We start from the raw sequence: 72,089 nt of genomic DNA on the forward strand, positions 1-72,089 counted from the left end.
TGACCAGAAAAATGCATTTTCAGCGTGCATTCCCCCTCAAAACTATTTAATTTTGACGCCGAAAGTGTCTTTAGAAAACTTTACAGTAGGTCGGCCGAAAATCGAAATAGCTGTGGTAATATAGTGCTAACGGGGGACCATTTTGGTGGTGAGGGGGTCAAATCCGCTAGAAGGAGCATACGATCCCCTCCCCTAAATCGGATCATGTTCTAAAAAATTATTGAAACAGTTTCTGAATTTCACCGAATTCTTACAGCTTATAACAATTTCTCTCATAGCAAAATTACAAATAAAAAAAGAAGTGATTGATTTCATTTGTAATGTGCATTGGCCGAAAGGTCAGGTCACCGAAAATATCAAGTTTGTCAAACTGAGTGAGAAAAAGAATGTCTGTCTAAAAATGGAAATATTAAAAAAATAGTTTAACAAAATTTGGTAGAACCAGGGGCGAACTTAGGGGAATTGGGGAGGGGGGGGGGGGGTGGTTTGGACGCTTTCTTCCCTCAGGTCTCCCGTACTACTATTTTGAGATATCCATTTTTGGCTGACGGACCCTAAAATTTTTCTAAAGACGCTGATTTTTACTAATTATGAGGGGAAAGCTCGCCGAGAAAACGCATTTTTGTTCGTCAAATTTTTCCAAAAAATACTAAAAACGCATATTTTGGCCTATTTCGTCAAAATTTTGCCTGCAGCGCAGAAAATTTGGTCAAAACAGTGTCTTTTTAGTGCTCTGAGAGTGCTCAAAAAATCAATTTGGTCGACCTAAAATAAAAAGGTCGACAAAATTTTTAAAAATCCGCCCCCATCGATAAAATCGAAGATCCGACCCTGAGTAGAACTAAAATTGATTGAAAAAAAAGTGAATCAATTACTTGATATTTGAATGACGAGTACATTTTTTCTGTCGTTCAATTTTCCCCAGTCCATAGTCGAAATTAGGACACTGTATATCAACACACCCATAAAAGATCCCATTAAGAACCCAAATAAGAACTTCGGCGTCTGGTTTTGACCAGGAGGACTGCTGAAAAAAGTCCATGTTAATTTACTTTTTTCCGCTTTTGACATTCAGATCAATTCAATACGTTGAAGAAAATAAAGACAAACACGAAACCTTTAAAATTTCCACCAATCTGTAGTTAGGCAGAGCAAGCCTTAAGCAATGCACTAGTTTTTCAAGGGTGTGCATACTTTGAACAAATAAAGCCTACTTTGCAAAAAAAAACTCGTTTTATTTAATTTTCAGATTGCAAAATCAAATTACCTGGTGTAGAAAATCTAAGAAACGGGTCAAAATTGCAATTAAACGCAATTTAAATAGTGCACTAATTAAAAATGAATTAATTTTTTGCAGCCTTCCTGTTAAGTCATTGTTCTGAGAAACTATACTGCATCAAATATCTGAAATACATAACTACTCATATGTATTAATCGTGCAGTACTGTTTTACAACTATTAAATGGCCTGGCAGTTACGTCATTAATTTAGTAGCTGCCAAAAGCGATGTAGCTTTTGGACGAACATTGCTCATTTGTTAGCTAAGTGACCGTCTAAACTTGACTTATTTAATTCAATTAATCTTTTAACTTCGTTTTAGTATAATTTTAAGAATTAGTTAGCGTAGTTAGAACCCTTTTAATATCCTCATCCATTTTAACCTTTGTACCTTAGTTGTCTAACTAAGACCCAATAAGGGAATTCTTTACAGCCATAAATAATATGTTCTTCAAGTAGCGCATTTATGGTCAATTATTGCATGGTTCGCAAAACCATTCATCCTTATTTAGCGTTATTATTCCATTTTTCGAAGAGAGTAGGGAATATATATGCTTGCCGCTGTTTTTTACCAGACAAATTTTGGCGATCAAAATAAAAAATGTTAACCAGAAACTCTTATAATCCAATGCCAATATCGACTCCCTGATTTCACATAAGACTTTTTTCCTCCAATCACCTTTGGCAAAAACTTAGCTGCTTGAAAATAGCCAATACGGAAAGGTTCTGGATTAATTTATGCGTGTTTTGAACCCGGATTGATCAAAATTTGCTGTTTTGATAAGTTTATTATAATATCCTAAATGTTACTAGATACAAAAAACTGTACAAGAAAAAGAAAAAAGTTACAAAACAAGAAGGGACTTAGTGTTTTTTGAGCAGTTTTGAAAATTTTTTAGGCAGAAAAAAATCGCGGCTGTCGTAGAATACAATAAAAAAATCTCATCGGTTAAATTTAGCAATCCGCCATGGGATTTAACCGATGAAAACATCGTTACGGATATTTTTGCTCGGTTCGTTAAGAGTTGCTGACTGCACGATTTTTTAAACACAAATCTGAACCCCAGATAAAGCACTTTAAAATTGTTTTCATTTTGAATTTAATCTTGAAATGTAAACAGGATGTAAAAACAATCCGAAACGTTTAATATTTCTTATTTATTAATTTCTCGGTAAAAAGATGTGATAAGTTGTAAAATAGCCGAAGTTACTATAGATTTTTTTAAATTCCAAGATATCGTAGTTTTTGTAGTTTTTTGTAGTTTTTGTTGGATGTTATCTAAAACCAATCATAGTGTAAAAATAAAACCAATTTGCTCTAAAAGTTAAACAAATTTGAATACACCATCTGCAGACAAGTTTGATTGAGGGAGTCGTTTTCGCTATCTGAATATCTGTCAAATCTTTTTCACTCTTCATTATCTTTTTGGAGAACCATACCCCAAGCCAGAAACCACGTGCAAATCAAATTGAAAACTGCAATGATTTCAGAAAGAATATTTAAAATATTCATGCTTGTTTCAAATTGTTGAATTTGGTACTGTTCGTTTTGCTTTTTGATGTGATGAAATCTCATTAAGTTCAGTATGTAATCAAAAACCCAATCAAACCAATGATAATTTACCGATTAATTGTTTCAAACTCAAAAATCATCCACAATTTATTGCTGTTGATATTTATTAACTTGATTAAAATTATAGCCCTAAATTAGCAATAATCATTGATAAATTTTGCTTTTGTGGCAACTAAGATAAGTATTTTATCTATGGCGATCGCTGTTTCGTTTTTTTCCCGCTTATTTTCAATAAAAACTCCAAGAAGTTTTGGTCACTGATTTTAAATGGGATCTCAACATGGGCACGTTTAACCCTGAATCTTCCGTTTGTCCTTTGAAGAAACGTTTGCTATTGGTTTCCAATTATGTTGTAGTTTTCGAAAATCAAATATCTTCTTTGAAGCTTAATCTCAATTTTTTTTTCGCTACGCAAAAAATGATTGAAAAATTTCAAAACTTGCATCAAAATAACAATCCTCCGAGTTATTTTCCTCCATCCCACGAAAGTGTTTTGATTCCAACTCTAAGACTGCGGCTCAAATAATCAAATCTGATTGTTAGAAAACTGCAACATAAATCAAAATTAACAGCCTCCACTGACTGCGATCATTAAGAAAGACAAAAAAGTTATGCAAAACAAGGCGTACACCAGGTAGAAGCGCTGATTGTCACAACCACCCTTTACCTGGTCTCGACAAGTTTTGTGTAATAAAAAATCTTGATGAATTAGAAATTTTGGACTGCCCATAGAAAGTGTAAAGTCCCACAATTTGGGTCAAAATAAAATTAACAATTATTTTGCCTCCATTCAGTTTGAGAGCGTCGTTCAATCAAACTATTGTTCAAAACTGTCCTTTTCAATTTCAAAGGGGTATTTTTTGTACTTTGATGAGTTAAACGTTTTTAAAATGTTGTCTCTTTCTTTTCGAAGGATTAATTCTGTTAAAACAGGAAATGATTTTTCTCTAACCTGGGCTTTATAAAGTGTTACAGAAAAAGCCATCCGTTGGTATAACAAAGCGCCGTTTCATTGTGCAAATAGCAATAGAAATTGTCATGGTTTTTTAGCTTCCTGTCTTAAATTGTGTCAAAACTTATCTCGATGCAATATATTGATAGTGTCTATCTACTAAAAAACCTAACGGTCTATTTATAAAAAAAATTTGATGTATAGTTTTTTCTTGCACTAATGCACTCAAACCTATGCACTAATAGACTGATGCTATGACTTCAAACTTTGATTTTGATAAAAATTAACACAAATTTCCGAAACGAAGCTAGCTTGTAACTTTTTTTTTGAGCGCTATTAAACAAATACACTTTTTTAAACTGTAAAATTAAAAACTATAGCAACCCAGTGCCCTATTTTTGATTTCATAAAAATTCTTTCAACTTCGAGTATGAACTTAGCGACTCAAGTGAAATTTTTCAGATCTGGAAAGCAAATAAAGCAATCAAAAGTTTTTGAAATGCAATCAAAAAATTTTTGAAATCGAAGCCTTTAGCGAGGCAAAAAAAGCTGAGATTGCTTCTGCCAGGCATTACGATTCTGCAAGTAGATGAAATTGTACGAAACCGCCTGGTTTTAGGAAAACCATAGCCCAAGCCAGAATTTATATAAAGACTGCTGGTATCATGGCAACGCTGCTGGTTTAGGAAAACCATAGCCCAAGCCAGAATTTATATGAAGCTGCTGGTATCATGGCAACGCCCTGATTATTCAGACTTTCCATAAACTGGTGTCGAATAGTTTTTGTTTCAAGAAAAATCGACAAACTATGAATTTCAAGCTGAAAATGAAGAACTGTGTAAAAAGTTATAAGACCAATTAGACTGCCTTAATTCAATTTGGAATGATGGCCTTTTTTCCTTTAATTTTACAAGTAAACATTTTGTTCACATTGCTCGAATGTTATGAAAATTGACAGATTAGATTATGGTAGACATATTGGTTTTTTTCCTTTCCCCCCACCTGCAAATTTTTATATTTGAAGTTAGTGTCAACTATATCAGATTGTCATGAAAATGACATGCAGACTAATTAGGCCATGACAAACATATTTGATCTTCATAATTAACCTTGTAAAACCACTCGTTAGACCATAAAATTCATGCGTGAGTGAGGTGGGGGGGGGGGGAAGGAACCGGATTGATAGTGTGCTGCGGGATAATTAGACACGCGTGAATATTGCGCAATCAATTATCAGCATCAAAAAATCACAGCGGTCTATTAGTGAGCGTTTTCAGCAGCCGTTAAGACATGATAATGAAGTGATGAGCGTGCACATTCTGTGATCACGAGATGAATGAATCGATCATCCGAGGGAACTATTTCTAAGAATTGGTATGAATAAAAAACACACCAAGCATTTTTATTCCTTATTTGCTTCGAAAGCCGGAATAAATAGCGAAGAGTTTTTAGAACTGAGCACTTTTTTTAAAGTGTTGAATTTGATACTGCTGGTTTTATTTTAATTTTATGATGAAATCTGATATTTCAGTCTTTTATCACAAGACACATTAAATCAATATTTTATCGATGAATTGTTCTTCATCCCACTAATTAGGTTTGATTGCAACTCAAAGATGATTGATAGAATGCTCAAAGATGATTGATAGAAAATTGCAACTTAAAATTAAGTTAATAATAAAAGATGACATGCTCAAAGATGATTGATAGAAAATTGCAACTTAAAATTAAGTTAATAATTGCAATCATTAAGTAGGTCAGAGAAATGTATTCCAAAATGAGTTAGGACCGAAGTGTAACTCATAGAGTAATTTCAGATAGGGTACACCGTCTGCTCGTCACGCTATCTTATTTTCGGCCGGATAGATTCGTGCAACTTCTTAGTCTAATACCGATCCTAATCTTACTCTTATACTATCTAGTCTCAGGTTGTTTAACTAGTCTCTGCTAGGCTCAATAGATCTAGGGTATACTGGTTTATTGCGGCTGCTGAAGTGCTCGGGAGAGTCCAACTAATTTCTAAGTTAAATTCAAATCTCTCTGGTGCTGAAATTACAAGTAACTTCAGCACTTACAAATAAGTGGGTTGTTAGTTAGATGGATCATGATTGGTTAATATTAAATACTTTACATTGGTAAAACATTTAATTTATCCAATCATAAAATATAGTTTAGATCAGGTTCCACCCATCCGGGTTTTACAGAGTTTTTTAGAACAGTTCTTCTGTAATTCAAGGGTGGATGATGGACGTTGGTATTTGGCGAACATCATAATTTTCTTTCGCTTCTTCTTGTGACAACGACTGAGTCTCTGCAACAAAGTCAATTCTGATTCCAGAATGGTTGGCTATGTCAGGTTTTTCTGTTCTGCGTGGAGAACTTCTTTTGTGTATGATCTAGTTTGGGAATGGCGTGGAGATTGTGCGTGGAGGGGATGCCTGGTTACTCGGATCTGTACGTATACTTGAACATCGAGGTGGTCATTGGTCTAGTTCAATGAAGTCCTTTTCTGCGAAGTCAAGTCGTACTCTAAATCCTTTGAGTTGTGATTGTGAGCGGCATATCGATTGTAGTTGGTCATTCTCTCTCGAGTGTAGTGGGGTCGTTTTGTCTTTTGATGTTCGTCCTTGGTGTTGTATTCTGATCTATATATTGCATCATGTGATTTTACATTTTATAAAACTTTTATTAGTTTAATATTTTTTAATAATGATTTTAGTTAGTTGTTTTCACAAAAGCTTTTTGTTTTAGTTCGGTTATTTTGAAGAGTTACTCACCCTTGAGTAGCTCTTATTAAAAATAAAGGTGTGGTCACAAAGCGTGGATGTAGCGCGGTGGGTTAGGCCGGCTATAGAGCATGCTCAGGACGTCCTTTCCTGGTGGGTTAGGCCAGGAGTGGGAGTATGATTTCATGCGGTGTTTGTGAGGGGTCCTGTTATGTGACAACGTTTTATGTTGGGTTTGTTGTGGTTTTACTTATGTCTTGTTGGTTATGTACTTTTTCCAAAAAGCAAATTGTTTGTGGTATGGGTTTGTCTTTCGACTTTTTTGTGTTTTATTATTTCTTTCTAAGACTTTGTAATAGTCTTCAAAAGAATAAATTATCCAGTTTTAAACTGGGTTAATCCGGTTTGGGTACCGTTGGTTTCCTTTTCTAAGTCATGCTGTTATTCTATGATTTGTGGTATTTAGTAAGCTGCGTTGGTTAGTTTTGTTTAGTATATGATTCCTTTCCAACCGGGTCAAAGGAAAGTTTGAAACATGTTATTGTATGTTAGAGTTGTTGAGTGTGAAAACTTGAAACTGAAATTCATTATTTTAAATAATTCTTCGTGGGCGAGCTGTGCGAGTGTGGATAGAATTTCTGTGCGAATGAATGAAAATATCAAAAGGTTAGTACTGCAATTGCATTTTATTAATTTACTACATAGAATTTAGAAATTTACTGCTAGTTATGGGGGAATTTTAAGATACAAATTTTCATCATATGTAGATTTACTGCTTTTGGGGGGAAATTTTATAAATTAATTTACTGCATTGGTATTATATTTATTTAATTGTTGGTGCAAAAGTTTAATAGGGTCTTAAACAGTTTTGAAGAAGTTTGCTATTTTTTATTTTTCTTTTGTGAATTTTTCAGATGATCTAGGATGAAGGCTAAAAATCTAAAGAAAACATGAATAAGGAATGGTGAGTTTTTAATACTGTAATTAATTAGTAATATTTACTTAATTCATACTTACCTGTTAGTCGTCGGGGAAAAAACCGTGGGGGAAGATGTCGTGAATTAGTTCTGAAGTTGTGAGTAGTTTAGCTAGAATGCGGATGATATTTTTAGTCTGGAGTAGTGGCCAAAGCAATTGAAGTGCCTTAATAGTGGTTAGTTCTTCAGTGCCTACTGCAAACTCATAAGGTGTGTTTTGGATTAAGTTATATAATTTGTGGTTAAATTTAGTGTTGTGGATGAATTCTAAAATTGGGATTTCTATAGGTTGCAGGAACTCGTGCGGGATAAGGAAGGGTCGGGATTCTTCGGCGTTGAAGGTCTTGGTGATGGGGCAGAAAATGTACATTTGGGTTATGGGGTCATAATTACGAAGAATACCATGGAGGTTAGTTTCTTTAATACAATATGTGAAATTTAGGAAATATGGTGAAGTGTATTTTGAATTGATGAATTGGAAACGATGGTGTGGTTGTCTAGAGGGTGTGTGGAGGTCAAAGTGATTTTGGATGAAACGATAGTAACTGTATGTATGTGTTTGTTTAGTGCGCAACATAATATCGTGTGGGCAGTGTAAATCTCTTTCGTGTGGTGCAAGGAAATGAAAGGTTAGTGAAAAGATTTGGAAGCGTTCTTTAAAACTTTCGTATGCTTGTGTGTTTGTTAGTGCTTCTGAAATAATGTGATCAAACTTTCGGTCGAAGATATTTAGTGTAAATATATATGGTGTCTTGATGAAAAATTTCTCGGTGATTTGTGGATTAGCGAAGCGATCGTCGTCTAAGAATTGATCTTGGTTAGCTCTAATGATGTTGTGATCGTAATATTCTAGTGTATATTCATTAGCTCTAGGTGCAGTGTGTATTTTTAGTGATTTTTTATATCCAACGTAAGTAAATTGTCTAGCGGTTAGTGGTGTAGTGAGTTGATATAGCATGTCCTTGTTTCGTTCTATATCGATGGAAGTGCTGGATAAAGGTAAGCAAAGAGGGTTAGTGAAATGATAGTATGAGGTCCAAGAGAGAGTGGGCATTAAAACGTATTCATCTACAAAGTTGCGTGTTTCGTTAGCGTCGTGAGGGGTGTTTAAAGTGTATTGTGGAAACGAGGGTAAGGTGATAGCTAAAAATTCTTTAGTGTTAGTATGCTGGGGGTGGTTGATGTATTCGCGGGCTGTTCCTGGTTTTGCTGGGAAAGGATGGTTGGGGAATTTTCTTTTAAAAGTGCGGTAAGCTCTATTAGTGTTTAGTGAAGATATAGTGGATGTGGATGATGGTGTTAATGATTCAGTATAATTTGAAGAGGGTGTAGGGGGATTGGATGAAATTGTAGTGGAGGAGATTTGGTTTATGGTCGGGGTGTTAAGGTGGTAGGGTTGCTGTTGGAGGGTAATAAAATTATCTAGCTCTGGGGAGATTCGGGGGGTGTCTGGAGAATGAGATGATTGGTCAGATTGGTATGAGGAGTAGGTTGGGGTAACTTTGGAAGCATAAGAGGGTGTCGGAGTGATTGGGTCAGGGTTATTGGACAATAGGGGTTGAAAAGGAGGTTGAGAAAAATTAGAAGGGTTATGAAAATTATTGGATGGGGATGGTTCTGAGTCGGCGAATTCATCGGGGGTTTCAATATTCGGGTTATTTAGCTGTGAGATGGAGTATAAAACTGAAATATGTGAGTTAGTGTCGGAATTCATGCCTGATGTTACATTGCTAGATGGAAAATCGGGTGGCGGAAAAGCAAAAAGTGGTATTATTGGGATTGGGGAGGTAAGATTGGTTGGGTGGGAATTTGATCGGTGTAGTGATCCAAGTTGGCGGCTCATCGTGGGCTAAAAAAATGATTATTTTGAGACTGAAAAGCGGTGGTATGGGGTTGTTCAATAATTTGTTCATAAGTATTATCATCTTGTGACTGGTGTGTCATTATATGTTGGACGGGACTTTGTGATGTATTGAGTCGAAAATTTGGATTATGTGTGATTGCTAAATTTCGAAAATTTCGTGGGACTAGGGATAGTGGATGGTTATTTGGTAGGGGTGGTAATTGTGGTGCCGTTGGCTGTGTGTCGACATTGTTATGTTCTTCGTCGTATGTATTTTGTCGTGTTGTTATTTTTGTGTTATATTCTTTTATTTGTGCGTCTAAAAGAATTTTGTTTATAGATGTAGAAAAGATTCCAAAAAATCCTGCAAAGAGTATGCGTGCTACGCTTGCTTGTCTGTTTACTTGTGTGTGTATAGCACATGTGTTGTAGATTCCTTTTAAGAGTGAGAAAAGAAATCCAATAAAGTTAAACATTGCGTATAAAATAGTCAATTTTTCTAAGATGTAGTAGGGCCATCCTAGAAAATCTAGGATCTCATTTTTGAGTGTAACAAAGCTAAAAATGTTAATTGGTGATATATCTTGGGGACGGTATTTTTCGCCGTTTAGATATATATAATCTTTAATGTCTTTAAAATATCCGCTATAGTCTTGGGTGTAGATATCGGCAAATCCTGCGGTTTCTGCAAGTTTGCGTAAATTTTGGTCTATTGATTGTCTTTGTATAGTGTCCATTTGTGTTAATAATTCTTGGAATTGTTGTGTTCTAATGTGATGTTGAATATCTGATTTTGAATAGATTCCTATTGATTGTAAGTCTATATTTGGGTTTCGAGCGATAGCGCGAATGCTTTCTGGTGAAAATTTTTTGAGTGATTGCATTAATGTGGGATATGGAGTGAGAAGATAATATTTATTTTCATCAGGGTTTAGTTGTACTACATTGTGGCTATTTTCTGATCCACATGGGACTGCGGTATCCCAGAAATAGGTTCTTCGTGAAAGTGTATCCACGAAATGTACTTTATTCTTATAAAAGATAGGGATTCTTTTATAACATCGTTTATCTTCAAAAACGTATAGTGGTGATACTTTTTTGGTACAAGTATAAAACCATAAGATGTTTCCTTCATAGTCTAAAAAATTTGATCTATTTCCTGATAATAAGTATCCTGCGTAGGGTATTTTTAATACTGCTAGTGCAAGTGATTGTAATATTTGTGTTCGTTCTAATTCGCATAGTTGGTGTAGTGTTTCTAATTCGGAGAGTGACATTTCTTGAAAAATGCGGCTAATTGTATAGTCTAGTTTCATATCCAAATGAATATCATAGTGGATATTACCGAAATATGTAGTATTCATTAGTGATAATTCTTGTAAGCGTGTGCTTCTGGTGTCATAAGGTTTTAGATGTCCACCAGGTTGTCCGTTACTTTTTTCAAAATTAACTGGTATATAGGATGTTCCTTCGTTTAGAGGATGACCTGTGGCATATGGGTCGATTTTTACTTTTCCAGTGGTCATGTCGAATCATTTTTCGTATTCAACTAATATTTCAGAGTATTGTGTTCTGTGAAGTGGATTCCTGTATTTACATGCAAGTTCTGTTTCTTGATATATTTGAAAACGTGTCAATTTATTTTCTATATTGTCTATGTTTCTAAAATCGGAACTTAGTTTGCGTGATGGATGGACTTGTTCATAAGGAATTGATTGTATGAAATATTTTTCGTGAAATTTTATCATACGAGCGTGTATTTTTGCTACTTGAAATGTTGTACATGTATCTTCGGGGAACCAAACAATTGTTGCTTGTGTTCTTGTTGTAGGGTCGCAATATCCTTGATCATTTTTACAAGGTAGTCGGATTCCTTGATAGATCATTGTATTATCAGATAAATCTCGTGTGAGTTGTATTTTTTCGAGTTGTATTTTCCAATCGAAAAACATTATTTCTTGGTATCCTTTATTTTTCGTGTCTGCTTTGCAGTTTGATGGGTTATTTATACCAATGTGTGGTATCCAATGTTTATCATGTAGGTCATAGGTTAATCGTCCGTGTGCGCCGTTATACGGGTATTTTTCGTCTAGTTTTATATGTCCTTGGTGTCTTTCAAGTTGTGATTGATGTACAGAGTCTGAAAAAACTTGAAAATTAACTAATTTTCTTTGGGAGTTTTTATTCTGTGTGATGTTTAGTCTAAGTAATTCATTTTTACAATCGTCGGGATTGAGATGTAAGAGGCGTTCTATATTACTTTGATAGAATGATTCATGGTCAAGTCGGTTTTTGTTGCCGTTTGAGACTTGTGAACAATGTACTTTCTTTTCGGAAAATGTCGCTGTGAATTTATAACCTGTAACTGTTGTTGCTCGGGCTTTGGAATAGAGTGTTGCTATTATATCTGTGGTTTCTATAGCTTGTGGTTCTGTTTCACATTGTGATACTTGATTTATTGCATATTTGTGTAGTGTTTTTTGTTCATTTTCTTCGCAATCGTAATGTGTTACTAATAAATCTTGTGGTCCTGTGCGAGGGGAAGGGTTTATGTTTTGATTTGAGGTTACTAGAAAAGGGAGTTGGAGAAAAATTAATAATTTTAGAATATACATGTGTATGATAATCCTGAGTATGGATTATAAAATGTAATGTAACCAATTGTGTTTTTGGTGTATCTGTCGTATTTATATATTACTTCAGTAGTTATAAACGGTGGTGGTAGTGATTGAGCTGTTATGTTAGGTGGATTTAATGGGTAGGGATGTTGTGTAATATTGTTTAATTTAACTGTGATTTCAAACTTTAATTGTAAACTGTTTTGTTGGAGTATTTGAATATTGTGATCACGGATATCGTTGTGAATATCTTGGCGATATTGTAATCTATTAAGTGCCCAGTTATGAAGGCGGTTACTTTCTTGATGTTGTCCAAATAATGGTGGAGGTGCTGTGAATGTATTCCAATCTAGTCTTAAAGGAATATTTATTGATGATTGTTCTCGATATCTGGCGTCGAGATTATTTGGAAAATTTAAGTTAAAGGGTGGTGGTGAAAATTGGCTTATTGATGGTGTTGATGGTAGTGATAATGTTTCTGGTAGTGATGAGGATGTTGTTGTATCCGTAGAAATATCTATGGGGTCATTGACTAAATTTGGTTCACCTTGTGTAAATGAATGTGTAGTCCAATATGGCAGTCGTGATGTTAGGTTTGGGGGGTTAAAAGGATTTTCTCGTGCTTGTTCAGATGTTGGTGTTGAACCTAAGTAGTCTGAAGGTAGACTTGAAGTGCTTCGTTGTGAAAAAAGTGTAGGAGTTTCTGGTGTGATACCAGTGGTGTTTTCTGGAGTGGTTTGTGATGGGGATTGAGGTATATCAAAATGAACTCGGGGAGTTTGAAAATTTCTATTTCGTCGAGGATGTATAATTTGTCTATTTATTTCTGTTGTGTTTTGGTTTTGACTAAGGTTTCGTATTCTACTTAGTTCTTGTGGTAGTGTTGGGTAAAGATTGTATGTTGGTTCACTTAGGGATGCTTGTCGTTGAACTGGTTCTAGTGGTTCAGATAAACGAGCGTGCCGTTCTTCAAAAGTGTATGGATTGTCTTGAAAAGAAATTCGTGTAGATGTTTGAGGATTTTGAGTAGTTGAAGGTGGTGTTGGATTATCTTGGGATGATGTCGGTGAAGACTGATTCTGTGACTGTTGGGTAGCAATTTTTGATGGATTTTTGAATTTTTACTTTAGTGGGAAGGTTTATGTTTATTATAATATTCTTCCAGAAAAATAATTAGAAAAATTGTTGCTAGGGCAAATGTGATGATTGCTTTCTTTATACATTTACATATTGTCAAAATGAGGGATGACAAAAATGTTATGAAAATTACAAACAATAAAAAAATATCAGTTCTACTGAAAATTGTTCGTATCATTTAGACAAGTTGTTAAAATCGTACCTGTGGATATATTCAAGGGTTTTGGAAAGTTGGAGGAATAGTTCGAGTAGAGTGTAGAAAATTAAAAAAATGTTACAAAAAATGATTAGGATTATTAGAAAATATTCAAGTATATCAAAAAGAAATATTATAAAGGCTTCAAGTATTGAAAAAAAATGTTTAAAATTTATAAGTATTTGAGCAACTGTTTGAGAGAAGAGCATTTAAGAAATGATCTCTTGGTCGAATATTTTTTGCTATTTGAGGCGATTTTCTAGTGTGGTCGAATTATTTATTAGTTTTTTGACAAGTGGGTTGAGTTTTGTAAAAAATTGTTGGGGGCAATTTTCATGGTGACTGGGAGGTCGTCTTTTTCTTTATTTTTGTTTGTCAAATGATCCGGGGTATGGTGAGATTTTTATACTTTAGGCTAATTAAAATCTTCATTTTGTTACTTTAGGCTAAGTTATCAAATTTGTTTTGGGGGTATTCGTGGTCTGAGTTGGGGAAATATTGTTGATCTTTGGGTTATTAGATAAGGGAGGGGTACGGTATTATGGTGATATTTATTTTAGTTGTCAAGTTGGAGTGGTTTGCTTATTTTTGACCTGGAGGTTGTAAAGTTATAGTTAGAGATGTGCCTGGAGTTCTAGATTATTCGTCTAATTGATCTTAGTTTGAGTTAGAGAAAGTGGCGGATTGGATGAATCCTATTGGTTTATTTTGACCTAGAATTATTGCGTACTTGTGAGCATGTTATTTTGAAAAATTGAAATGAAAAATGTTACGGAGGTTTCAAGATTGTGAAGTATAAAATTTTAAAATTACTTTTTAAATTCTACTTTCTTTAATATTTTAGATTGGGGGATGAACATTTTGTAGTTTTTACGTGGTTGATTTCGGAGTCTTGTTGTTTTTCTATGTTCTGATTTGTCTATTTCTTCTTGGGGTATTATTTGTTCTGTCATTTTTCTATTTTTTCTTGGTTTTGGAGATTCTTTATGGTTTTGTGTATTGTTTTTGGTGGCGGTTGGTTTTGTGTTTTGATTTTCGGTGGGGTTATCATTTTGTTCTGTGTTTTTCAGATGTGGTTCGTTTTGAATGATTTTTAATCCTGTGAAAGAATATAATTGAGTTAATTCGCGGAGTGCGTATTCTTTTGGGTAATAAGGTAATAGGTTGTTTCGGTGCTGAACGATTTCTTTTTTGTTTGAGTCGGTAATTTTATATGTGACATCAGTGGGTTTTGCAATTATTTGGTAGGGTCCTTTTCGGAGGGGTTGTAATTTTTTAGAAATTCCTTTTTGAGTATTAAAATTAGGTATTAAAACAAATGTTCCAATTTTTAAATCGGAAGCTGGTGTAAAACGTGAATTGATTTGGTCATTTATGTTTTGTCTTTGTAATAACTTTTTCGTTATTTTTTGGTAAATTTCATTGTGTTTCTTATCTCTATTTAAAATCCATTCGGTGTGTGTACCGGAGGCTAATTTAAGAATTTGTGGGTGATGAAAATGATCTTCATCGTGCGTATGTAATGGGAGGTTATAACAAATTGAGTCTTTATTTGGTTGACAATAACCTTGTGCGTTTTTATGAGAATTTGCTGTAAACATTATTGGTTTGCGTGGCTTTTGGTTAAAAACCATTTCGTATGGTGACATTCCTAAAGTTGTCGTAATTTGTGAATTATATGCTAAGGGAAATAATTTTACATCTGCTGACCATTCGGTATATTTTGTATCATTTCCGTTGATGATACATCTAAGATATTCTTGTAATGAACGGTTCATACCTTCGACTAAGCCGTTTGTCCAAGGTGCATGAGATGTACGTGGTTTGTGTTTAATGTTGTATAAATGACATAGTGTGATAATTTCATTATTTATGAATTCTGTACCGTTGTCTGTAACTAAAATTTCTGGTAGTCCGAATTTTGCTATCCAGTGTTCACAGAGTGTTGTGTAAGCGTAATAAGCGTTACAATGTGGTACTGGGTTAAGTGCTACATAATGTGTAAATGCGTCAACAATTACCATAATGTAGGAGTTTCCTTCTGATGAGGGTGAAATTGGTCCTTTAGTATCAAATGAGATACGATGATTAAAGTACAAACTTTGTCCTTTAAAATCTTGTTTTTGTGCTATTTGTTTTTGATTTGGGTAAGGTTTATTTAGTTGACATACTATACAGTCATTGCATAGTACTTTTATCCAAATTGGTGCATTTGGGAAGTAAAAATTTTGTATAAAGTTTGAATATGTTTTTTCTGATCCAGAGTGTCCTTTAATATTTTGTGTATGTGAAATATTAAAAGCTATAAGAATCATACTTATAGGAAGACATGGAACTGTAGATTCATTCATGTTATACTCTAAAAGGTCTGTGTTTTCGTTAATTGTTGTGTTGTTAAATTTGCGAAAGTATCGGAGGAGTGTTTTGTTTCCTAGAATGGTTGAATCTGCTTTGATAGGTTTAGTTTTATATTTGTGCCATGATTTCAGTTGTCTAATTATCGGGTCAAGATTTTGATATTGTTTCAGTGTTGAAATTGTAATCGTATCTGTTGGGGGGAGAAAAATGTTTTCAACTTCGAATTTAGATAAGGGTATTGTATCAAGTGGGTCATGGAGGTCAAAAACTTGATTTATTGTGTATTTTGAATCATTTGTTTGTGGTCCTGATAAATTTATTTTATCAGTTAAATCTTCTTTTTCAATTAGTGGAAAATGGTCTTTTTTAGGTAGGTGTTGTTTTGTTCGTTTTTGTTGGGTGTTATTTTTTATCCATTGAGAATATGGGATTGGTTTGAAGGTTGATGTTCCAAGTAAATCAACTTCATAATGATTATTTTGACAATCTAAATAAAGTGGGAAATGTTGTAAATTATTTATTTGTGATTGTTCAATATCAGTTTTTACTGCATATTTGCATTCCAATCGGGGTGATGTTTCGTTTTCTGCAAGGTAGAATTTTATGTTTTTGGGTATTTCAACTGTTGTTTTTCGTGTAAGTAATTCAGGTGGTGTATTTCGACTTAAGGTGTCTGGTAATGCAAGATTTTTTCCTGCAGTCCAAACTATATGTAAGTTTGGAAATTTCATTAGAATTAGTTGAAATCTGTAAACTCGGTGGTTTGGGTTAGATTTCTGTGTGAAAAGAAAAATGATTGGTTTGTGGTCTGTAAATAAAACTGTGGGATGTTTTGATCCAAGTATCAGAAATTCATATTCTGTCAGTGTATATATTATGGCTGTACATTCTCTCATTAGAGTTGAGAGTCGTAGCTCTGCTTGAGTGAATAATCGGGAATTTGCTGATATCAGGTTCATTTTATTTGTACCATTATGTGATTGTAATAGTGCTGCGCCGATGCCAAAGTTCGAAGCATCGCACATTGCATAAAATGGTTGATCAGGGTCTGGGATTGTATTTGAAATTTGTTCGGTTAAAAGTTTCTTTATTTCTTCGAATCGTGCTTGATGTTCTGTATTCCATTCAAAATTATTTTGTTGTCTAAGGATGTTGTAAAATGGTCGTAGATATAATTGCATTTTATAAACATATTTACTTAAAAAGTTTAACATTCCAAGGAATTCTTGGATTTTCTTTTTATTTGTTGGTGGTTGAAGTTTTTGAATAGCGTCAATGCGTGATTTCAGTGGAGTTATTGTTTTTCTTTCTATGTTATGTCCTAAGAATTTAACTCTTGTCAAAAAGAAGTGTGATTTATCGGGGGCGGCCTTCAGATTTTCGTTCTGAAGTATTTGATGATATTTTTCTAAAACTTTGAACATTTCGTCTTTTGTTTGTGATTGCATAAAAACATCGTCTAAATAGGTGATTGCGTTTTTCTTGAGTATTAGTGGTCTAAAAATTTTGCTCATAAAAGCTGAAAATGCTGCTGGTCCTATGGATATTCCATAGAATAAGCGGTTGAATTCATATTGTTGGTTTCCTATAACAAATTGTGTTAAACGTCGTGATTGTTCATCTAGTGGCATTTGATTGTATGCACTATTCATATCGGCGGTTGTAAAGTATTTGCCGTTTATTTTTGTTAAAATAACTTGTATTGGTTCAATGGGCCAATTACATTTTGATTCATCTATAAGTGAATTGAGGTATCTAGCATCGAGAACGATTTTTAATGATTCTCCTTTAGCTAGAATGATAACGGGGTTGATGAATGTGTTGCCTTTTGGTTGTTCTTCTTTATTGACTGGTGATATAATATTGTACTGTTCTAAAATATCGAGTAATCTGTTTACTTTATCATGTAAGTGAATTGGTACTTTACTTGCTCTCTGTTTTTTGAAAACTGCGTCTGGTTTTAATGGGAGATGTAGTGATGAACTGATTTTGCCAACATCGAATTTTGATGTTGCATAGACTGATGAATATTTAATTAGTTGTTTGGCTAGCTTTTCGAATTCGTCTTGTGTTATTTGTGAATGTTGGAAATTAAACATTGTTAAAAATTTTTGTTGGTCCTCTGTGTAGTTACTGATGTTGAATGTAGGTTTGAAATATGGAGTTTTTGTGAAATAATCCGTATTTCTGTTTTCGTTACTTATTATATTATTTATAGATAATTCTTCATTAAGAATTGTAGATTGGCAAATATCTAGTAATTGGAGTATATTATTTACGCGATAGGCTTTTTCATGTATTGGTGATATTGTAGCGTTGGTTTCACAATATCCTAAAAGTCCTAAAGGTAATGTTACTTGGTAAGGTGTGTTGTTATAGACATGTAAGGAAATAATATCTGAATTCGAATTTTTCAAATATTTTATTGATGAGATTGTGATTTTGAAAAATTTATGAATAGGTTTGAATTCAAAATCTGACATATAAAATTTTTGTTTGTTTTGTTCTTTATCATATTGGTGAACTTGTTTGATTGAAAAATTATATATGTTTCCTGATAGTGGTTTCAGGTGTTTTCTTTGTTGGTTATATATTGGATAAAATTTTGAAAAGAATGGTGGTTGTTTGTTTAATCTTTGAAAAAATGTTAGGGATGTTTCTTTTGTTTTTGTATATTTGTCTTTGATTAATATTTTACTATTTAGGATGTTAATTGTTGGTATATACTTCGAAATAAATGGTATTCCAATGATATTATATTTAATATCAGTGATATGGAATATTTGTTTAAATGGCTTGTTTAGAATTTTACTTTGCTCCATTGTTCTGGTAGGGAGGAGAAATAATTGGATTTTTCCGTAGTTTATCAATGTTGATCCTTGTGCTGTTGCTAGTTTGCTGGAGGTTTCAAGAGGTGTTAGCTTTGGATGTAAAGTTTTTATTTCATTCCATGTGGGGATGTTTATTATGTTTGATTCTGCTCCTGAATCAATTAAAAAATCTATTTCAAGGTCTGGTGGTTGAAATTCTTTATTTCTTGGGCTTTCTAAGAGAAATGGTATTGTCCAGATTTTTTCTTTGGGTTGTTCTTTTTGTATATTTTGGTAGATGTGGTTTGTATTCAAGCATTTTGTTTTGACATTTTGATTGGGTTGTTCTGTAGTATTTTTTGTATTTGTTTCTTGCGTTGTTGGTGTGGAATTTATGGGTGTAGTGTAATAATTTTGAAGAAATTCTGATTGATTTTCATATATATGTGATGGAAAGGGTTGTTCATATATGACAGATTCATAGTCATTTTCGACTTTTATCATATTGATAGCAAGAGTGTTTTCAGTATCACTTTCTGAATCTGATGATGTACAGTTTATTTGATTGAGTTGTAACGTATCAGTTACTGTGTCATCAATACCTGGGGGGTCTGATGTTGTTTCTGGGTTAGCTTGTACTTGATTGATTTGTCTTTGATGTTTAGGTGTACTGCTTCTATGACGATTATTAGAGTTATTATAGTGATTATTATTCCGGTGTGGTGATTGGGAATAATTTCTATAACGATTATTATAACTTGGGTGTCGATTTTGTGAATTATTTCGCGATCTGTTTTGGTAATTATTGTTTGGTCTGTTATAGTTCGATCTATTATATGAGTTATTCCTTGATCGATTGTTCGGGTAATTCTGGTTTCGGTTGTTTGAATAACTTCTATTTCTATTATAGGAGTAGTTTCTATTCCTATTGTATGATGAATTTCGTGATTGGTTGTTTGGATAGTAGTTATTTCTTGATTGGGAATTAGATCTAGAAACAAATCGTTGTGTATTTGAATTTGATCTGGAGTAGTTATTTCTACTATTTGGTCTATTGTAGTGATTTTGTGATGAGTTTTGTGTATTTCTTCGTTCTGGTGATCTTCCTCTATAACTTGAGTTATATGGGGATTGATTTCTTGTATAACTTGTATTGTTCGGAAGTGGTTTTCCTGAACTGTTGTTGCTGTATACATTTTTGTTTGGTAGATTTTGATCTTTTTTCATGTATTGATAGAATGATTTATTTGGTTCTTTGTATTTTTGAGGTTTATTTTGACTATCTTGCTGTTTTTGTCTACATTCGGAAATACTATGTCCGTATCGGCGGCAATAATTACACCATTTTTTGAAAGATGGTTTGCCTTTAAAGTTCGGGTTCTTTTCGTAAATATTGAGTATTTCAGTGATTTTTTCAACGAGGTCTGTTTCTGATTCCTGTATATTATTAATATTAGTGGGAGTCGTTTCAATTTTGTTAACGTATTGTAATTTCAGATTTTCCGTTTCTTCTAGTTTCATCGTGATTTCTGCTTGTTCTAATTTGTCTACTAGTTTTCGAAAATCTAAATCGGGTTCTCGAATTGAAGAAGGATGGGATGCTCTCTTTTTTATTGCTATTTTCCTTAATTGTGGTGTTAAGGTCATCATTAAGATTTCTGTCATCTTTGTGTTTTTATAGTCATGTGTATTTAGTGAGTATGCTTTTCGAACTAGTGTTTCGATTCGTACTGCTATTTGCTTGATGGTTTCGTTTGGTAATCTGCGAATTTCATTACATAAAACTCTTTGTTGTTGTTTGTTTCTTTCGGAGTCAAACATTTTTGAAAATTCTTGTGTAAATCTTTTCCAGTTTGATTTTATTTCTAGAGGTAGTACTGAAAACCATTTTTGGGCTGCGCCATCTAAGGTTGTTTGTATCAACGCTGTGCGTCGATGTATCCAGTTTTGATGTAGTGGCGTATTAATTGGTTCAGGTCCTATATTTAAAATCAGGTTTGCTGTTACTGCATTTAAATAATCTTCTACAGAGTATTCAGGGTCTGTTCCTGTGAAAACCATTAAAGGTTTGTTTGATGTTATTGATGATCCACCCATAAGGTATGGATTCATTGTCATTTGTAATGATTCTGCTGCATTTGGCATTTGAGAAAAATTTGAAAGTTGGTTTCTTGTTATTTCATGTTGTTGGAGATAATATGGGAGTGGTATTTCATTTTGCATTTGTGATGCTTGATACGAGTGTGCAGTCATTGGATTTTGTTGTTGAATTGGTTGAAAAGATTGTGTATTAATTGGATTTTGTTGTTGAATTGGTTGTTGATGTTGTGCATCTATTGATTGTGGAGAAAAATTTCTATGATTTGTACGTGTTCTCTGTATTCCTTGTCTACGATATTCTTGAGTATTTGGTGCAAATATATCTGGTTGTAAGAAATCGTCATCTGAGGATAAATAATCCATTTGATAAGATGTTTGTTTTTTATTTTTATTCTGTTGAAAAAATGGGTAATTTTCACTGCGATCCTGTGGAGGATTTGGTTGAAAATTTTTGGAATTATATTGGGCCGTTGGGTTATCCCAGTTTCGAGGTTTTGTATATTGATTAAAATTCCTTTGTGGTTGATAATTTGTTTTTGATGGATGTGTATAATTATAATTATGGTCTGCAAAGTTGTTTTTAGTGAATGTTTTGCGTGTTTTTGATGGTATTGTCATGGGTCTGTATGTTTGGTAATCCATATGGGAATATTTTGGAGCAACCGAAGGTTTAACGGTTGATTGTAAGGTTACCTGTGTTTGTGAAGGGTTTGTATTTCTTGGTGTTGTTAAATTTGGGCGTATTGGTGAAATACTTTGTTGTGTAGTTGTTGTGTGTACAATTTCTTCATTTATGAAGTGTGATGGTGTCTGGATATCTTGTTGAGTAAGATTCCTAGTTCCATTGAGGTTTTCATTGTGTATAACTGTAGAGTTTAAACTATTATTTTGTGTATCGGGTAAAAATGTATTATAGTTTAATGGTGTTGCATCAATTGTTAATGGTATTACTCTTACATAATCTCTTATGTAAGATATTGTACCTATTGCTTGACTTGAGATTGATTGTGGAAAGCTTATAAATGCGGGATGAGACCATTCGGGGTCCCAAACATAATCTGATTGTTCTGTGATAGCGGTATCATCGTTCGAGTTTTGGGGTCTAAAATTTTTTCTTGCTTGTGCAATTAAATCAATATTGTGTGTGAAATAATCTATTATGAACCATGCTAAAATTTTTTGTAGATCGTGTTTGGTATGTTGTGAAACGTCACCTTTCGTGAAATTTTCTTTAATGATGTTTAAATAACTAGAGAGTAGTGTGATTTCATGTCGTACTCTTAAATGTTTAGATGTTTCTGTCGGTGAGACATTTGTTATTGGGATTTCGTTTTCTAATATCGAAATATAACTATATATTATTGCAAAAACTTCATTGGTGAATATGGAGTTTGCTCTTTGTGAGTTATGATATTGGATGCTTTTTATATATTCTGAAAAAACTTTTGAAAATTCTAAATCAAGATCGTCTGTTTGAATAGTATATGTTCTATTATTATGGTTTGGGGAAGTGAATTCTATGGAGTAGATTCCATACTGTTGTGTTATGTTGCATATATCTTTTAGATAGTGATCTATGATTTGTCTTTTGATTTTTACATCGGGGAACTCTGTTTTACATGGACTGATTCCGGGTTCAAATAAATTTACGAGTAAATTTTGACAAAATATGTGTTGTCCTCTATCAGTATCTGCATCTACTATAAAAGGAAAGATTTCATCATCATCTGGAGTTTCGTCACCTGGAGTGTGCGTTGAGCTCATTTTTTCGTTCGATGACTGTTAATATGTAATTATTAATGTGTCGAATTGGTTGATTCCAATTGTATAAATGTACTGGTTTGTGTTTGTACTGCTTTTTTATTCTTCTTTTTCCTCTTTGTGATGAATTTGAAGTTGTTTCTGAGTCAGAGAAATATAATTGATCGTGAAGTGGGCAATTTTTATCTATTGATTCTTTTAGTTTGTAAAGTTCGTCTAAACTGTTGGTTTCTGATTCTGAAAATGCGTTTCGATTTTTTGAAAATCTTTTTCGTGTTATTTGTCTTTGTTTAGTTATTATTTTCCTCTTTAGTGTTTGTCGTTTTGTGCGAATGTATCCAACTGTTTGTGTATGAGGTGTGATTACAAGGTCGTATTTTTTGTTATCTATTTCACAATTGTGTAAAATGATTGTTTGTTTATTTCCTAGGTTTTTAAATGACATAAGGTTTAGAATGACGGATGCAAAAAGTTGTTAAATGATTTCTATTTTCTTAAACTGTTAGTTCTTACGATTTTTTGGTTAGCTTAACCTGGGTCTATTTGTTCAGGGTTGGAGAGAAAAGTATATCGATTCCGAAGAATGATTTTTACTTTCTCGTGACTAGTATAAGCTAAGGTGTTAACTTACTTAATCTTACTTAGGGGTAGTGATTGTGTTCAAGGGTTGGAGAATAGTAAATCGGTCCACAAGGTTCAGGTATAATTAGAACGCGAGTAGTTCGTTAGATACTATTTTAAACTTACTAAGTCTAAGATTTATCCTGGGTCTGGTAAGAGGGGGGGTCAAGTGAAGGATGAATAACCGAAGTTCTTCACTGTTTATCCTAATTTGAATGATTAGTTTTGTTTAAAAATTTCTATTAGTCTTGGGTCTTTAGAAAGGGTTGGGTAGTGAATCGACGTTTGAGGTCGTTAGACACTAATTAAGTGGGTGGGGGAGAACAAAGTTGTTCTGTTTGATCCAAGGATAAGCCTTGATGATCAAATTTGAGATTTTAATTAAGTAGAAAATGATTTAAGATCCAAGGATAAGCCTTGATGATCCGGTTTTAAAATTAAGTGAATTTAAGTTTTGATAAATTTTTAAATGTGTGTAAAGGAAAGATTTAGTGTTTTATGATGTTAGTGAGTTGATGATTGCTGTTATGTTTTAGATGATGAAGCTGGAACAACAGGATGATTTATGATTACTAACCATTTATTGTCATGCTACTAATTTTTATTTTTATTTTCCAATAAATATTTTTCAAACATGTTTTGTATAATACTGCAGAGTTTTAGGGAAACGATCTTAGATCTTTTTATCAATCGTTATTGTATAATATTAATTTTGTTTAGCGCCTTAAATGATTTTGAAGAGTAATTTCAAGGTTTTATGTTTGCAAATGGAAATCTAAATTCATTGCAAGTAGTATTCGAAATATAAAAGTTTGTTCTGGCTTTTGCCGAACTATCATATAACTATACGGCAAGTTTCTACTTTGTCGTATGTCGTCTTTGGTTCGAGGTCTTCTTCCAATTCCGGGTAGTTCTATTATGGTTCGGAATATTGGCTCTGATCTATTGAGTCGGAGAGACATTTCAATTAAATTATTGTCGTATAACATTTTGTAAATGTTTTTGTCTAATTTCTAATCTATTTTTGGTTAATTCTAATCTAGTAAGGTCTTGTTCGAGACTTATGGTCGCACCAGATGAGTTAGGACCGAAGTGTAACTCATAGAGTAATTTCAGATAGGGTACACCGTCTGCTCGTCACGCTATCTTATTTTCGGCCGGATAGATTCGTGCAACTTCTTAGTCTAATACCGATCCTAATCTTACTCTTATACTATCTAGTCTCAGGTTGTTTAACTAGTCTCTGCTAGGCTCAATAGATCTAGGGTATACTGGTTTATTGCGGCTGCTGAAGTGCTCGGGAGAGTCCAACTAATTTCTAAGTTAAATTCAAATCTCTCTGGTGCTGAAATTACAAGTAACTTCAGCACTTACAAATAAGTGGGTTGTTAGTTAGATGGATCATGATTGGTTAATATTAAATACTTTACATTGGTAAAACATTTAATTTATCCAATCATAAAATATAGTTTAGATCAGGTTCCAAAAAAATCAACTGAGTTCATTTGAACTGAACGCTATGAACTTCTCTGAATTGGATTGTCTGACATTTTTGCTTTTGCTCAGTCGAACTGTTGTTCAAAAAAGTCGTTTTCAATCATTAAAACTGGTATTTCTTTTATACCTCGATGAATTAGACGCTTTTAACTTTATGTCCTTTTTTCGAGGGGTTAATTGTGTTAAAACAGGAAATGGTTTTTCACTAATCTGAGCTTTCGAAATTCACGCAGGAAAAGCCACCCGTTGCCCTTAACAACACCTTTTTGTAAAAAGCCACGAATTCGTCATAATTTTCTAATGGAATAAGATTATGTGCCTTTGTTAACACCGTTTTCCTCTCATACCATTTTTTTCCTGTAGTATAACAGAATTCACTGTTAAAAACCATTTGGGGAAAAATAAACATTGTTTTCTTTGCATATATCAAAATGCGGCTTATTTCCTGTCACTGTTTTACTTTTACCGTAATTATCAGATAGAAAACAGAAAAATATTTCTTTTTGTTGGTTTTAATGAATAAGACAATAATGAGGACAACAAACCGCTAATTCGCCGTGTTTATCATTATTTAGCCACTCAAAAACCCAATCAAAAAAATGAAAATTCCGATAGTCGCAATCCAAAGATGCATTCAAAAGTCTACAGAGTATATATATGATAAATTGCACTTGAGGTTAATTGATGATTATGTTTTGTACCCCATTGCTCGCATAGTTCTTTCCTTCTTTGGTCAACTTCACTTAATTGATTAATATTTAAAAATATTTCATTTTTTTAACTTCGTTTTCAAATTCATATATTGACTGGATGATTATTCTTAACGTCAATGCTACAGAGTAAGTCTAGTCTGCATTACTTTAATGGACATCTTTAACTATATCCCCCTAAGGGTACCTAGTAACGAATATTCTCCCAATAAAAACAAGACTCGCCGCATCAGGGCAAAGCCCTGAATGTTCCGACTGCCTTTTAAGGTCTATGTAGCAGTAATAACACAAAAAATTAAATGTAATAAAAAAAAAAAATTTCAAAATTAAATTTGAAATTTTTTGTGAAAATCATCCCCTCACACGTCATATAAAGTACAAAGTGATAGTCTTCGCTCCTAGTAACAAATCAATTATGGCAAAAAAAAATCTTTTTCAGCCAAGTTGGAACAATCTCTAAGACTAAATTTCAGATTTCTAAGATGAAATCTTCGCTTACGCGTTAATGGCGCGAATTAATTTTCTCAAATTGGCCGAAATGGCAGTTTTTAAACCCCCATAATAATAATCACAAGTAAAATATATTTTTTTCAAAATTAAGCTCAGGGCAACAAAACCTTTTGAATGAAATACAAAAAATCCATCAAAAATGGCTAATTAAAAAGTCGAAATTTGTCTGAAAAAACCACCCCACCCGCACTAGAAATCAATGGAGTATCCATAAAATTTCAAAGTCAGTATTGTGTAGTCAGTATCCATTATTTTTCTAAAATTTCTTATATCAATATAATCCATTATAATCGATTAGAATCAATTTTAATCCATTATAAAAAATGATAATCGATTATAATGTTTTTTGAGAAGAATTTGTGATTTTGCATATTTTTTAAAAGTTATCTTTTTCTTGTTTCGTGCAGTGCAATACGTTTCATAAACTCTAAATTTTCACATACGATTTTGTTTGTTTAAATTTTTTCTACTTTTTTGGATAGGGGTTAAAGTGAGGGGGGTAATTTGTGTAGGTTTAGATTGCGAGTAGGCCATGAGTAACGCAGAAATATTGCAAGTTTTGCAAATATTTTGCAAAAAGTTGTTAAGATTATAATCAGTTAGAATCACCTATAGTCGATGATAAATGGATATAATTGATTATATTGGATTTTAATGGATTCTGTTCTTACGGAAATAATCGATTATATTGACAAAATATTCAATTTCGTGGTCTAAATTTGCAGCAAAATGGATTATAATGACAACACTTTGGCAACAATTTCCCATTATAATCGATTATTATCCATGGAACTCCGGCGCGGGCGAGCACAAATATTCTGCTACTTTCTTTACGAAAATTGGAACAAAGAATCAACGGTTAAGCATATGAGAACTTTAAACTTAGTAGGGAATCTCCCCCTTCTGCAAAAGGGGGGCGGGACATAGTTTAAAAAAGATCCACTTTAGTTTCTCGGGAATTATCAGCTAATGTTATTTTATTACTTATTGCCAACACTGTATAGTATGCTCAACGATGCCCAGACTTTTGCTTGTTTGTAAAATTTTTTCGAAATTTTCTTTTTTTTCCCTAAAGAATGGATGCAGTTTTTCAAAACAAGTGCATCGGCTGTATTTGCTTTTGTCTCGGCAATGTGATATAATTTGGCATTTGCAGTTTGTTTTTTAAACTCAAGTTTTCTTTGATATTTATTAACGCTTTCAATATCAGTTTGATTTTTTTCTTTAGCTCAAACTAAGTGACATTAAATCATGATAATGGAAAGATCCTTGCGCTGATAATGTTTCAAGTTTTCACATTCTAGAGAATTTCTACTGAAGTTTAATAAAATATAAAAAGTATGATAGGTTAAGAGACTTAGACAAAGATTAACATTTAAAAAAACTTGTCGGTTGTCTCAATAATTTTCATATTTTCTGAGAAATTTCATAGTCAAGTGCAAAGAAAAATCTCGGTTGGGAATTTTTCCGATCATGAGAAATTTGACTTCACAGCTGCGAAATTGGCGCGTTTTAAACCAACGTTACGCAAGACTACTTTAATCTGAACCACGTGTTTAACTACTATTAAGTCTGTAAGTTCAAATGAAGTATGTTTGAACGCTAAATTTTTTTTCAAAATATCGTATTGGCGAAACTTCGATGTTGAATCTCAAACAAAAGGTAACTTTGTTAGGTAAACGCAGTGGAATAAGATAGCAAAAGCACTCTCTCACCAATTATTTTCGAGGCTTAGTTCGTTTATCTAAGTCTGAAAACGAAAAAAACTCTTGGCAAGTTTTCTCGAAGCCGAAACATTTTTTTAAAGATTTTTAATCAGAAAAGGACCATTAAGACTTTCATTTGATACCACAAAATTGCCTAACAAAGTTTCTTTGAGGTAGAAAACAGCAATTTGAAAGACAAACTCTCTACGCCAAGCAACATTTTTACGCCTAGCCACATCGTGAAGTGGTCTGACCAAAAAAAATACAAGTTGAGGATTCAAAATCAGTACTTTCGCCTACAATACGTGCTGTCCTCGAAAAGCTTCCCTCATCTTCCTAAAAACCTCATCAGCAACTTTCTGCTTAGTGTCAAATGTTTAACGAACAGTTTGAATTCTTATTTTTTCAAACACAATGAAAAATGATTCAAATTTAAGGTACAAACAAGTTTGCCGCTTGCTGTGCAAGTAGCACAGAAAGTTCAAGCTATAATAGAAAAAAATTTCTAACTATACAGTGCTGATTTAAATTATCCGGACTAAACGAACAAAACTTGAATTTTCAAACGCTTTTTTCTCAAATTGGGTTAAGATTAGACAAAAAGTGAAGAGAACAAAAGTTGCTTAGAATTTCACCAGAATTAATATGATGCCATTTTTTCTCCGAAATTCTCAACCAAAATTTTACTCCAAAAATCGGACATTTTGGTTTTTTTCAATTAATCAAGAATTACGCTGAAACTACTTTGTTAATTGATAAGAATATTATATCATTAGAAGCCTCTCACGCAGCCCAACAAAGTTTAAGAAGGGATAAATCTCCAAAAACCAGTATAAGAGAAAAAATTTTCACTTGATAGTCAATAAATGTGATTTTTACTATATAAAACCCAGAATCTTTGCTTAAAAACATTTTTTACACAATTTGCGCAAATTTTTGGAGAATTAACCCTTCTTAAATTTTGTTGGGCTGCGTAAGAGACTTCTAATGAGATAATATTCTTATCAATTAACAAAGTAGTTTCAGCGTAATTCTTGATTAATTGAAAAAAAACCAAAATGACCAATTTTTGGGGTAAAAAAATGGCATCATATTAATTCTGGTGAAATTCTAAGCAACTTTGGTTTCTTCACTTTTTGTCTAATCTTAACCCAATTTGAGAAAAACGCGTTTGAAAATTCAAGTTTTGTCCGGATAATTTAAATCAGCACTGTATAAGTAACATCTGAAAAAAACTTAAAAACTTTGATAGTTATTGTCAATTAGTCATATCTGACAACAATTTTTTTTTCGATTTCTTAAATGTTATTCCCAAAAAAGCACTAAAAAATTTGAAAACTTATTTTACCGGATTAAAACTAACTTTTTACGACTTGACTTGATTTTGAAGACTTTTACTATAGCTTTATTATACGCCGATTACAAGTCTGTTATAGTGGATTTTTCGCTTGAAGTTAAACTAAAAATTAAACTTTTCAAACTGGTTTTTTTTTACCTTGGGTTTTTCTTCGAAATTTTTGAAGGTCGTTTGAATCACGACTGAAAGAGTTTCATTCTGATAAAAGCGTCGACCTATTCCATTTATCGTTTACGGTAGCCCATAATGCTTGGAAAACAAACAACAGCAAAAAAATGAAAACATTTTCAATAGTTGGAACAAAATTGGGAGAGCTGTTAGCACGAAGAGTTCTGATTGAATCATTAAGTCTTTGGGATTAAGAATCATCATGTTTTCAAAGTATTTTACCTAGAACTTTCCGAGGGGCTAGAGGAGAATTTTTTTCAGACGCTGAGCTAGCTATTACATAAGAAGAGTTTTTTAAAAAAGTGAGAATATTTTTTCTAGGTTAAGCAACTTCATTTTTTGAGCCCTCTCAGAACACTAAAACACTAGTTTTGTATTTTTCTTTTACAATTTTTTGTACCAAAAATTTTGTCAAAATTACGTTTAAGAACACTTTTGAAGCGATTTTTTGTGGCAGGAACCTTTGGGTGGCCAGGCGGTCGAGGATTCTATTAACAGTTCTATTAAGTTCTGAATATGCCAAACATTTTCACTTTTCCCAAAAATTGTTGACATTTTTTTCTAATTAAAAAGTTGTGGTTATTACATAAAAACTAAAAATCAAGTGCCCACAAGTTTGATTGTATTGAAGCCCTGGCTCTGAATCATTGGAGGTGAAAATTTTATCGCGGTTACGTTTCTGCTCAAACAAACCATTGATTTTTTTAATCAAATACGCAGTGTCTAAGAAACCAAAAATGTTTCGTCTCGGATTCATTCATGATTCTATTCGAATCCAGATTGCTTAAGGCCACATTCATTAACGTTTATGCGATATAAAAAATCAAATTTCACTGACTGGATAAAAGTTGTAATTAATTGGACAATTTTCATCAAACTACCATTTTACAAATCTATAACAATGATTTTTTTCGCTGAAATAGTTTGAACAAAAAACCTGTCCGATTAATAATATATTTTTTTTCGAAGTCAGAATAAAAATGCTTAAAACCGCATCATCCGCTTGCTCAATAAAAATCAATTTTTTAAATGCGGTTTTGTTTCCAAAATTACCACAATATCAAAGTTGTCACTATTATGATATTAGATTAGAAATTCTTCAGTTGCAAATCAGATTCAAAACAACTAAATAAATCTCAGTGTCCATAAAATCAGGTCTGACTTCTAAAATCGGGTCATAAAATTTGGTGTAACAAACAGTGGATGCTAAACAGATCTTTGTTACAGAGAACAAACATTCATAAAAATAGTAGTAATGATAATCATAATAGTCATCATAAAAACTTTGATTTTGATCATAATCATTTTCGAAATGATCAGAAAGAGCATAATAATAATAATATTTACATTATTTTGGGTCCAATTATATATTTGGTTATTTTGCTTTTTCTCTTTAAAAAGGAAAAATAAATTTTATACTTTCTGGTATTTGTTGATTCGTTTTTCAAAGAAACTGACCTAATAATTCTGCTCGGTGTCGTTGTTTTTGTCCAGACAAAAATCAATTTTGTAATTATTCTGATGAAATTTTTTGTAATCAACCAACAGCTATTGAGCTCACATTTTCAAATACTTTTTCGGAGTTAATTTTTTGTATGGCTATGGGAGTTTAGAGGTTGTCCATTTGGCCAATTTGGGAAAAAAATGCATCGGATATTTTTCGTGTTATAAATATGTAATTGATGATTTCATTTGTTTTAGAAATCTTTCCAAATTCAATTGATTCTAATTGGTCTAAATAACGGGTTTCTGTATAAAAAATTTGTCACTTTGAATTTTTTATAGCGTTTGGGAGGATGACTTGATGCGAGCAGTCTTGATTTTTTCTATAGTGGTAGCATTAGCTGGAAATTTCTGCAAACACACTAGCTGATTATCAAGAGTAGGTTGAGAGAGGTTCCAGAATTGAAAAAAAAATGATTAAAAACGCCTTGGTAATGAGATTTTACTCAGTGTTCCGATTTTCCAGGAAAGTGCGGAATATTTTTTGCTTGGGACGATTTTCTTTTCAGTCAAATTTTGACTTTTTAACTCAGCGTTTATGATATCATTTGCTTGCCATTAAAAAATATATTGCTGTCTGGAGCTCATGGAGCTCAGATGTTTAAAAAATACTTATTTTTTGTTAAGTTACGGGAATTTGAAGGTTAGCAATGTGGCCAAGTTGCGATAATTAATAAGTAATGTATTGCCTTCTTTTAAAACTCCTAAGCGACAGAAAAATGCGTTCCAAATTTGTTTGAGGCCATCAGTTTAGTCTTAAATACATTACGAGATGCTACATACACCCTTAGTATTTTAGACAATGTGTGGGGGATAAATGAACAAAACAACTTTTTTTTTCAATTATTTTGTCAGTTATTCAAACAAAAGTTTTTAAATTGGCCTTAATTTGCGGTTCTGAAAATAACAAGACTGCTCATATCAGGGTAAAGCCTTCAATGCTGCAACTGCCTTTTGAGATCTATGGAGCAGTGTTTGCTATATTAAAAAAGTAATTTTTCAAAAAAAAAAGAACTTTTTTTCTTTTTTAAAAGATTTTATTAACACGCCATATAAGGTACAAAGCGATAGATTTCCCTCATAAAAACATAGATGTTATGTCAAATAGCCTGCTTCAACCAATTTGGAACAATTTAAAAGAGGGATGCGTTTGCGAAATAAATCCCAAGTTTGCGTTCCCAAATTCAATCTCTAAACCCTCATAGCTGTAAGAAAAATAATCACAGGTGAGTTTTTTTTCTAAAATTAAGCTCAAGACAACAATATTTTTCGGCTGATATAAAAAGTTTTGTCAAGACTTCCTAGATAAAAATTCGACATTTGTATGGAGAAAAAAACCACCCGAGCACAATTATTCCGCCACTTGCTTCGAAATTCGGAACAATTATGCTTGAAGTATGCCTGTTTTAAAATAGTTTTCACGAAGTTTAGGTTAACATTTTCTCCCAGATTCTCAAAGTTATTCCGAGAAAAATCCATTAATCAACCCCCCCCCCCCCCCAAAAAAAAATAAAAACTAACAAACAAAACTCGCGCCTAGGTATTAATTAAGACGCCCATATACTGTTTCTCTGCAAATGAGGTGCCTTCTTGTTGGTGCCTTCCTTTCTAGACAAAGTAGCCGTAAGATTCAGTCCGAGCTGAATGTCTTTTGATTGTTTCAAACCACGCTTAATTAAATTATGCTCTCGATCCTCAACTCGATATCGAGTAACTCGATCTTAGCACTGATTTTGAATTGCATAGAACAGTAAAAAAAAAACAAAGTATACTATATGGAATAAAAATATTTCACCTGTCACCTGTAATCAAAAACTCAAGCCTTAAAATCAATTTCTCTTTTTGTTCCGACTTTCGTAAAGAAAGTAACGGAATATTTGTGCTCGGGGTGTTTTTTTTTCTTCAGACAAATTTCGACTTTTTCACTGCCAGTTTTGGAATTTTTATATCATTCAAAAGGTATTGTTGTCTTGAGCTTAAATTTGAAAAGATATTTTACTACCAGTGATCTTTTTTCGTAAAGCTATGGGGGCGTTTGGCCAATTTGAGTCAATTAACGCGCGATATATTTCGCGCTATTAACGCGTAAGCGGAGATTTAATCCGTGTTAGAAATCGTTCCAAATTGGTCGAAAGAAATTGGTCTAATTTCCCGTAATTGATTTGTTACTAGGAGCGAAGTCTATCACTTTGTACTTTATATGGCGTGTGGGGATGATTTTCACAAAAAAATCTCAAACTAAAAAAAATCATTTTTAATCACAATCAATTTTTTCATGTTACTACTGCTCAATAGACCTCAAAAGTCAGTCGGAACATTCAGGGCTTCGCCTTGATACGAGCAGTCTTGTTATTACTTTACACCGGAAAAATGTTACATATTCTTTTAAAGTTCAAATTCGACTTTGGAGGAGATTGGGCTGTACAGCACGGGACTGTGGAGTGGCTCGGGCCCGGTGGGCTGCTCGATCGGGTGGTTCGCATTCGGAGTGGGGATGTCGCTGCTGTTCTGGGGCATAGTGAGAAGACGCAACCGATACAGTGTGAAGGAGGAGTTAGAATGGAAGTACCAGCCACGCGACGCCTCCGACGACATATGTAATTAATTAGTAGTAAAAAGTACGGGGGGGCTTGTTCACGTCACGAGGTGTGGAGGCTTGTTCTTTATTCGCGAGGGACCGAAAAATTTGTCAACCAATCAGAATTCACTATTCATAAATCCAAAAAAAGTTATGGCGGGATACAATCAGTCATTTGGACAGCGTGAAGGGAATTGATTGGCTGATAATTGTCGCGCGTTCGTTTCTTCGCGCATGAGAATAGCCTTTGAAGTTCGAACAAAAAAAATATTCAAAAGAGCAATTGAATTATTTGGAAACGTTTTGCATGCAAAGGCTAATTTTTTCCAGGCAAAATTCATATCTCAATATTTCAGAAACATCGAATTGGCATACAAAACTCTTTCAAAATGAAAACAGAGACCCTTTGAAATTATTTTCACTATCAAACACAAGCGGAGTTGAGCTTCAAGTCACTAGCAAATCACAACAAAAAACTATCAAGTAAAGAATTGAGATGAATTTCAAGCCAAAAATATCCATCAGCGATTGAAAAGAAAGAATATGCGAATTCGATACTAGAAAAAGCAGTTCAAAACCAGAAATTCTACTCGTCTCGTTATATGAATGTCTGCGAGAACTTTTGCCAATCTTGGCAGTTGAAACAATTGGGAATAATAAGTCAAAATCAGGGCAAAAAAATGAACAGAAAAAGCAATTATAAAAACGAGAATTTTTGGAACACATAAATCAAGCCATGAAACAAATATTACAAAAACACTGAATAAGTAAATCACAAATCTTCAAGATACCCAAATAGAAATCAAGGAAAAAAAGATCGTGAAAAAAGAATCGAAGAAGTTTCAACGGATTGACAACAAGCAATTATCTATTTCGTCTGCTGGTTAATAAGGATAGCGATTTTGAAGCACAGAAAAACTTTTTTCAACAGATAATTTTGATTTGAAGTTTAAAAAGCAAAAATATTGCTATCTCTCAGTCAGTGTGTGAAGTTTAACTTCAGGCCATAATCAATCGGGTTGACCAAAAATGCTAGTCATTCAATTTTCATATATGGAAAAATGCTAATAATACAGTTTTCTTGCAATTTCATTAGTACAGAAAGTTGCATGAAAGGTCTATGATTAGTGACTTTTCATATATGGAACTTGCATGACTAACATTTTTCCATTACCAAAAAAAAATAAATTTTTCAAAGCTCAATTTCTCTAAACTTTTGATGAGTTCGTAAGCAAACAAAAATGACAAAAACCATGGTTTGCTCAAAAAAACAGTCACCAAAGGTTTGGCGTCTTGCATTTAGAATGCATTGGAAACTATCTTAATCGTCTAAGAGTTGATATACACAAATCATATACTGAAAAAAATCAAACTTTTAAGTTTTCGCAAACGTTTTGAAAGATGATCATTTTTAGTCTTTGAATTTTTTATTACCCAGATATTGATCAAGGCATAAAAACATAAGAGTTTTGAGCTTTTTTGAAAAAAATATACTGAAAAAGGTAGAAAATCCATTTTTTGTGAATACAGGACTCTTTTATGCACATAAAAATTTAAATTTTGCATGCAAAATTTCTTTTTCGGAAAATGTTTGTTCGACTAAAAAATTCGTTTTGCGGTTAAAAAAAAGAAAACATGTTTGGAGCAATTTCAAAATTACCTGAAAAATTTTTGTTGTCGCTATCGAAAAAATGCTAGTCATTCAATTTCCATATATCGAATTTATCTGATTAGCTTTTTTGACAAAATGTTTTTCTTTTTTGTTTAGTTCGATAAACCGACTTTTATGTCCAAGCAAGACAAAATTTGTTTAAATTCGATGACACCATTTTAGCAAAACGTATGAAATTTGTATTATTAGTATTTTTATACACTTAGTGAATGGAATTGTATGACTATCTTTTTTGGTCCATGGAGGTCAACCCGGGTATCTTCTCAAGATTCCGTTAATTCGCGTAAATATTTTCCAGAGAGCAAAAAAAAACTTGAAGGAGCCATTTTTGCTTGTCATTACGAGGCCAAAATGTATATTTTGTGAATTCTTAGCAGATTCCCCAACAAGGACGCTCTCTTTGTTTTTCTTTTGTTCTTTCATTTTCTTTGATTGTTCCGACTAAGTTTTAACATGTTTAGAGATTTGTCTCTGGATTACAGAGGCAACAAACACCAAATTGTGCGCCTATCCAGTTTGGCATCGCGATGGTCTATGTTGATTTTTAAGATAAGGCTTGTTTGACATCTTTTGATGTCTCTCTGACCTATTAAAGGAACATTCTGAGGCAGAAAAAAAATCAATTTTGATTTAAGAAAAAATCAGGCAAAACCGAAAACTATACTTTTAAAATGTCTACTTTTGTCACCTAAATGAAAATGTAGAACACAATTTGGACATTGTAATGTAGAACAAGGTTGAACATTGTAATCAAACCCCCGGGTTGATCAAAACTTCTTATCATACAATTTGCGTATATGAAAAAATTTTTAGCTTTTAGCATACAATTCTATACAATGCCATAGGTACAGAAAATTGTATGATAATTTTCAAAGCTTGAGTTTTTAATTATTCATGGGTTGATCGAGGCATACATAAACATGCCATACAAAGTAGGGAGCCGTTTTAAGCGTTTTTGAAAAAAAAAACTTCCAGAGAAACTGAAAAAAAATCCAAATTTTGTGTATCCAGGATTAATTTATGCACAAAAATAATTAAATTTTGCATGCAAAAAAAAATTGGAAAATGTTTGTTTGCGAACTAAGCTCGTTTTGCGGTTGAAAAAAATATAAAAAAGTGCTAGTCATACAATTTTCATATATAGGAATTGCATGATAAGCTTTTTTTTTTTTCAAAAAAAACCTCAGTTTTTTACTCACCAGACTGTTTTAATAGAATCAAAAGCCGAAGAAAATAGTTAACATCTTTTTTCAACCATTTCATGAAATTGTATAAAAATTGTATGACAAGCAGTTTTACATATTCTTGACGTATGGAATTGTATGATAAGCATTTTCGGTGTATGGAGGTCAACCCGGGCCCTTAGTGTTTCTCTGAAATCCCAAGTGTCATTGGAAAGCAAATCCTTACAAGGTTCTTGCAACAAATTTTGATTGGGAACACAGGTATCTTGTTTTTTTTTGATATTCAAAATGATGATTTAGTGTAAAAACTAGCCAAGTAAAATCCAATAACTTTGAATTTATAAAATGAAAAAAAAAACATCGTGCAACTAGATTTATGAGAAATTGCTCAATACATACTCATGATAAAACCAATTTACAGAGCGTTAGTCACTCTAAATTACATGATTTCAAATAGATTTCAATCTTATTTTGAAGTGTTCACAGGCGCTTTTGAGGATCTGGACTGCAAAGGAGGTCAACCGAGTTCATATTCAAGTGAGAGTGGCAGAGACAGTTTCTACAGTCGCTTCTATGACCACAGCAACTCATATGACGCCGAGGAAGGAGAATGTAAGGGGGAGGCCGAGGGGGAAGGGGAGGAGGAGGGGGAAGGGGAGGGGGAGGAGGAGGGGAAAGGGGAGGGGGAGAGAGATGGAACCCCTAAAGACAACGACGACGACTCAGCATATCAAACTGGTATGAAGGATAAAACGTTTCAGTGCCCTTAATCTTCGCTAAAATACGATTTGTAACATGGAGCTTATCAATTGTGGTTTTGCGATTCGCAGAGAATCTATGAAAGGCTATCCGCGACTTACGAAAAGACTGACGGCGCGACTCAAGAAAAGACTTTAGCGGCGCGACTTACGAAAAGACTTTACAGGGGCAGTCTATGAAAATGCTGACGGCGCGACTTCAGAAAGACTGATGGTGCGCCTCGAGAAAAGACGTTTGGTGTTTTGCTCAGTCGCGTAAGTCGCGAAGGTTTATTCTCAGTCGCGCCGGGCCGAAATTGAAAACTTTGCGCCATTTTGAGTCATTTCCTTAAGTCGCGCCAGTCCCGACTGACGGGTTTTTGAGTTGCGTCGGTCGCGGTGGTTTTTTTTCAACCGCTTAAGCCAGGCCAGTCTGGAAACGCCCGGGTTCTCTTATTTTCCCATCACTCCCGACTCAATTAATTTGTTGAGCGAAGCTCTGTTTTTTTTTACGAACAAAGGCTGATTTTTTGAGCTTAGAACTTTCAAGTGGTATCGTCAAGCTGTAGTAGATCTGAAGCTAGAGGTCAAGTGAGAGCTCGTCCTCACACACTATCATTGCCATGGCAGGGGATCAAATACACGATCTGACGATATAAATGTAACGTCATAACACTATGCTGTGCCTCGAAATTCAAAATAACACTTTAAAACTAAATGAAAACAAGGATAGCCGGTTACTGTGCAAGTAGCACAGAATAATCCGACCAGTCTTAAATAAAAACAAAAACAAAGTTTTTAAAAATCAGTGCCGTTTCTTCTGCGTAATGTGATAAAAAGATCTGACCAAAAAAACAGAGTTTGGACGTCTTCGACATTCTTAGTAAGACGCCCATTTGAAAAACAGTTTTGGTAGAAAAAATGACTACAAAAATTTAAAAAAAAAAACTTTCAAAAAATGTTTCAAATTTTTTTTACAGAAAGTTTTGGATACCTCAACGTCGCTAAAAAAAATCAAAAAAGTAATTTTACCAGAGTAAAAAAAAATTTTCATCGCTTGAATAAAGCATAAACAAGCTGTTGTAAGCCTGCTTAGCCTCACTTTATTAGCTTGAAAGTAGACTAAAAATGCAAAACTTCAATTTAATTTTTCTCGACGCCGAGCATTTTTCAAAAAATTTTTTAGTGTCGTTCGAATCAGGACTAAAAAGGCTTTAATATGATATATTCACCTACATATTCCAATAATTTATTATGGGAATGATTTTGCGTGGAAAACAAAAACAAAAGAAAAAATAAAACACCCGATACAAAGTTCCTCCACATTTTTCAAATGGTCGGAACAGGATCAATTTAAAATATTACTTATGTGCAAGTCATGCTGTCTACAAAGTTTAGGTAATCTTTAATAACAATTTCACGAGGGGGTGGAGAAACAGGAAAAAAGGTTAAATAGGAGCTCAAAAAACTGAATTAGGTTGACCATAGAAAAGTTCTAGATCCACCCCTGAAAAAAAATCTCCTAAAATTCTTGTAATCCATGCTGCTTGAAGTATTCAACTAAAATTGATGCTTACATGGACAACATTATATTTCAATTTCAAAAAGCGATCGTTGACTGTCAATATCTATTTTTTTGCGAGCCCATATTTTGGACCAAAGCTCCTAAACTTTAGAAACTATAGATACTTTACGCAGCAAAAAGTAGACAGGTCATTAAGCCAATCAGAATTTCGTTCGTTTCTTTTCTTGTCTCGGTTCTGATTGGCTTACGACGTAGCTACTTTATAACCACACTTCATAGATAGTGCAAGGTTCTGGCAAACAAGGTTAAATAGAAATTCATGGTCAACTTCTGTCTTCTTTTGTGGCTTTGTTGACAAATTCATGATTTATTAAACAGATGCGATCAGCACCCGAAGTCCCAATGGCGACCAAGATACCGACTGGGAAGACCAAGACCACCCGACCGACCTGAAAAGTCAAACCGAAAGACTCTCCGCCGACAACGGCGGGTTGGAAAACATCGACGAAGATCCCAGCTCGGACAACACTCGAATGGCTAGTCGGTTCAAATACGAAGGTTATTCGGGTCCATTCCAGGAAAACAAGCCGCGAGAGGAGTTCGAGCTAAATGGCGAACACTACAATTCGCTCAAATCCAACCAGTCAATTCCGACAGATGATACGAACCTTTCCCTGTGACGTCACCATATCATATCCAAAATTACATCATAAGTGTGACATCATATCTCATTCAAATCTGCATCATGTGTTACGTAATCAACGAGGCGAGCTCTCAAAAAAGGAGCGCCTTTGCAACAGTATATAGCGCAAAAGAATGAAATTGAGTGTTAGGATTCAGTTTGAACGAATTAATACTTGTAGCAAGGTTTTCTGACAGCAATAAACATCTATAAGGCTCTTTTTATTAATATTCCTTAAGAAAAACGAGTTTCAAGACATGAAAATGATGAATTGTAAAATGAGCGGTTAACTTTTTTTAATCTAGTTTACGTGCCAAGGCTCTTTCCAGTTTCCCAACCCCCCCAATCCCCCCCCCCCTCGGAAAATTAAGCTGATTAAAAAATGATCACTCGGCGTTTTGCATGTAAGAAATGTAAAAACTTGTTCACTTGTTCACGCTGACACGTTTTAATGCAGTTTATATTGAGAAAAGTTATTTCAAATTGATTTCCATATATTGAATTTCAGAAAAATCAAAGGGGGGGGGGACTGGAAAAGAGCCCGTGCCAAAATGATGAAACAGATTACTGCGGTTTTTACTTGCAATCTGTGTCAAGTTTCGTTCGAAATAAATTTTGATTTCCCTCCTGGTTGAGGTCCGCGTTTTATGTCTAGACTTTCGGGACCAATTTAGATCCGTCAGTACATTTGAGGCTTATTTCTAAATTTTTACCAGACATTCTTTAGTATAGCTCTGTTTGTCTATCTGAGACAGGGGTAGATCTAGGACTTTCTCGAGGGGGGGGGGGCGACATTTTGCCGACATTTTTTTTAGGTCGACCAAATTGATTTTTCGAGCTCTCCCAAAGCTATAGGTAACCTGTTTTGGCTAAAATGTCTGCGCCGCAGTCAGAGTTTTGAAAAAACGGGCCCGAAAAGGCGTTCTTAGGCAGTTTTGGGCAAAAATTTGACCCGAAAAATTGCATTTTTTGACGCGCGCTTCCCCTTCAAAATTAGTTTATATTGGCGCCCAAGGCGCCTTTAGAAAATTTTTAGTGTCCGTCACCAAAAATGGATATCTCAAACTAGTACATAGGGGACCCTTTGGGTCGGCAGGGGGTCGAATCCCTGAGGAAAAAAGGCGTACGCCCCCCGCCCCCCACCCCCTAAATCCGCCCCTAATCTGAGCAAAATAAAAATAGCGCCAAGTATCTACATAAATATATCATAGATCGCAATCAGCGTGATTTATAGTAGGTAAAATTCATGAAGAAGCATATGAATTTAAAAGAGTGTATAAATAGGATCAACCGTGCAATTCGCCCCCCCCCCCCCCCCATCGAATTAGGGGGGAGAAAATATGGTTTTTTCTTAAACTAACTTTTAGTATAGCCTAGATTCGTTCAAAATTAACCGTTTTACTTAAGAATTGTTACATTAATTGATCCGATTAATAGATATAAATTACAGTAAGATGTTATGGATCTTTTTAACCATTTCGGATGTCACTATTTTTCAATCCGTGTCGCTCTGTTACAATTTTCCTCAAGCTTAAAATAATTCGCAATTTTTCAACGAAGAAACTGAACAAAAAACAAATCATTTTTACGGAAAGTATGTTCAACTGAATCGCACTGGTTGAACAATTTTCTGAATGTTGTGACGTTCTAGCTTGAAAAGAATTCTGTCGTTTCGAATTTATTGCAGGTTTTTTTATGGATATATTTTTCAACTTCTTGCTCACTCAGAAAAACTCCAATAATAGCCTTTAAACTAAAAAAACCTTATTAGCTTTTTTTGATCAGTACAAACTCACTGATTTGCGGCAATTCAAAAATTCACTGTTTTTTGGGTTTCGAAAACACTTGGTACTTGTCGCTTTTTTGTTTGCTTTCAATGCAGAACAATATAACCAGTCCACTCAACTGGCAACATAACTTCTTTTGATATCGATGAAACTATTTGAAAAAAGTATGGATTTATTTTAAGGAAACCGAACTTCAAAAAATCAATCGTCAAACTTGTGTTTGCAAGTTTAAGGAAATTAAGATCTTTTTCATCTATATGATTTATTTATTCATTTATTTATCAATTAACTTATCGAAATACAAAACTGATATTTGAAAAACTTTATTTAAAAGCATACTGTAATGATCGCTTTCAAACCAAACATCAAAGTACCTTTTTTATCACTGATTTCATAAAACTGATAACTACGTTTTGAAAAAAAAACCTGAAAATATTCTTGACCAATATCAAGCTGCCTCATATTTCTCAGTTGGGAAAAGTTGGAATGAATTGAACAAAAAAATTCTGTAGTAAAGCTTTTTAAAGTGCTCTGAGTTTTCCTATTGTTGATAAAAGAAAAAATTATAAGTTCTTAAAACAAAAAAGGTGCAGTTTTTTTTGCGCGCAAAGTCAGAAAAAAAGGATACAGTTTGCACATAAAAACGCTAAAATGGTTTGAAAATAGCTATTTGTTAAGAAATATTATTCTAAAATGAAATGAGACATGCTAATCAATCTAACTGTTACATTGTTTAAGGCAAAATAAATCAATTTGTACTAAATATAGTGTATGAAGCGTATTTTTTATTTCTAAAAAAATGTCAAAAAGTTACATGTTTTTGAAGTTTATCTAATATCTATTCCAAACTAAAAATTATTTCGTATGCTTTTGCCTTGATACGAGCAGTTTTTTCAGCATTGAATTATTTGTGTTTTAAATTAAGAATGTATTTAAAGGATTGTCCCTGCGAAAGTTCCTGAGCAATGCATATGGGAGAAAAAAGTAATCGCCAACTACGAAAGTTGATCAGAAAAAGACATTAGTTCATATCCGTTCGTGTTGCTGACTGATCCAAAAATGAGATAGTTGCCTTGTCTGTTATGTGAATTTTTTTTATATTGGATAGTTTTAACCATTTATAAAAAAAAAACATTTTTTTTTTATCAGAGTCAGCTCATATTGGAACTCATTCCCAGTGTAAGAGAGCTGAGTTTGGATCACAGGACAACCACGAAAAATTATGGCTCCTCTAAGATGTTTTTTGCGAAATTCTTCAAAAACCAACCCAGAAGATGTACAGAAAATTATCCTTGAACTCATCAATTCCAAGAAATTGCTGCTCATTTTAAAAGAGATTTCAACCGAGAGGCGAAGCTGAGCTTCGCACCATTTGCAATTCAAAAAAAAAAATGATTAGGTGTAAAAACAAATAAAAAAACGAAAATTGAAAAAAAACTGTTTTCGTCAATTTCTTTTAAAAAAATTGCAACAAAAGCCCAAAATATCCTCAAAACAATTGCAATCAAACAATAGTCCGAAAGAGTACAAAAAAAGGTCTTAGCTGGATTCGAACCGCAAGCCTTTTTCGTATCAATCAGGTTTGTTACTTGCTTGCAAGGTTGGTTGACTAATTTTGAACTTATTAAAAGCAAGTGTATATGTTAACAAAACTAGTTACGGAAAAAATCTCATACGCGGTTGTAGCACCTTTGCTTATCGCAAATGTAAAAAAATAATAGAAAATAAAATAACTCAATTTTCTTACAGGAAATGATTTGAGAAACCAAATTCACCAAATTCATCAATCGAAACTCACACAACAGTAGTCTCATTATCTCACAAAAAAATCACCTGTGGTTGCTATGCAAAAAGGACAAGGAAATTCTGATCAGAGAGAAAAGAAAAACAAAAGAAAACGGTTTAGTATTTCAAGTATAGTCGTTTCTCATTCAAAGTCCGACAATAAAATCTTATTAAAAGCTTAGAATTTGGGTATATTCAATGGTAACAGTAATTTAGGCAAGTCTGAAAACAATTTGGATAAAATGGTTTATGAGTTTATGAAAGCTGATTTTTTTGGTTTCTTAAAAAATTTTCTGAAGCAGTGGCGCTAAACGACTTTTTTTATAGTAATTTTACCTAAGAAAAACTGTTGTAAGCCCATTAGTAAGCCTGCTTGTTTGCAGTATTCGCTCATAATTAGATTAAAAATCAAAAAAAAATTTCGATTATTTTAAGTTCATTTTGAATTACGGCTGAATGGTTTTCGTTATGATAAATCACGCAACTTATTTTGATGTTGATTGTTTTTTCATGGAAAATGAAGAAAAAAAATGGAAGCGAACCCTAAAATAAATTTCCTCTCCAGTTGCCATGATCAGAACGTTCAGTTTTATACTAATGCCAAATTTTTGGTAAAACTGGTCTTGAATAAAATAATGGTTTAAAAACGGCTTTTTAAGGGTTAATTAGTGCTGAAATAGTTTTTAAAAAGATGTCAGACGCAAGCAAAATTAGTTTTAGCATATCTAAGATCGTAGATTTTCCTTGATTGCTAAGGACATTGCAAGCAAAATGGCACTAATCATATTCCAGTTTGATTTCTACATCAAAATTTTTTGAAATGTCCTACCAAAGTTTCTTTCATTTTTTGTTCCGACGATTTGTATATTCTGGAAGAACTTAGCAGGTAGTCGGGTGTGTTTCATTTTTTTCTGTTTTTTCTTTGGTTCTCCACGCAAAATCAACTAACTACAAATAATCATCGGAGAGAGTTGAGAGATATATTATTTAGAAGCCCTTAAGTCGTGATTCAAAAAACATTTAATAATTTCAAAAAATATCCCAGGGTCGACAAGAACCGATTCGACATTTTTGGTCTTTCGAATTAAAACGAGCGAATAAAGCGAGCGAGCAGGCTTAGAATAGCCTATTTTAATGGCTTAAAAGCTTACAATAGTTTAACTTATAACGTAAAAACTTAATTTCACTCGAATAACGTTAGTTTTTTAAAGTATTTAAGCGCCTTTATGGAATCAAAAATTTCAAAAATTCAAAACTGCAAAAAAACTTACTGTAGAATATGCCTAAGCTCTAGATTTTTGTTCAGATCTTTTTATCTCACCACGCCGAAAAAAAACCGTAATTTAAAAACAGTAACCGACACAGGAACCGACTATGAACCGACTTACTGGAACAGTAACCGACTAACCTTGTTTCACTTCAGGCACTGTTTTGGCAAAACCATTCTTCTTCGGTCAAAACAATATTAACAGCAAGGTCAAAATTATACACAAACACCCAAACATTAGGTCATAATAACAGGCAGTCGCTTCTATTGAAACATCCTTCAAAAAGCCATAAGGTGAAGACGATTCATTGTCCTTGAGACACTCAATTTCTTATTGTTTATTGTTAATAGTTTATTTTTACACCCTGGTCGGCATTTACGATTTACGACTCGAACGAATCGACCAAAACTCAACTAAAACTCAGATCAAAGTTATCCGAGTCATCAGTGCTTCGATTACTTTCAATTAAGGCAGTATTCGATCATTTGCACGTGTCGTTTCTGTTATGCGGCCAGGGGCGGATTTAGGGGGAGGGGGAGGGAGGCGCCAAAGTTCTTCCCTCGAGTGGGCGCCAAAGTTCTTCCCTCGAGTGGGCGCCAAATTTTTTTTTCAAACAGTCAGATTTGAGCTTTTGATTTTCTGTTTTCGTATTTTGAGAATTATAATTTTGCGCTGAATAAATAGAAAAATTCCTGAAAACAATTGCATTATTGAGCCAGTATTCTAAGGAATCGCTAAAAAAACTCTCAAATTGAATATAAAAACAAAATTTGAATTAAATTGAACATAAAAACAAAACAAAGTTTTTAAACATGCCGATAATTTAAAACTGAATTCATATACATCTAAAGCTCTAACGTGTGTATGTGAGTGTTCGTTTTTGTTTGCGTGTGCCTGTGTCCGTTTATAATTAATTGTGTCAATATTGTAGTATTTGGTGCAAATTGTCTCTTGGTCGTTATACCCCACCTCAAACCTCAAATAAGCATCATTTTATGGAGCAGCGAAAAGTTTTACCAAGTTTTTTATGACGACCATTTATGTTTGCTATGGCCTAACTAATCCGTTTGCCAGTTTTTGTACAAATCAGAAAATGTGAACAGAAAACTCGAAAACTGTTTTTTTTTCATGCTGTTTGTGTCGTTTTAATATGTAAGTAACAGTTCATTTTTTGTTTAATTTTCTGGAGTTTTCTCGACTGTCTTCGTTTATTTAATAAAAATTTGTCGCAAACAAATCCTTTGTTGTCACCAGGCGCGGATCTAGGAATTTCTCGAGGGGGGGTGGATTTTCAAAAAAATTTTGAAAATTTTGTCGACCTTTTTTTTTGTCGATCAAATTTACTTTCTGAGTTCTCCCCTATCACTATAAAGACGCTAATTTGACCAAATTTTCTGCGCTGCAGGCAAATTTTTGAAAAGAGGCTAAAAATGGCGTTTTTAGGCATTTTTTGGAGATTTTCTAACAAAAAATTGCGTTTTTTCAGCGCGCGCTCCCCCTTCAAAATTAGTATAGATTGGCGCCAAAGGCGCCCATAGAAAAGTTTTAGGGTCCGTCAGCCAAAAATGGATACATCAAAATAGTACAAAGGGGGACCAAATAGTCGGCAGGGGTTCAAATCCCTGTAAGGAAGCGTAGCCCCCCCCCGTCCAGCCCCCGCCTAAATCCGCTACTGGTTGTCACATTTTTGTTTGTCGATTTAATTTTGAATTGCACTCAGTCTTATTTTCCAAATTGTCTTCTTTCGCAAAATGATTGCGTCTTAAGAAGTTTTTTTGTGTGAACGAGATGCAAAGAAAAATTGATGTCACTTTAGGACTCTATGAATTGCATGAAATTTTAGGACTAGCATTTTCCGACAAACCTAACCCAAAATGAGACAACTGATTCAAAAGAGAATTTTTTTCTCCGCTGAGAGACTCTGAAACTAAAATGAATTTCTGAAATTAGAAACTTTTTAGTTATAGCGCTATTTCAATTAATAATACAGGAGAGTCAAAACTATCTTTCTTTCAATTTGAATGAATCGGACTTAAATAGATCAAACATAAACCGCGTTGAATGGAAATTGGTGTCAATACATTTACGAATTTTTTCCGAAAAAAGTCGAGTTGATATTTTTAGTGTTTTCACCAAGTGCATTGACACTGGTAATTGTTAAAAATTGTACAATATCAACGCTATTAATTTACAAATTACTGCTAACAAACCGAAGCATTTTCAAATCCAGCAAAAAAATTCTACAGCACAAAATTGAACTTCGTGACCTGGCAATTAAGACCACGACACATAAAAAGGTAAAAAATAGGCGGATTTTTTTTTCAAAAGCATCACTTTAGAGCTTCTGAATTTCAAAAAAAAGTAACTCAATTTGAGAAAACTGGAAGAACAAAAAATTTCCGCAGGGATATCTGAAAATTTAACAACTTTCGATATTATAGGTTCATCAAGTTTTTCATGCCATTTACTCTTTAACGGTTCGATAGCGGAGTTTGCCTTCCTTTCGAGGAGTCAATTTTGAGGGCCATTTCTGCAAGCCCTGAGAGTAGCTTAGCATCACCATCATAGTTTGAGATTTATTTTTGGATCCAGGTTTTTTAAAATTTTGAAGTTTCAAAAACTTCAATCTCGAAAGCTGAATGAGTTTGAACTATCATGAGCATTAAGGTTCTATCTGCAACTGCTGGAGTACCAAGATGTCATCTCACAAATAAGGTCGACAATTTCAACTTTTGAGATGTATTTTTTATCTGAATTTTTTTGGAAGTTTTGAAAAAACATTAAAACGCGTTGAGCAGTTATATTCATATTTGAAATCCAGGCATAAACCACCAGAGATTACCTTGACGATGAATGTATTTGACATTCAAATTCAATCTTATTTGCTGAAAACTCGTATCAGGCACATCTCATAAACAAATTGTTTCAGCATTCACACTTGGAAATAAGGTTTGCGAACCCTAAGAATACCCTAAGAGCACCCAACTAAAGGGTTGGAAGTTTGAAAATCTTGAAACATTCTATATCTAGCTCTTTGAATCTTTTTTTAAAAAACAAACGCCATATTTCGGAAACTAAAAGTTTTTGAGCAGAAACATTTGGAGGCAAGTTTTGCAAACCCTGAAAACAAACAGAAAGCACCCAATTTTTAAATTGGGAATTTCGAATTTTCATAATTTTAAATCTTATTTCTTTGAAGTCTTTTGAAAAACCACATATATCCTCTTGTCTCGAAAAATCAAAAAATTGGGTATTCAGATTTGGAAGCCAATTTCGCAACCCAAGGGAGAACCGTAACAGCACCCAACCCACCATAGGGTTGCTGATTTCAGATTAAGTGACAAAAACGCTTAATTATATTATGTCGGATATATTATGTAAAACGCCGGACATTTTGTATAGATTGATGCATCAAACTTTACAATACTCTACACTTTGCTCCCCATCACAGCTACAATATTTTTTTCAGGCCTTCCAATTTGCCTGGCATTCACAAACTGGACATCAAAAATCTTTCATAAGCATTGCAATATATGCTATAGCTTCACAATGCTTGTGTACTCTCTGCCAAAAAATATTAAGTACTTTTATCCATAACTTGCCTTGCACTCAACAAAACTGACTCAAATTTTGTAGGTACGTATATAGTATTACTGTCTACTAGTCAGAGCAAAATGACCTTAATTTCTGAAGTACCCGAGTTTTCACACTACTTTCCAAAAATCCAAGTACACTTAATATTTTTCGACGTATTGTAAGCTAAGCGGTCAATTTTTTTTCAAAAACGTTTAAACATGTCAAGATATGTGTCACACGCATTTAAAATATTGTATAGATCAAAAGTGCAATTGCGAACAATCACATTTGCTAACAATCAGTTCTTTTCCCGAAAAAGAAACCATCTCCACTAAGTTTTTTGACTCAGTTTGTTTTTACTCCTGGTAACTTCATTTATTTCAGCTTTTTTGTTATTTGCGAGCAAATGAATCTCTATTGCACTAATGTGAAATTACAGTCAATCCGCGAAAAATGAGAAGGGAGCCTGAACAAACTTAAGACTCTTGGTATGTGTCCTGTGCCGCTCTCCTCACACAGGACGACGTTGTGAGATTATAAATCCGATATTCGAGAGGTCGAAATGTAATGACCGCAACGAAGACACCTTGTGTACTAACGAAATTTCTGTAACATTCAATTTTTGCGAATAACAGTAACATTCCTAATTTTCCGTCAGTTTGTAGACAGCTTTGGCTAAAAAATCGGACTATCATCCCTGTTCATTTGTCCTCAAATTTCGCGTATGTTGACTCAAAGGAGCGAGTCATTGTTCTGACATTCGTAACGAAAGTAACGGCATATTTGTGCTTGGGGCGCTTTTTTGTTTCTTCAGACAAATTTTTATCGAGCCATTGTTGACAGAATTTTTTTTATCATGCAAAAAGTATCGTGACATTTTTGGACAATTACCGCGCGATGGTGCCTAGAATAAAGACAAGCAAATTAGACGTGACCAGAAAAAATGAAGTTTTAACTACAATTGTGGGAAATTAGACGTAATTGTATTGTTCCTGTCTCAAATTTGTTTACTGTCTACAATTAACTTTCGTTCGATTTTGCTAAAATGCAAGTGGATTTTTGAAACGAGGCATTTGTATAATTTATGCATTTCAAAAATATTTTATAAAATTTGGATTTATGTTTTTGAAATCATTTATTATAAGACTTTTGACATGCAATGGGATTTTATGCTTTTTTGTGTGTGAAGCTTTGTTTTTAGCAATCAATTTTGTTTGCCCTTAAGAGGCAGTCGGAACATTCAGGGCTTCGACATGATAAGAGCAGTCTTGTTCAAGTTTATTAGCCAAAAAATGATTATTTTCAAAATTTGGTCAACATTTTCCACGCACGTGGATGGTTTGACGGTGTCGTTGCTTTAAGGCAGGGTGACTACTTTTTTGAGATAAAACTAGTGACTATGACAATTTAGGTCGACCAAATTTATTTTTCAAGCTCTGCCAAAGCACAAAAAAAGTCCCTGTTTTGGCCAAAATTTCACCGCAGGCATAATATCTTGAATAAACAGGCTGAAAAAGTCGTTTTTAAGCACTTTTTGAAAAATTTTGAAAAAAAATTGCGTTTTTTCGGCGCGCGCTCCCCACTCAATATTAGTATATATTGGCACCAAAAGCGCCTTAAGAAAATTTTTAGGGTCTGCAACCACAAATGGGAAATGGATATCTCAAAATAAAGCAAAGGAGGACTAAATAAAACAAATTTTAGGGTCCGTCACCAACAACCTTGTAAATAGTGACCATTGAAAAAATAGTGACCAATAGTGACTGGTCACTAAAATAGTGATCAAATGGTCACCCTGCTTTAAGGGGTCACTATAAATTGCCCTTAAATCCGCTTCTAGCACCGGAATAGTTTTTCTTTTTTCTAGCAGAAATTGATGACATATGGCTGTTGAAATTCTTTCATTGCTCCTTCCTTATTTCTTTAAAACGAAATTTTCAAAACTTTTTCAACATATTTGTAATTCAATTGTATAAATTTTTTATCGATCTAGATTGAACGAGCTTCTTAAATTTATTGGCACCGAGTCGTACAAAACTTGAAAAAAAAATTAGAAATTCGAACGAAATCAATCCGATCAAAAAATGATAGTTTTTTGTCCTGTTAACTTTACTGGAGTTATTTCGCTGACTTGTATTATTATGGCTGATCAACTTTTGTAGTATAAACATATAAAGCTCGAAGCAAATAATTACACATAGGTTATTATCCACAGTTTAAAAGAAGCAATATTGTACAAATTGCAAATAGAGTTACTTTCGGATCAATCGAAGCTTTCCCAATAAGGATTAATCTGCATAGTAAAATAGAGACATTTAAAAAAAACTATTTTTAAGGCGAAAAATTTAGCCACGAAACTTTGGTTTGTCTCTTAAGAAGTTCCTAAAACACTGAATTAGAACAAAAAAAGACTATTATATCCTTTCGATCAGTTGAAAATTTCCCCAGGCTGAAAAACAATGTTTCGTGAACAACAAAAGATGTTCAGGAGGGCAAATTCGATTTTCCGTTTAATGGCTTCATGTCATTGTCCGATAGTGTTTTATAATTGAACCAATTAACAGTCTGAACAATTAAACTATTCTTCACTTAGTATCAATTCGATTGATCCCAATTATTTTTCACATTGCCAATAATTAGGCGCATTTATTAACTTGTAGGGTCATTATTCACGTATATGTTTTTAAAACGGAGTTAGAAGAGGGTTCGTTTCCTGTGGCAATGAGTTGAAGGAACGTTTTGGGTGCATTTCTGTCTAATCTGCATTATTTTTTCATGCTTTGAAGGCTGAATGGCTGCACTATTTTTTCATGCTTTGAAAGCTGAATGGTCGCTGGAACTGCAGCCAGTCTGGGTGGTGACTTCGTCCACTGAGTACACGTGGGTCCAGTCGACAACATTGGGATGCAACAGGCCACAGAAAGACACTTGGTAGAAGTCGGCTACGTTCTGCATGAAACCATTCCTAAAGAAACAAATCTGGTTTCAACTGCAGCATTGGGGCGCTCATTTGAACATGTTAGCGTTAAGGAAAGAAAATGAGAAAAATGTACAATGAATTTAAGAACAAAAAGATAAAAACAACTATTTTTCGTTCCTTCAAAGCTCATCAACCGGTAAACAGAGTATTTGAAAAATTTTGAGCCCCGAAAATTTACAAAAAAAAGTGTTTTTTTTTAAACACGGGCGTCTTACTGAAATGGGGAATATGCTTTGTTGCGACACTTGTTGGCCCTGTGACGGTGGAAGTATGCCTCCCTCTCCCTCTCGTCAGTGGGCAGTCTGCTCTCCGCTTCCGGGGAGAGTTTGAAGTGCTTGTACCTGTGTCTATTCAGAAACTCATTCGTCGTCATCCCAACGCAGAACATCTGAACACGCACACACAACAACAATGTTAGTCCACTAACTTCACTAACCAACAATATTGCAATTAACTGGCCAGAAACCGTCTTAAAATTCACAATTATAACACCAGATGAGTTGGTGTAGTAGTTATTTACTATTTAAAAACAGCCCACAGAAATATAAAAGTGTCGATGAAGGAAAACTAATAATTGGATTTTTGAACATTTTTCAACTTTCGAACAAAAAATACAACACGTTAAAGCTCTTCGAATGTCAAGAATCTTTTATGATTCCCAGTTTTTTTCCATAAAACTAACCAATTTAGAGAAAACTGAATTATAGGAAATTTTATCATATTCCACTGGGAAATTAAAAAAACCTAATTCGAACTTAAATTTCCATTCAAGTTTTTTGCGCCATTTGCATATATACATAATTGGTAAGAGTAATTTGCTTCTTTTCAGCAATGAATTTGAACTGAACTTCACAAAAAATTAAAGTCAACCCGTTAAAGATCAAATTAAAAGAATAAAGATCTTCAAGTCAATCACGTTTTTTTTCGCAACGTTTATTTGCACGTTTATTATTGGAGAGCATATTTTGCCTTCCATTTGGCAAATTAATTTAAAGTGAACTTTAAAGAAAATCAAGTCAACGCAAAAATAAAAAACTTAACGCGAACACATTTTAAACTCTTTTTTACAAAAACCGCACGACCTCAATAAAAGAAACCTCTTCTCGTTTATTAACATTTAAACGACTGAGTCAATCTGTATAGCAGGGAAAGCCGGTCCTTTTCTTCAAAAAAAATTAATGACTGTCTTCCAAAAGGAATAAAAGATATCACACTTGCCTGGTAACACTGAGACCCAAACAGGGCCCCCACCCAAATCCAATAGAGCATCGAAAGCGAAGCGATGAAAACTATCCACTGGTTGTTGCAGCAAAACTGGATCAAGGACGAGAACCAACCCAGAACCTGTACTGGAGAATCTATGGACACTGTCTGTACAGCTGAGCTGATGAGGTCTGGGGCCTCCCTGTAGCCGAAGAGTCCACCGAAGACTGCAACGTCTAGACCTGGTTCTGTAGAGAGGGTTCCGTGTGTGTAATGCCATATATCTAAACATGCAGATCATCGCTTTTAGGTTCAGATCATCGCTTTCATCACTAAGCTTAAGCATCGTCATTTTTTTAAATTAAACCTGTGATCGAATTATCTTAATCCACAAAACCTTAAATTTTTATTTCGTTTCCGTTTGCTAACATAATGACTTATGAAATTAGAATCAATTGAAATAGATTGGGGCCAATGTGCTACTCCCTTATCTATCTTTACAGAACAAAAATTTTTTATATGCAGATTACTATGATGAAATTGGAACAAAAAAAATCTCATGTTTTTGCATTCTAAATCTATGCTATATTCTTCCTGTGCAAAATTAAACTCAAAGTATTTAATTAAATGTCTTTTATTGGGCTCCCTTTTCTTAAGTAGTGGTTTGCTCCTCATGCAGTCATACGGGAATTTAGCTTTAGTTTATTTTAAGCGCACGTGCTCTTGGTCTTTAAGCAACTATAAGGTATATGTTCACAATACTAAAGCTACAGCATCACACAAAAACAAAATACCAAATAAACACATATTACACACATATACAAAAAACATTGATCGTAAACGTATATTTTTTCACTGAAGAAAATAAATACAATTATCTTTTTTGTAACATTGTGATTTTTGCGTAGCTTTCGGATCATATTCGTTAAAAATGGGGAAAAAAGGCAAAAAAGGCGGCAAAAAATCAGGCGGTAAATCTGGCAAGTCGGGTGACAAAAGCGCAGTCGCTTCCAACGGGGGCGAAAATGAAGAGAAAGAAACACCCAAAGAAGTCCTGCTCAAAAATGAACTCGATTCACTCACTCAAGAATGCGAAAAGGTTCGCAATCAGGTCGAGTTATTACGAAAGGAAAACGACTTCTTGCAACGCGAGTCAGATCTAACTCGTAACGAGACTCACGAATATATGTCTTACATGAGCAAGCGAGCGAATAAGAGACAGGAAACTATCGTATCTTTAAATGATTGGAACCAGAAAGAGCTCGAGGATCTGAATCTGCAGAAAAAGAAGCTACTTGAAAAGTATGAACAGGAAAAACAGAGACTGCGGGACATTGTGTTCCAGAAAGAACAGCAACTGCAGAAGATCAAAACTGATATCGAAGATCTAGGTACCATTTATCTTTTCCAGCTTCCAACACTTCGTAAAATTACATTAAGTTGCCTAATAAATTTTTACCCGGCAATTAATATTTTTTCACTTGTTCACACTAACATGTTAAAAATAAGTTTAACACATAGGCTAATCTTCGCTTCGCAAACACTAGCGTGAACACGACAAAAGGCAGCTTTATAAAGTGCAATAAGAAAAAGTAGAACTAAGCCTCGAATTAGCAAAAAAATCGGCTACATATGAGATTCGAACCTGAGACCTTGAAATTGACACACACTAACCACTTAATATTAGATTGAAGATCGAAGATTAAAGACTAGCCAGCTACAAGGAAATTTCCAAATATTAGTGACAGTAAATTATTCCAAACAGTGAAATTATTTACGAGTTAGGTTCGTAATAACACACTAAGCGGACGCTAGTGTAAATGCATTTTGATGCAATCTTTTAAAATGCCAATTATAGATGTTTTCAGGAAAATACCGAGTTTTACAAGAAGAACAGCGTCAAAAAATTGACGAGCTCAAAGGCGAAGCTATGCGTCAACGAGGCATCCAAACCGAGAAAATCCAAGAGATCCGAGCCGACTGCTTAAAAGAGAAACAAGACTTCAAATTCGAATCGGAGAACCGAATAGCTGAGATGAAGATGCAAGCTAGTCAAGAAGCCACCAGGTACTTTTTATTTTTTTTTCAATTTCTGTCACTAGATCAGAAAAAAACGAACATTTAAATATCAAGCTTGGATTTTCAAAATTCACGCAGCCAGTTTCACTTTTTCCAGCTTGAGACCGATGATTTTGCATGCATTCGTTTCATCTATTTCGACTTGATTAGATTGGAATCAATTTATTATTTTCATTATTATTAAGGTCTCTTCACTTGAGAACAACGGAAATCAAGAGAGAAAACAGGAGTTTGAGACAAGAATTAATGGAACTCATTCAGAAGTCACAAGCTTTGCAGGTAACACTTTTAAGTGTGTGGAATTATTTGTTATTCCACTCCTAATTAGCTAAGCCAAAATAAATTTTTCTAAATTGTGCCAAACATCAGCCATAACTTTTAGCCAATTACTTAAGGGTAAAAAGGAGACAAATGGTAACAAAAACGGAAGGATGTTCTATGTTGGCTTTGCCGTTCAGTGCCCTTATAAAGCTATAAAAAAATTAAGGACCCATTTACTATTTTTACTTTCGTTTAATGCCTCCTGAAAATCGACGTTTGCAAAGAACTAAATCCAAACAATTTTTAAACTTCAAATTCCTAAGTTTTGGGCTATTAAGAAGCCGATACAGAATGTATCAAGTATCATCTGGCGAGCTGCGAGTTTTTCAATACAAACGGAAGTTGAATGAAAGAAAATTGGCTCTCTCCAAAAATAGTACTCCAGGATATTAATACTAATTTTTTTGAATTGAACAGAATTGAACAGCATCGAACACAAGAAAGGAGAAACTATTTTAACATAAGAGCAAGAGAGCTATTTGAAATCGGCCAGTCAATAGAAAATTCGACAATAGTAACTCTTTGATAGTAGAATTTAAATTGGCTTTCTATTTTAGGCACAAGCAAAATAAGCCATCAAATTTATTGTTTCGACTTTATAACGAAAGTAAGGGAATATTTGTGCTCGGGGTGGTTTTTTTCTTCAGACAAACTTCGACTTCTTAACTAGCCAAGTTTTTAAATATCATTCAAAAAGTATTGTTGTCCTGAGCTTAAATTTGAAAAGATGTTTCGCCTTATCTTTTTTTGTAAAGTTATAAGGGTTTAAAGATTGTATTTTGGCCAAGTTGGGACAATTAACGGTACACATATTCCGCGCTATCAACGCGTAAGCAGAGATTTAAACCGTCTCACAAATCGTTCCAAATTGTTTCAAGAAAGCTTTCTTACCATAATTGATTTGTTAGTAGGAGCAAAATTTGTACTTTGTACTTTATATGGAGTTTGTGGGACAATTTTCACAAAAAATCTCAAATAAAAAATCGTTATATTTTATTACATTTAAATTTTTCATGTAATTACTGCTCCATAGACCTTAAAAGGCAGTCGGAACATTCAGGGCTTCGCCCTGATACGAGCACTCTAGTTAGGACTTTTGCATTTGATTTCGTAGTATGCGATGTTAATTTCCATGGTAGCTTGTTTCTTTGTCCTTAAAATTTGGTTTAAAAAAACACATGCAACAATTATGACACAGAGGCAAAGTTGCATTTCTCAAACACAAACGATAAAACGTCAGAAAAGCGCACTCTAAAAGGCCCAAAAAATGAAAAAATAAAACGGCAAAACTAATTTAAAAAATGTACGAAGTGCCGGGATCTAACCCCGTCCTCGAGATTAAGGTCCTAGCAACTGCACTATGGTCACTTAACAAACATCAAACAGTAGCCAATAATCCAGATATACATATATAATGCTATTACTTCACAATAGCCACAAACTAAATGAGCTCTTCTAATTGCGACTTGGGTAGGAAAAAAATTGATTCGTAATGTAACACTACGCTGCTAGTGTAAATATTAGTTTGAATTTAATGCTTTTTGGTTTATAATTAAGGACATGAAATGTCTTACAATGACCTTGGCGTCCATCATTAAATTTACACAGATCCAAAACTATCATTTAAGGCGCTATAAAGTCATAAAAGCACCAATGTTCTACCATACTGCAGTAACTTACAGAAAATCTCTCTCTCCCCCTCCCCTCACAAGTGACCTAATGTAGAATCTCCCCCAAGCCATGAATGATTAGTTGTATAAAAATAGGCACCAAGATTGGCTTACCAAATTTTCTTACTGAGATTGCATTTGTATCGTGTTAGAATCTAAATTATTGTTTTATATATTTTTTCGGAAGTTGAATTGATTCAATTTAGACTATATTCAAAGTTAATTACCAAAAAATCCTTCTTTTCCCCCGTAAATCGATTTGGGTTTTTCAACTTTTTGCTGCTTGATGGTGGCGTTTGCCTTCCTTTCAACAAAGGAAAAACAGTAAGTTGAAAAGAAATCAAAAAACAAACCGCAAAAAAAATCAAATTTGAGCGTGGACAAATTTTAAGATTTTTCCTAAAAAAAACAAAAACAATCATCAAGAGCTATATAAAAGTATTCACTACGTTCAACAATTCTGATTCTTGAATTACATGTAGCCTATTATATAATGCTTCACAAGTTTCAAGACAACTCGATATAATTGGCGATAAGTCACAAATCTTGCTTTTAGATTAACAAAAGAGAACTTCTGGAGCAGAGGAAAACTCTTCAGCAAGAAGAAGAATACAGTTTAGACATTCAGAAGATGAAACAGAAAAGAAACCAGAACGAAGTCGCGGGTTAACTGAAAACTGAATTTGTTTTAATCGATAAAATCACCTGATTTTTAATTATTTTACTGATCTTTTTGTTATGACCCAAAACTTGCGATAGCAGTTCAGATAAAAATTGGTAGCTTCAGGATTAAGTCTCAAAACTTTTATTCAAAAATCATCGTCAGATAATGCTTTGTCATACGAACTTATTGTCAATTATACATGCTACCAGTAGCAGATTTAGATGAGGAGGGCGCTTACTCCCTCCTTCAGAAATTCGACACCCTCGCCGCTCAAAGGGTACTCCCTCCCATTTTATCACTTTACTTTTTGCCCAACTCTAGAATTATCCAAAAACGCTTTCGGTGGAAACGTATACAAAGTTGGAGAGGAAAACTCAAAATATCAATTTGGTCGACAAAAAATTCGAGATATTTCCAAAAATTGTTTGGAAAATTTTTATGTCCGAGACGTCCTAAAACACGTATTTTTTAATTGTAAGCCTGAAAGCAATTTATTAGACAAAGGAGAAGCGGAGCTTCGCACCAATTGCCATACAGCACCACAAACATAAAAAAAAACATTACAAGTCGAAAAAAAATGATTTATGTTGAAACAATCTAGATGAACCAAAATGTTCGTGTCTCAAAAAAAATAACTAGGAGACCCGCTAACTTTCGAGCAAAATGTTCGATATTTTTTGAATTTTTTCTATTGATGAGGGATGAAATGGGTAATTTCAAAAATTGGAATTTGCCCAAAACCTTGGTTCTCTACTAAAATACGTGAGAAGAGTGAAAGTTTTTGAGAAATTGCAATCTTCCCAAATACATAAAACTTTTCTCACAAAAAATAAGGAGTTGCCACTTCTAAAGGAAAAAAATTCGCAACCGGTTATTTCAATTGTCAGATTTGATACCTTCATGTCAGATAAGTCAAATCGGAAATTTGACTTATTCGCAAACCACATTTTTCTGTGAAGAAATTTGTGGGCATAGCCGCTAATGAAGAATATATTCACACAATCTGTTAATTTGATTGAACGCAAAAACTCACGATTTGGGAGGGCAACTTTCGAGAAAAGTCAAATAGTTTTATAAAACGGTACAAACACCAATTATTGACTTTTCCGAGGACCACATAACTTTATTTAATAAAAAAAAGGGCGTAGTCAATTACGCAGGAAAGTTTCCCACAACCCGTTGTTTCGGTTGAAGCCAAATGAGTATGTGAGAAATTTGGGTACGTTTCGGGCAATAATCATAAGTTGAGCGAATTAATTTCAGAAAAAATTCTTTAAAATTTTTTCTGATTAATTATTGCCCGAAACGTACTCCACTTATTAAGTCCTAGATGAGGTAATTTTATTTTAAATTTTAAAAAATTGAGCATGTCCTGAAACATGTTTTTTCCAAAATTTTATTCAGGGGCGACATCAAGGCTCGAACATTTTTTTTGAAAAGATAAATATTAAGTAACTCATGCCTTTTTTGTATATGTTACAACCAATATCCCAAGTTTGCAAAAAAAAAACGGTTTTAATAGTTTGCATGATTTAAAATGATTATATTGTGATTGTATTGTATCATAACTAAGTCCAGTTTAGGCAGATTTGGTGCTGCGGCAACTAAGCAGACAAACAGAAGTCCGACAAAATTTCTTTGACGAGCGGACAAATTTCGCTTACAAAAAAAAACAGGTGCTGGCCGGATTCCAAACAACAATCTTCGCCACACGCGCGAATTAACGTCTGACTTTAACTTCGTATGATTCTGTTAAATTCTGTTAAACTAGTTGTTAATTCGAAAAAAAGTCTAAATTCCGGTTTAATAACGCTTTCTAATCGCAAGCGTAGAAATCTGGGTCAAGCATTTCTATCCGCCAAAACCATTTTATCGAAACTTGTAAAATAGATTCAAAATCAAACTTGGTAAAATAACAAATTACAGAAATTTTAGTATAAAAAATTGAATCAAAATAAAATCCATCGTTTACAAAGTACGCCGATAAAAAGAAGTACCAGATAACATATATGATATTTAAAAGAAAACGGAAAACGAATCGATGGGAAACTTCGAGGCCGAAAACCACGAATTCGAAAAAAATTCTTTAAAATTTTTTCTGAAATTAATTATTGCCCGAAACGTACTCCAATTATTAAGTCCTAGATGAGGTAGTTTTATTTTAAATTTTAAAAAATTGAGCATGTCCTGAAATTTACCAATACTACAAAATTGACCAATCTGTGCACAAAGTTATTTAAGAGAAAAAAACGTCTAGTACCCGATTGCAGTACTCTTGCTTATCTCAAGGGTAATTATCATTATCATAACTAAAATTGAACTAACAGACAGCAGTGGCTCCCATGAACAGTGTGATGATGCACTCTAGAAAAAATAGGAAATTGACAAAGAACGAGTGGTTATTGGCAGCCACACAGTTGAACACCCACGGGCAGTGGTGGTCCATTTTGGCCACACATTGTTTACACACTACACAGTGCTTGGATCTGATTGGACGACGGAGGATACATGTGGTGCAGAAGGAGGAAAAGTTGTCCATGCCTTTGTCCTCACACTCCACAAAGGAGATGATCGCCTGAAATCACGGATACATAGCAATGTTTATGTTTTATTGTTCGTTTTTTTCCCAAAACTTTCAAAGTTTTCTAATATTTTCCCAAAATTTTATTCAGGGGTGACATCAAGGCTCGAACATTTTTTTGAAAATATAAAAGTTAAGTAATTCATGCCTTTTTTGTATATGTTACAGTCAATAAATATCTCAAGCCTGGAAAATAATACGTCAACATCCCAAGTTTGCAAAAAAAAACGGTTTTAATAGTTTGAATGATTTAAAATGATTATATTGTGGTCTCTTGTGGGGTCTATTCTATATAAACACGGCTATGAAACAATGATCGAAGGTGCGAAAAAGTTCAACAAAATGTCTTTTAAATTGTCCAAACAATTGACTGAACTTCAAGCTTAAGCTTATACTTTAACTTTAATTCTGATTGGCTAACATAAATGCCAGACATTCAGTTCTTCTCGCGTATTATGACTTGCCCCTTCAATTTTGAGGATGAGGAGGACTCACTTGTTTCTTCGCTTCCATTGACCTCTTGAGAAATCCTGGGTCAGAGAATACAGTTTTGTAGAAGTAATAGCAGAGGAAGATAGAGACCAGCAGCAGGGAGCAGTTGGCCCAGGAAGACACTTCGTTCCAGTAGTAGTGGGACCAGGTGAAATACATCAACACCTTAATAAACAATCAATTTAAACTAATTTTGTCTCTTTTACTATTTAATCCACCACAAACAAACATTAGCCAAAAGACAGTTGGAAAGCAGTCAATGACCGCAAGTAAACAGAAAAAAATAAATGACTTGATTTTTGAAAAAATCAACTTTCGAATTTAAGAGAAAACATAGCCAACCGAGGATTGAAAAAGAGTAATGAACGCAAGTAAACAGAAAACACTGACTTTGTTGAAAATCTCAACTTTCGATTTTCAAAAAAAATAGATGCCCTTTAAGCTCTTTGAATTTCAAGAACAATTTATGATTGGCGCTTTTTTTGATGACATTAACCTATCTTGAGAAAACTGGATCAATAGGTAAAGTTTTTATCCCACTAGAAATCTAAGAAATGAATTCCATTTTCGAAACTAGAAACTTCACCTTTTTTTGCGCCATTTCAACGTTCGTATTGCAGAGTGCTATTAACGTAACTTTCAGCAGATTAATTTTAATTGAACTCAAAAAGAGCATATATACGTAAGTGCATTCATAAATGCATTAATATGTATGAATGCACATCTGTAGCTATTTTTCAGTTTTTCCCAGTAGCGTTATCGGTCATGTTTGCTTGTGTATGCGAAGTGCAACTTTGCCTCTGTGTTAATGGTTGATAACTTCGCCTCTGTGTATATGGTTGATTATGGCATAACAAATTTTCAATAAGTTAGTTTTTTTGATTGGAAGTAGTATAAAACGAAATGTTGCTGTTCAAATATAAGTAGTTTTTCGAAGCTAAACTTAACTGAAAAATGGTTTATGGAACGGGTTAGGCTATTTTATTGCATATTTAGTTCAAAACTTTTAGCTTATTTCCCAAGTGGAATTTAATTTTCAGATTTCGCCAGCGAAATAAAAACTTAACTTGTTGATCCAGTTTTCTCAAATTGGGTTCTTTTTTATCAAAAAAGAATCATTCATAAGTTGTTCTAGAACATCAAAGAGCTTTAAGGGCATCCATTTTTTAAGAGTAATGAACGTAGTGAAGACTCTTATGTCTTGCTGAATTTTTTTCAGGAAAGTCTTAATGACTTTTTAAGACTTTTTTAAGACTTTTAAGCATTTTAAGACTTTTTCCTGAAAAAAATTCAGCAGGACCTTTACAAGAGTCTTCACTACGTTCATTACTCTTAAAAAATGGATGCCCTTAAAGCTCTTTGATGTTCTAGAACAACTTATGATTGATTCTTTTTTGATGAAAAAAGAACCCAATTTGAGAAAACTGGATCAACAAGTTAAATCTTTATTTCGCTGGCGAAATCTGAAAATTAAATTCCACTTGAACTAAATTTGCAATAAAATAGCTTTACCCGTTCTATAAACCATTTTTCAGTTAAGTTTAGCTTTGAAAAACTACTTATATTTGAACAGCAACATTTCGTTTTATACTACTTCCAATCAAAAAACTAACTAATTGAAAATTTGTTATGCCATAATCAACCATTAACACAGAGGCGAAGTTATCAACCATTAACACAGAGGCGAAGTTTCACTTCGCATACACAAGCAAAACATGACCGATAACGCTACTGGGAAAAACTGAATGAGTCTACAAAATTTCATAAGTGACACACGCCAGTTATGAGTCTACATAATTGCTAAATGACGCAAGCCAATTAAGACGCATTAGCAGTACCAGTCAATTTGAAAAAAAAATTACCAAATAACATAGCTCAATTTATAAAGCGGACGCATTTAAACTAGTATACGAAAAAGTTCATTAAAAATATCCGACCCTGCCCAGGTTCGAACCCTCATATTTTGCTGCTGGTCTCCTTCCCTACCTCTACGCTACAGATCCATGATGCCTTGAAGCTAAAGTGCTATTTGTAATATAATAGTATGTGTTAATATCCTTAGCATTGGCTGTACTTAATTGCTGGATCAAAACGAACACATTTTGTCGCAACAAATGCATCGCAACAATATTTGCGACTTAGATTGGAAAAAAAAGAAAGTTCATATTATAACACAAGCTATGCTTGTGTAACTACAATATCGCTCAATAAGACACTAAAAATATTCAAAGAATCATCAATTGGATTTTTTGGAAATTGTGAGCATATACGAAAATTTTGAGCAAATACTATTTTAATTTGACTTCATAAATTACACAATAGGGCTCAAAAAAGTGATTAGATAACTTGCATCTACTTAACAATTGCCCCCCTCCCATTTCAAGAAAGTGAGGAGAGGACGGAGTTGTTAGGTAGATTAAGTTGGTGAACTTTTGACCGATCAGATAGCAGCAAAACTCGAACTTTAAAATACACTCGCTTCGCAAGCGTAATAACGCTATAGTGCTAACTTACTGCTTTTATTTATAAGGGTGGCAATTCTTTAATAGATACCAAAGGGAGGGCGATTGTTAAGTAGATTCGATAACTTAATATCGCTAACGTGAATGACGGTAGCTAGGGAAACATTCAGGGTTATTTTTTGTACCTTCTGGGCCAAGTAAGTGGAGAAGGGAAGGATTTGGTGAGAGTTGAAGGTCAGAAATTTGCCGCTGAAGTATTTGACTGCAGTAGCGACTGCGAATATGGAGACTATTTTCAGGATGAAATTCAGGTAGCTTTCCAGGACCAGTCCAATGAGGCCCATGCAGAAAAAAGGCAGTGCGAACGTTATCTTGTCGATCGTTTTCTGAAACATAAAATTACTTAACTTTTCTTCCCTGAAAATAGATCTGTTATTTTGAAACTGGTTTCAAATAAAAGTAGCCAGAAGTTTTAAACAGAAGGTTTGAAACGTGTAAAAAAATTCGATTGGAAATAAGCCCAATTTAAAAAAAAAACTGGATCAATAGATAAATTTTCTTATTCCTCTAGAAAGTCAAAAATGAAAACCTATTTTCGAAACTAGAAATCGATCTTGATTTTTCGCGCCATTTCCGATTTCGTAATTGGAGAGCGCAATTTACCTAACTTTTAGCAGATGCTTTTGATTTGATCTCAAAAGGTGCATTAAGTACATACAAAAGTGCATTCATAAATGCAATAATATGTATGATACACACCTGTAGTTATTAATTTTTACTGGGAAAAAAATCACCAATTCCTACATAATTGAAAATCACTTCGTTCTTTTATGTTATTTTAAGTGATTGAAAATTTCTTACAAGTGATTTAAAAAATGATTTCTCTTAAAAATTAGAGGCAGAGTTAGCTAATTTATACAGGGGCAGATCTAGGATTTTGAGGACCTTTTTTTTATGTAGACCAAATTGTTTTTCTTAGCTCTCCCAAAGCACTAAAAAGACGATTTTGCTCAAATTTTGTGCGCCGCTGGCAAAATTTTGAAAAAACAGGCCAAAAAAGGCGTTTTTAGGCACTTTTTGGAAAATGTTGACAAAAAAATCTAGTTTTTCGGCGCTCGCTTTAACCTCAAAATTAGTATACATTACCGCCGAAGGCGCCTTTGGGTCGGTTCCCTGAGAGAGATGCGTCCCCCCCCCCCCCCCCCCCAAATCTGCCTCTGAACTGAATTTATACCGGTTGCGATGCAAAAAAAACTTAACAGGGGGCGTGATTTGAAATAAGCCAAACTTACAGGGTTCTTGTGAAAGGTCCTCCAATTCCTTCGCGAAGTGAGGTCTTCTGTTTCGATATGTTTTTGAATGCGTCTCGTTATTAAACTGTTCGACACACTAGTTAATGAATCTTTGACTGTTTCGCCCTGAAGCCAAAAAAATAAATCGGATTAATTATCTCAAATTAGTGTGACGTCAAATCAGCCGTGTTGCCAAATAGCAAAATTGGTTTTAGAGGCTAGAAAAATATATCAATTTAGTTTGCATCAAATGTCAAGCAAGATAAATTTCTATTTTAAACTGTCTTATGACAAATTTCATTCCTGTTTTTGTTACCTGTTTGTTGGGGATATCAGCAGAGGCGTTACAGTTCAACAATTTTGTAACTGCTCCATAATTGTTTGTTCCCAGAGCATAATGCAGAGCTGTGTTTCCAAAACTGGCATCTGTCTGAAAATAATAACGGACGTGCCAACAAAAAACGAGATAGTTACGAAGAAGAAACTTGTTGGCGAAAGAAACTTACTTTATTTACACTTGCTCCCAAATTTATCAGCAACCTTGTGGGATCATCGCTTAAAATAAAAAATGTTTAGCAGCCGAAGTTCCATCGTTTAGAGAATCAACATTTAACTAACCCAATAAACATTTACCAAAAAATGATTCCCGCACTTTGTTTCATACAGAAATTTGCAGAGTTTTTGAAACATTTTTGACTACGACTGCTCGGGGAGTATTCTGATGGCACAACCCAAATTCGGATAAACAATCACTGCACTACGAAAAAAAACAGACCATTTAAGAAGCAGCGAAATTGTTTCTCCAGTTGGATTGCCCAATCAGATATCTCTCAACTGCTCCTTCTATACATCATTACAAAAGCAAAAACAACAGCTTACAGTTGAAAAATCGACAATGAACAAAGGAAACCGAAACAAAATCTATATAAATTCATATTCAAATAAATCACTTTAGGAAAAAATAAACACAGAGGCGAAGTGGAGCTCCGCAACACTTGCCATACAATTAAAGCATTGCATTACAAAATACTGAAAAGAAAAAGGAGGGAAGCTACTTCGGAAATAACCCGAAAAAAAATCAAAAAGCTACTCTTCATACCTTTGTCTCCTACGATCATAGTTTATTTCCTATCTGAGAAAAAAAAATCATTCAAATTCTGTACATTCGGCATTTCTCCAATTTGTACCTGTCAATTTTTTGAAAACCGTGAAAAACTAGTTAGCATTGAGCTTGTATGAGATTTTCATTGTTTTTTTTCAGCATTAAATTTTGCTATTCTGCACATTTTCTTTACTTTTTCGCGCTGGGTCTCATACATGTTTTGCTTTCAGTGGTTTGATTTTCTGCCAACACTAACCAAATTGAGAAAAGGTTCAAAAAAATCTTTTTTATTCCGCAAGGAACTCTGAAAACTAACATCAAATTGAGCGTGAACAAGTTCTACGACTTCCCTGGAAAAAAATCAATATAAGCGACCGAAATAGCCTGCATGGTGAAAACTAAACTCACCCTGGACTGTGGAGTATTGCGTGCATGAGAGGAGTGCGTCCATTCTGTTCGTCTCTACAATCCACGTCCACGGACCCTTTAGCCACCAGATAGGCCACTATGGGAGTATGGCCACTTTGAGAAGCCACGTGCAGGCTGTTCAGACCTGAAGACAAAGGAGAAATTTTCAAACTGATACACAACCAAGTTTTTTATTCTTATTTTAGCGTTTGCTGTATGACATCGCTAATCTTAATCGACTTCATACTATAAACCTACGCAAGGTCTCCTGCATTTTTGCTAGCAATCATAATTGGTTATTGACACCAAGAAGACACTACTCTGATTGATTAAAACTAGCAAGCACGTCTTCATTTATCAATCGGCTCGCAGAAAGCAATGAATATTTCAAGTACTTCAAACGTATTTTAGCTTGAACCTGGGTACAAGTATGATAGTTGGGTCCCAGGAAAAAGCAAGTAAGAAAGATGAGTCCCGTAAATTTTGTGAAAACTTCAAAACAAATGCAAACCATGTTTTGAAGATTTTTACGGGACACAAATGTCATATTTCTACCTGAACTGGTTCGCAAAATGTATGCAAGCAGTGCATTCAAGCTATGAAGTTTTAATGTATCTAAAAAGATTGCCAAAATATAGTTTATCTATAATGCATCTAAAAAGATTGCCAAAAAGTTAGTTTATCTAATCAACCCATTCAAACGATTTGCTAATTCGATGATATGCTAATTTCGATTTTGTGAAACTTTTTAAAATGTTTTGCATATTTTTCAAAAAATCAAAACTAAAAAACGCCATATCTCGGAATTTAAAAGGCTTTGAGCAGTAATATTTGAAGGCAAAATTTGCAAAACCTGAAAACTTTCTGACAGACGCGCAACATAGGCTTGCTTATTTCAAAATTAGTGAAGTTTTAAATTTTTGTGAAAAAAAATGTAAAAGTCATATTTTGGTAGCTTAAAGGATTTGAGCAGACATATTGGTAGGCGAGACTTACAACCCCTGAAAGTACCCTGGCAGTACCCCACTATAGGGTTGCTAATTTCAAACTTAAAGTTTTTTAAATATTGATATTTTTTAAAAAAATTTTAACATCTTCGATTTAAACACAGAGCCGAAACACAGCTTCGCAACACTTATAATACAACGCAAAAGCAGCAGAGCAAATCAGCGAATAGAACATGAACAGCAGAAAAGTTGAAAATAGTCAATTAACGCAAGTAAACAAAATACTATCTTTTGAAAAATCTCAACTTTCGATTTTTTTCTTTCTCTCTATTTTTTCTTTTTCATCTCTCTTCTGGCGTTCTTTTTTTCCCTCTTTTATGATGCTTTTTCCCTCCCTGCTGGTGCTATTTCCAATTAATGTAATATTGTTTGATTTAACTAATTTTGTTGTGGTTTTGTTGTGATTACACGTCGTTCTGATACCTGTGAGCTTATCTGTTAGACTTTCGAATTTCAAAAAATGACCTTAAAGCTCTTTTAACTTCTAGTACATTATTTGATTGACTTTTTTTGCCAATTGTATTACAATTGAGAAAACTGAATCAAAAAATAAAATTTTCATTTCGCTGGAAAATCTGATAATTGAAATCCATTTTCAAATTAGAAGTGCAGCAATTTTTCATGAACTTTACACTTCGCTGTTCAGTAGTGGAGCTTTCTTTCCTTTCTTCTTATCTTTTCCAGGAAATGGTAAAATTTCAAAAATGAGTTCAAAAATAAATCAAAAGCCAAATAGCGAAAAAGTTGATATGAGCATTAACAAATTTTAAGATTCCCTGAAAAAATAATTGTTTGATAATTATTGAAATTGTTATCATTATAACAATTTCAAAAATTATCAAACAATTATTTTGTCAGGGAAAGTCTAATTTGTTAATGCTCATATTAAATTTTTCGTGAATTAATTTTTTATTTATTTTTAAACTCAGTTTACGAGTGAAAATTATGAGTGCTATGAACTAATTATGAGTGAAAATTTTTGAGATACTGAAATTTTGCCAAGTACACATTACTTTTAAAAAAAGACACAAACCTAAATGTCTTGATAAAAGATAAGCAGGGGCCCAAATAAAGCTGGAGATACAGGTTTGATAATTTTTTGAATTTGTTAAAATGATGCTGAATAAAAAGGGGTAATTTCAAAAATTGAAGTTTTCCCAGAACCTTATTTGTTTCTCTACAAAATAATTATGAGTGAAAATTTGAGATATTGGAATTTCGCCAAGTACACATTACTGTTCTTGCAAAAATTAACGCTTCTGGAGGAAAAACTTCACAACCTGTTCTTTCGATTAAACTTTTCATTTCAAATTTGATAGGGGTAGCTTTAGAGAAAAGACAAAAAGTTTCTCAAAAAAGGTCAAAAATAAAAACATTTCCGAAATCAATAACTTTTTTCTTCAAAAGTAAATCGTGGCTGTTAAAGCAGAAAAGATTCCCAAAACCAGATTTTTCAAGTAAACGCTTATCCTGAGAATTGGCACCGTAGTTTACGAAAAAAGTAAAGTTTCCACACGACGTTCAAAGTTTCAAAACTTTGACTTTTTTCCTAGGTGTAGTTGCTTTCTCCACACCAATTGAGCGAGAGATGCTGAGATATGAAATTGTTTCAAGGCAAGATATCAAATGATTCAACTGATTTTATTAAGCAAATTGTTATACCGAAAAAGTCAATATTCCCATTTAATAACGCTTGCTTACCGCCAGCGTTATTATATTTGTTTCAAAAAAATAGTCGTTCTACACTCCCAAGTTTCATTTACTGCTTCTTTTGCATGTATTACTACTATCATTTTCAAAATTAACCAAATGAACATCTAAAATATTCAGATAGGGAGCCAACAAATATAACGCTTCTATTATCCAAATCACATTTAGCCATCAAGGAAAAAAATTCTAAAAAACAGAACTTTCATTAAATTTAATTAATGTAGCAGTTCAAACTTTTATTGCCAAAAATACACAACCTATCAAATCTACGTATTTAAAGGCGTGGATGTATGTATTTTTTCAATCTACAATCGCATCTTTGGGTTTGCTAGCGCCTAAAGCTTAATCGATTTATCAAAAGCACCACAAGTATTTTCAAAGGACAGATAGTTTAAGATTGCATTTTGAGGCATCTAATTATAGGGATGGCTCAATAGGCTTTTAATTGCCTTTAAAGAGCTCAGCAACTTGAGCGCGGTAGCTTGATTGCTCAACCGAAATGCGTACGCGAAACGAAGAACTACCCGTATTTTCTACATTTTAATGCATAGATTAGCTCAACCATTCATAAATCACGCTCTTAACCATGGCAAAACACTCTCAAAACATGGCAAAATTCGGGTCACAGGAATTTAAATATTGTAAAGGTAGAATATGATTTTCCTTGCCATTAACATCCGGGATCAGTGGACTGGATCCATAGTGGAGAAGCAAAACGACCATCTGCAAGTGTCCTTGCCGTATTGCCCACTGGAGAGCGTTGGTATTCAGGTCACCGCATCTGCGATCAATGAGAGCCCCTTTCATAATCAGATACCTCACCATCTGCAGTCTATTGTTAATGGCAGCCCAGTGCAGCAGGGAGATTCCTTCTTTGTCCAGTTGGTTCACATCGTGTTGTCCAGATTCGATTAACTGACGAACCACTTCAAACTTTCCTTAAATTTCAAATAAGTACAGAAATATCTGTATCCTTAAGTTTAATTTCAGTCATTGGCTCTTTTTCCTTCCCCCCACCTCACACGAGCATCAATTTTATGGTCTAACAAGTGGTTTTACAATGTTAATTATGAAAATCAAATATGTTTCTCTTGGTTTAATTTACATGCATGCCAATTTTCAAGACAATCGGAAAATGTGAAGTAATTTTAATTATAAAAATTTGCAGGTGGGGGGGAAAGGAAAAAGAGCCCACTCAATTTTTGTTATTCAAATAGATAGATTGTTTTAGGAACTTCAAGTACTTTAAAAATAGATGACTCGAATAATTTCAGCAACAAAATACCGAGTTTTAAATTATAAGTTCATAATTACCATATTGCGTCGCATGTACGATGTCCACATCGCCCAATTCGTTTGGTCGAAGTGCGATCTCATTTGAATTAGAATCAGATGGCAAAATATCTGGAACGTCACTACTGCCGACTGAAAGCGCTTCAGAGGAAAGCATCTCTAACCTTAAAAATACAGATCAAAATTTATTTACAACTATTTTCCGACTGTTTTTAAGGTAAACCAATGGACAACTTAATGTATGTATGTAACATGAATTTAGCCTCACTAGGCAAGGGATCTCTACCCTAATCTAAAAAAATGTTAACAGAGGTTAAATACAAACTATCCACTCTCAAGCAACTATAAAGTTAGCTTAAAGGTTTTTTAACATAACCAGAAGGTCGAATGTATCATAGTAACCGAGGTTACTGTCAGGAGTCCCTTCATCGTATCATCCAGCCCCACTTCTCGGAGTTTTCTAGAAAACTAACACCTGCACAGAATAAACCGGAGTTGAAAATGGATCAAAAAGACTGGCCTGATATGCGGCTACGGGTCTATCATATACTTACATAAAGCTGCGTTATTGTTCCCTTAGCTCTACAAATAAAAAAATTCTTCGAAAGTAGTTTTACCATTTTAGTTCCGAGTACATAGGCAGCGTTTGAAACCTGTATTACGAGGGAGATTCTCTGCTGGTGACGTCCCATTTGTACCAACGGTCATTTGTACCAAAATGAAAAATCGGTCCCATTTGTACCAAAATTATTCAACTCGATTTCTGATTGGTCGAATTGTGAGCCAACGAATTATTACATTAATTTTCTACTGTTCAAACAGAAGAAAACTAAACAGCAGAATAGTGACCGCTGCAGTCGCGCAAACGTGTTGCGAGCTTGCCAACAGAGGGTAGGACTTTATACGAAAATTAGAGCTGGTTATCGCCGCAAAGCGGCGGCGCGCGCGTAGCGCGCCCACCGGCGACCTTAAACCAAGAGCTTAAAGTAGTCGGCTTAATAGTCTTAGGCCAATTGAATATTTTTGGTACTAACGCGAGTGATTTTTTATTTTGGTACAAATGGGACTGATTTATCATTTTGGTACTTGTGAATACCCACCTCTCTGCTTAAGAAAACTACCTGCACTGTGTTCCTCGGTAAACGTGCTCAACTTCTGTTCTGTCCTGTGGTGTGGTGGCTGTAAAACAGAAGGAATGTGAGTGGAGGCGAGACTTTGCTTCATCAGGGCAATCAAATTAGAATGCATAGAGAACATTCCATTCGGTGAATTCCCATAGGTTCCAATATTCAGAGGTTCCAAAATAAAAAATTAGTCGCATAAGTTCCAAAATTTATCTTCTTGAATTCTGATTGGTTCAAATTTGAGCCAACGAATTTATGGATTGATTGTTTACTGTTCAACCAGCATAAACTCAAGCTGCAGAATAGTGACCGCCGTGTGACATTCGACCAGAATATGCAAAAATGCAATCTCTGCAGAATTCGAATTTTTAGCAGCGAGCCTTCCGGATTAGTGATTTTTAAGGATTAAGAACGTTATTTGAACGATTGAACAAAACGGGAAGGTTGAAGGATTCGGAAATTGCTAATTTTTAAATTTTCGAAGTGATTACGTAACATTTCTGAGAAACGTCAGAAACGGCCATTTTGGCAGAAAAGCTAAAAAGCAACAGAACAACATTAGCTGCGATCGCGAGAAGTACGGAAATTGTGAGAAAGAACGACAACAAATCACGGAGTTAACAGAGAGCACTCCGAGTTGCAACTATTGTGTCGCTATAATAGTTGCAAGGCCGTTGCAGATAACGGTGAAGGGTGGAAGAAAGCCTTCCGGATTACGATGAAATCAAGATTAACGAGCTTGATTCAGTGGATTCAAGAATCCGGAAGGGTTTCGGAACTGAGACTTTTATTCTTTTATATAGACTTTTAGCTTCTTGTCATGTCCTGAGTTGAATTTATTTAACAACTAGATTCATTTTGATAAGGATGAGAAGCTAGGAGTTCGGGGAAAGGGTTGATCCATCTTCGATGGAGATGATGATTTTTATCTACTGAACAAAAACAATAGTAATATAATAAATAGTAGTAGCCCTGTATTTAGGAGTGACCTCGTGGTCTGGGGATACTGAGACCCAGCCATGAGCTCACTATTTCTGCATGTAATCTAGTTAATTTGAGTGTTTTGACCAAAGCCGAAAGCAGTAACTGTGCCAGTCGGTCATATTTGGAAGTTTGACCTTGAGAGAAGCAAAAAACACTTAATTTTGGGGTGAAATTTAATTTTTCAAAATTTCGAATGGAGCCTGTCATGCACGATTTTCTCGCGATAACTGAAAGTCAAAAAAGAGAAGTCAGAACAATCGAGTGACCATCGCGGGAAAGTTGCAGGAGAAATCAGTAGGAAATTGCTATTCGCAATTTCCGTCACAGTAATAATCTAGAGTAGAGCTGTCCCATTCGAAACAGAGAGAAGCGTATTCCCACGAACTGGATTATTGTGACTTGACTGGAGTATTATTCTAAACTGGACTAGAGTGAACCTTCGGTGGAAAGGTGGACAGCTTGAGTGTCCCAATGGTTCACGAGAAACTACAGTCTAGAGTACAAACTTGTTCTTGTTGTTAAAACTGACAAACATTAAACTCATTTTAGTTATATTATTTAATTCTCGAGTTAATTACCGACTGAAGTACTTCCCTTTCTTGAGCGTGCTACAATGTGAGTACTAATTTAAATTTCTAGAGTGTGTTTTATAATTGTTATGTTGAGGTAAGGCGAGTTTTAGGTTGATCCATCTGAAATGGATCAAAGTTCCACTGTCTAATAAAAAGTAACTTAACGGATTGTTCCGACCCGGTTTTTAACGGCGTTCATGTATTTTGGGTATCTAGAGACCTAAGTATGGGGACGTTCTTAATTCTAGAGTGGCGGGATATTTTAGTAGTAGCCTTTAAGCTGTAACGGGTCGTAGTCTCATGTCACAAACGAACCGAATTGGCTCCGACTGATTTGAGGTAGAAAAACACAAGAGATAGTGTCCCTGACTCTTGAGCCAATAGTTATAGGGCCTATTTTTCTTAAGCCTCATGTGTGACTGCAGTAGACGAATGTTACATAGTGTTTTTATGGCGCTCCTGGGTGTTTACGACATCAAGACTACGGAGTCGAACCTACTTGAGACAGCTTCGGGCTGAATGCCCATTCTAGAGTACCGGCGGTGCGGTTCGACATGAACGTGCAAACCTTCCGGTTGTACCGTGATAGCTTTTTAAGAAAACTCGAGAAAACTTCCTGGTACGCTCTCCGAACGAGGCTTAGCTAACCGAGTAAAGGGGGGCAACTAGGGGGACAAAAACACGAGCAAAAAGACAAAAAGCAAAACAAAAACAAAAAAAAAAGAATAGAAAAAGGAACAAAAACCATAAAACGAAAAAGACAGTGACTTTGACACCAGATTAGTTGGATCAAACCTTTATATTAATTAAATAGTATACCCATAATGTTTTACAAGTTCGATCGTTTCGATCAACCTAGTAATTTAACCCAGTAACATTAATAAAGAGCCCGAGTGTGGGGCGTTGTCAAGGGTTTTCAGATAGCTTGGAACTTAGCTGAACCAATAGGA

The 72,089-nt window shown here is 34.1% G+C and overlaps 3 protein-coding genes across 3 annotated transcripts; 2 read left to right on the forward strand and 1 right to left on the reverse strand.

Annotated features, from left to right (window-relative positions):
* The first annotated feature begins 24,772 nt into the window (after positions 1 to 24,772).
* LOC134841534 (clumping factor B-like) lies at positions 24,773 to 38,989 on the forward strand. The gene is made up of 4 exons (XM_063857563.1): positions 24,773 to 25,286; positions 32,793 to 32,998; positions 36,322 to 36,573; positions 38,476 to 38,989. Exons 1-4 carry the CDS (start codon positions 25,258 to 25,260, stop codon positions 38,775 to 38,777), a joined length of 789 nt encoding a protein of 262 aa, XP_063713633.1. The 5' UTR covers positions 24,773 to 25,257; the 3' UTR covers positions 38,778 to 38,989.
* Positions 38,990 to 49,717: 10,728 nt separating this feature from the next.
* On the reverse strand, positions 49,718 to 69,801 carry LOC134841379 (palmitoyltransferase ZDHHC17-like). The gene is made up of 13 exons (XM_063857327.1): positions 69,581 to 69,801; positions 68,481 to 68,934; positions 67,835 to 68,104; positions 64,450 to 64,594; positions 63,446 to 63,494; positions 63,256 to 63,369; positions 62,940 to 63,065; positions 61,833 to 62,033; positions 59,189 to 59,350; positions 58,438 to 58,687; positions 51,394 to 51,662; positions 50,391 to 50,563; positions 49,718 to 50,160 (listed from the first exon to the last, which is right to left on the reverse strand). Exons 2-13 carry the CDS (start codon positions 68,614 to 68,616, stop codon positions 50,004 to 50,006), a joined length of 2,052 nt encoding a protein of 683 aa, XP_063713397.1. The 5' UTR covers positions 68,617 to 68,934; positions 69,581 to 69,801; the 3' UTR covers positions 49,718 to 50,003.
* LOC134841380 (coiled-coil domain-containing protein 166-like) lies at positions 52,033 to 56,176 on the forward strand. The gene is made up of 4 exons (XM_063857328.1): positions 52,033 to 52,769; positions 53,247 to 53,445; positions 53,643 to 53,736; positions 56,005 to 56,176. The coding sequence occupies exons 1-4, from the start codon at positions 52,310 to 52,312 to the stop codon at positions 56,116 to 56,118; spliced, it is 867 nt and encodes a 288-aa protein (XP_063713398.1). The 5' UTR covers positions 52,033 to 52,309; the 3' UTR covers positions 56,119 to 56,176.
* Positions 69,802 to 72,089: the final 2,288 nt, after the last annotated feature.

Source organism: Symsagittifera roscoffensis, chromosome 3 (genome assembly GCF_963678635.1).
Source record: "Symsagittifera roscoffensis chromosome 3, txSymRosc1.1, whole genome shotgun sequence".
NCBI lineage: Eukaryota > Metazoa > Xenacoelomorpha > Acoela > Convolutidae > Symsagittifera > Symsagittifera roscoffensis.

Bases quoted from the DNA above. Each gene is read 5' to 3' on its own strand.
- LOC134841534 (XM_063857563.1), top strand. From the start codon at position 25,258: ATGATTATTCTTAACGTCAATGCTACAGA. The intron at 25,287-32,792 runs GTAAGTCTAGTC...ATTCTTTTAAAG, and splicing joins CTTAACGTCAATGCTACAGA to TTCAAATTCGACTTTGGAGG. The intron at 36,574-38,475 runs GTATGAAGGATA...TTTATTAAACAG, and splicing joins CGACTCAGCATATCAAACTG to ATGCGATCAGCACCCGAAGT.
- LOC134841380 (XM_063857328.1), top strand. From the start codon at position 52,310: ATGGGGAAAAAAGGCAAAAAAGGCGGCAAAAAATCAGGCGGTAAATCT. The intron at 52,770-53,246 runs GTACCATTTATC...AGATGTTTTCAG, and splicing joins AACTGATATCGAAGATCTAG to GAAAATACCGAGTTTTACAA. The intron at 53,737-56,004 runs GTAACACTTTTA...TCTTGCTTTTAG, and splicing joins AGAAGTCACAAGCTTTGCAG to ATTAACAAAAGAGAACTTCT.
- LOC134841379 (XM_063857327.1), bottom strand. From the start codon at position 68,616: ATGCTTTCCTCTGAAGCGCTTTCAGTCGGCAGTAGTGACGTTCCAGAT. The intron at 63,495-64,449 runs GTGAGTTTAGTT...TTTTATTTTAAG, and splicing joins GCAATACTCCACAGTCCAGG to CGATGATCCCACAAGGTTGC. The intron at 62,034-62,939 runs GTAAGTTTGGCT...TTTATGTTTCAG, and splicing joins GGACCTTTCACAAGAACCCT to AAAACGATCGACAAGATAAC.